Here is a 72,089-nt window from a genome sequence, read left to right on the forward strand (position 1 = left end):
GTCCCGGGGGGGGAGTGCGTCCTGTGTGAGTGGTGTGTGGAAAGGAGCTAATAGCTGAAGTGTGGAGAACGGAAGAGATATGTGATGTGAGAACTGAGAGTGGTGTGGATGGGTGGAGGAGGCATAGGCCATGCTCGACCTCGGCCGAGTAAAGAGAGGCTAGCTCATGTGTGAAATGGATGGTGGTGTGTGGAGTGTGTGCTGTGGAGCTGTGTGGGATGGTATCTCCGGTGATGGAGAAAGAGAGGTATGTGTGGTCGGCTCCGATGGGTATGGGTGGAATGGTGAAGGATGTGATAAGGTGTGTAGCCTCCCTGGGTCCCAGAATATAGTCGACTGTACTCCCCCCTCCCTCTACAACTCCATGTGGCATACAAGTCAGGCCCCCTGAGGTGGGCCACTGGACCATCCCGTTATAAATAACGAGACGGTGCTGGGAGCCAAGTCGAAGTAGATGTCGTCCGTAGGCTGTGACTGGAGCTCTGTCTGCTGTATCTCTCATAGTAGCCTCCTCATCTAGAGTGTGTAGTGCCTCTGGGTCCTCGTGGTCATATGCCTCACACTGCTCACTGCGCGTACGAGCATTGAAGTCTCCCATAAGGAAGACTTCACCCAGTATGGAGTACTCCATAATCTCCTCCGTGAGGCATGCATACGGTGACTCCTGCTCAATAGGGGCGAATCTGGAGCCTGTGGGAGCAAAGTAGCAAAGGGCAATGTAGACGATCCTGTCTCGTGAGAGCTCGAGGCGAATCCACATGTAGCGGGCCTGTGGGTCCCGGGCAACAATCTGTAGTCTACTGTGAAGCCCCTGTCTAAAGAGTATGGCCACTCCTCCTGAGCCACGAGTGGTGTGCTGGCGCATACACCCCCGATGTAGAGACTCCCACTGGAATCCATGTATCCGTGGTAGCCCTCTCTCTGGGCTCTCGTGTGTCTCTGTAAGTAGAATGATGTCTCGACCTCTCATCACCTCCTCAAGTCTCTCTGGGTGTGTCCATAGGTCTCCATTGCAATTCCAAACCGTGACATGAATCTCCTCGTGTGTCCCACAGGCCGCGAGTCCCTATGCGATGGTCTTGCCATCAATGATAACCCTACCATCTCGATATACTGCCTTCTTCCCTTCTTTGCGGGCTTGGTGGACTCTAGGCATGCACGCGCGACGGTGATCTTGTTGCATCTTTGTGAGGTCATCATCAAGATAAATCGGGGGGCCTTCTAGCCCTCTCAAGATGACCCTCTTTCGGAGGAAAGAAGTTCGAGACTCCTCGGAGGCGAATTGGAGGATGAGAGCTCTCTTCTTTGGATCTTTGCCGGCTCTCCAAACTTTGGAGAAAGGGATCTCTTCTTCCTTGTATCCCACTTTCTTGCATAAAGCTTTCCCATCGCTCTCGGGTGTAGACCCTTCTTTTTCTTTGATGCCGGTCACTCGCACATTGAGACGGCGAGCTTGTCGCATCTTCTCCTCCTCGATGGTTGTGTGTACGATGAGTACCTCATCTTTTTGGGCTTCCTCTCTTGCAACCTTCTTGATGTTCTTTTTGACCACTTCGACCCATCCTTCTTTGGTGGCCTCTAATTTGTCCTCAATGCTTGCGGTGAGGGCTTTGGTGATCTCTTCCTTGAGGGCTTCCTTAGCCTCCTCTTTAATCTCTCCTTCTTCGGGGTGAGGGATGTGATGGAAGCATGAAGGAGATCGATTTGTGCCTTCATCTCTTCTTGCTCTTTCCTCCATCTCTCCCTCTCCTTCCCGTTCTCCCGTTCCCTTCTCTCCTTCTCCTCTTTGAGATTTTGGATTTCCGCTCTCATGTCCTCCTTCTCTTCGTTCCATAGCTTGATGAGGGTGGCTTTCTCCTCCTCCCATATCTCTCTCTCCATCCGCCATTCTTTCATGTCCTTCTCCAATTGTGCAAGCCTCTTGTTCGTGAGCATGAACGTTGTCTTCATTGTCGATGCCGGCGTCTTGATGATGGGGGAAGACATGGCTGTCTTCGTCTTCGTAACTACCCTCTCTTCATATTGTGAAGAAGAGGGGAGAAGGGGAAGAGAGGGAGTACTTGTGTGTATGCGTGTATGTGTGTAGTGTGTGTGTGGGTATGTATCCGTGTGTGAGAGATTGGGGGCAGCGGGCCTGGTGCACTTGGTAATGCTGCCACAGTGAGGCAGCGGCAAGTGCTACAGCCTTGGCAGCGTGCGGTCGCAACAGGTTAGCTACAACGGGTTCAGCAGCAGCAGCAGTGGCGCGCGCAGGGGGTGAAACAGCAGCAGCAGTGGCGCGCACAGGGGGCAGCAGCAGTGGCGCGCAGAGAGAGAGAGAGAGAGAGAGAGAGAGAGAGAGAGAGAGAGAGAGAGAGAGAGAGAGAGAGAGAGAGAGAGAGAGAGAGAAAAAAAACAGCCTGCTGCTGACTGCTGCGTGAACCCTAAAACAGGCCTGTCTGCTGCGCGAACCCTAAAAAACAGGCCTCTGTTTGCTGCGCGAACCCTAACAACAGCTTGTTACTGCTGTGCAAACCCCAAAACAGGCCTCTGTCTGCTGCGCGAACCCTAAAAACAGCTTGTTACTGATGCGAGAGAGAGAGAAAAAACAGCCTGCTGCTGACTGCTGCGAGAGAGAGAGAAAAAACAGCCTGCTGCTGACAGCTTGTTACTGATGCGAGAGAGAGAGAGAGAGAGAGAGAGAGAGAGAGAGAGAGAGAGAGAGAGAGAGAGAGAGAGAGAGAGAGAGAGAGAGAGGAGAGGGAGAAGAATAGACACAGGTGCTGGGTGCAATCTCCCCCTGTGCAAGAGTGAGCATTTTCCTCTTGCACATATTTATTTATAGATTTCTTGAATGCCCAAAAAAGAGTACAAACTGGCCGGCCGGACATAAATGGCCAAAGCTCATAAAGAGCACTTGAATAATCAAATATACATAAAATGTAATATCCTTCTGCATAATCCATTATCTGCTGATGCTTTTGCCACCTGTCAGCTGCATAGATAATAAAATATCAATTCTATAACATACACCATGAAGACTTATGGCTTAATGCAAGACACTTACATGTGGGAGAATTCACAACAAGATTGTTGGCTGTGCAAAAAGATGTGATTGGTGATACTGTGGCTGATAGCATAGACATAAAGAGCGTCAAAAGTGATGAGCTGTCAGAACCAATTCAACAGGACAAACAGAGCTTCACCAATTTTTGGGGAACACATTTTTGAAGTTCGTATGCCAAATTTGGTACCCGCATGAAAGCACGAGAAGTTCTTTTTCTGGAATGTCATCTCTTGGAATGTGTTGATTGCAGGATATCCTCAACATGGCTGTGGCAGACTCTTTATCTTTCTTGCTATTTTTAACAAAGGCAAAGACATGCAGACTTTTTGTGAGACAGATGGTGTGATCCATGGAAGCAACAAAGACAAGGAGACTCTTTGGAAAGGAAGCTTTAGCTGACATCATCGTGTTGGTTAGGACAATCGACAGAAATGAATGTAGAAACAAAAGGTACGTAAATACTTTGTATTCTTTACTCATTACCGAGAACACAGTGGAAATTGCACGCTGCCATAGGAATGGCACGTTTCCTCGTATTATAAAAGTTGGAGAGGACTATGCAAACTCCCCCATGCAAGGAGACTTGCATGTTTTCTTTTTCTTCCAAACATAACAAGGTGAGAAGGCACGTAGGTCTGCTAAGTAAGGAGAGATGAGGGAGAGTAAGTTTAGATACATGCCCATAATCATATGGAATTTTTGTTGTGTTTTATTATAAAATTGTATGATCTATTATACACATATAATCACAATTAGTTTATATATCACAAAGAGTCCCATTTAAATAATGTGAAAGGTGCACATTGCATATCAACATTTTGACATAAAATAAAATGAGAAATAAGTAAAAAAATAAACAAAAAAATTCAAGTTAAAAAATAAAAAGTATTTTATTGTTTTTTTCATTAGAACATATAAATTTAATAAACATAATAATACAAGATAGTGAAATGAATTTTTTTGAAGTTTTTAAACGAAAGGACATTTACCAATACCTCATATCATGGGGTCAAACTCCTATGAAAACACTTTTTAATTCAAAAAGGTAAATGCAACTTTGGAAAATAACATTTAAAAGACTATCATTTCTTTCTATTCACAAGACTTTCAAGGTCCAGTGGGACACTTATAAGGCAATGAAAATTGAATGACCTTCACCCATAGTGCACTAAGGCCTTTAGCAGGCCAAAAAGGGGACAACATATAAAAATGAAACATATTTTAAACGATCCGTATTACTTTATATAAATTCTAACCCTTCTTACGGTTCTTTTGCGAGGTACACGGCTCAAAATTGTTGCATCACGATCGTAACGCACTTGAGACAGCACCAATTAAAAAAAAAAAAACTTGTTTTGATGAAAGGTAACAAGCTCTCTCTCTCTCTCTCTCTCTCTCTCTCATTTTCTTCTCCAAGAAGATATACACTTGTTGAATCTTTGAATGACGCAACCACACTTGCACAAATAACAAGAATGCACAAAATAAAGTGAGATTGAATCAAAGAATTAATACAATTTAAAAGCTAAGGACATATTTAGACATATCAAAATTGGGACATCAAGATCCCCACGTTGTAAACACAAGAAAACAAGAACCAAGAAGAGAAAAGCTTGAGAGAGAGATAGATTGATTGATTGATTTATCATCCTCGAGAGGTCGCATATGACGTATGGGACCAAATATGCGTACAAGAAGGTGGCTTCTCTCTCAAGGGAGAGGTAAATGGTTGTTACATGTAGGGAAGCGACCCAAAGGTCGATATGGCTAGGTAATGTGTAGTGGCTAGGTGGGTGTAACCTTAGGAGACAAAATGGACAGTACAAGCAGAGAGAAAGAAAAAGAGAACTAAGGGCTAGGGGTAGTATTTAATAGTATGTTAGGAGGCTTGGGAGAGCGGAATTCTTGTATGATCGCTTTCCCTCCTCGGTATATCGCCCACTTGCCTTTTGCTCGAGCCGCATGCACGTTCTTGAGCTCTTCACCTTTGCGTTTGAGTTGTGTTGGAGTAAGTTCCTCCGCGATCCAAAACTTGGTATTCTTAAGAAGGCACGATTGTTGGAGAAGGCAAAGACGTCCCTTGCTATCCTTGAATTGAAGAATGGCGTGTCCACTTGGCATGTGGTTAGCAGTGCCCTTGCAGGTTACAACTTCTATCATGTCACGATAGACATGTATCGGTTTGAGAGTTTCCTCGAGGAAGTTGAAGCGCTCGAAGAAGTTATCCTCGTATGTGTCCCATGATGGGGGTAGCCCCCCAATGCGGACCTTGAGAGTGTTCTCTCCTTGAAGTTGTTGTTCTCAGAGTTCTTTTGCCACACATGTTTGCACTTTGGCAAGCGCTATTAGGTGAGCTTGAGTGACCGTTGCTTCGGTTGCTTTTACCTTGTTGGTTGCGAGTTTGGCGATTGAGTCAACTTGTGCTTCTAACTTGTTGAGGCGTGCTTTGAGGTCCCGATTTTCCTCCATAACCCGGTCAAGGACTTCTTGTAGCTGTCCTATTTGGTCGATCTTGCTCGGGGCTGCTAGAATGGTGGCAAAGCTAGGTTTTGGCCTTGCATTGAGCTTTGGAGTGCTTGGGGTGTGCTTATGAATGTTGGGCTTGCCTGGGGGATGAGCTGCAGGGGAACCCCTTGTGAGTGCACCCTCGTCGACTCGCGTTGTAGCCGCCATTGATGTGGTCACGTGAACCTCCTCCAAGTGAGGACCTTCAACTCCAACCCAAGTTGAGGGACAACAGGCCATTAGCCTTGACGAGGCAAGGGGGCAAGTGCAAGCGGCAGACGAGGAGCCCAAGTTGAAGGGCTGCAAGTAGAGTAGCAAGTCGAGGCTCTGTTTACGGGGTTGAACGCAGATAGGGCTTGTCGTGTTGTTGCGAGCTGAGAGAACACAGGCAAGGCTTGAGAGTTTAACCCCCCCTACCAAGAGCTGCACTGCGCTTGGAGGGGAGTCACCACAGAGAATGTTGGAGCTTACAACAAGAGAATACCCTAGCGCGCAGAGAGAGAGAGAGAGAGAGAGAGAGAGAGAGAGAGAGAGAGAAGAGAGAGAGAGAGAGGGGTTGTGCTTACAAATCCTATTACCTTAAGGTGACAACCCCTCACACTCACTTCGACTCAATACAAATGTGGCTAACTAAGCACTCTAGTTACACCTAGGATTATTTTAGAAGAATAGAGGCTATGCTTCTTTGGGGCCGTACTAGTTCATTTTAAACTAGTGTGAAACGTGGCGGTTTTTCCTGCGCTGTACTTTTTTCCTCATTTGAAACCTTTCCCTCGTCTACGTTCGCAATACAATTTGGTTACGAGGTAGGCATCCAGCCTCCTGGGTGAGCCCGTCGCCCTCTTTCATTTGCAGGCAGAAGCGAAAGAGCGCCCTGCATTAGGGCTATCTCCCCCCCCCCCCCCCCCCCCCCCCCCCCCCCCCCCCCCTCTTCGATACAGGTAGTTTTCAATATAACAAAAACTCACTGCGTAATGCGGCAGTGTTCTCGCTGCTATTCAAACAAGGATACCTCGGACCTATTATTCGATCTCTCTGCAACCGTTGAACAATGGGGCGAGCAGCCATGCAACCCAAGTTTGTACCTGTCAATCTCAACAACTCATATGGGGAGGGGATCTCACCATCGCCATCCTCACCATCCTTCTCAACCTCATCATCCTCAACATCATCATTTGGGTCTACTTTACACAGGGCCCGCCCACATGGAGGTATGGTTTTACTCACACGCCCTTCCAAATCGTCTCTTTTGGCAGTGCAAGCACCCATGTTTGCTTCACCTGGTCTGCTACATTTCCATAAAGAGAATGCAAAATCTGTTTGGAACAGACAACAGGCACCCGTTGTATTCAAATCTGATTTAGCACGGAATGTGGGAAATGAAGCTTTGGCTGCTCATTCGAATGTGAGTAGTAGACTGCCCTTAATGCCACACACAAAGGGATGCAATGAATCCATGTGTAGCTCGCGTTTGACAGCCAAGAGTGATCCAACTTCTAAACAAGTTCCATTGCTTAGGGAGGAGGATTTTCCTTCCTTGTGTATGCTTCCTTGTTCACAGCCTCAAATCCAACAGGGAGAGCATTTTGGGTTTGAGCAAGAAGGAAAGATGCTGCAATCATGTCTGATGAGTATGCATTCGGGAAACTCCTTGTCCACACAAAATCATTCTGGTCTTCAAAGTAAGCCTTCTCAGCCTCTACAGATAACAATGTTAACAATGAAAGAGCCTTTAACAGATCTGGATGATGACGGATGGGTCAAGAATCGGGATAGTTCGGGCAACTCCATTACTACATGCGGTGAAAATTGGACTGATGATGAAAGAGAAACTCTAAGTGCCTCAACAAGTCAACCAGAGGAGATGACAAGTTATCATGGAGTTTGGAGGGGGGCTTTGGGTTTGAAGGATCAGGCAAGCAGGTGGGACCTTGCCACAAACAGCAAGGGATCCATTTCAGCAGCTGATTGCCATATCTTGCCATGCAACACAAGGCAAGCTAGGGTTATTTCAGCCCATAGCAGTGACTGCAACCTCACAAACTTAAGTTACCAAAAAAGTGTTCCAGAAAGTAATGCTACTCAAGATGATAACTGGCTGTCAAACAAACTGAAAAGGCTCTATGGGAGTAACACGGATAGTATCTGCTCGACGGCAGAGGACGGGTGTTTACGAGGGTTGCAGAGTGACTGTTATCTAGAGTGCAATGCAAAGCCGTTTTTCAATCTGGAGTCTATATTCAAGTTAAAGCAAAACGTTGGGAGGAGGAGGAAGAACGAAGAAGCGGAAGGAGACAACTTTAGGGACTTAGAGAGGGAATCGTTTGAAGCTGAACTTGAGAAAGTGCAGGAGATGTTAGAGCAGGAGCGGCTTCTGGTGGTTGAGGGACAAGAAAGCATGGCCAAGTTAGCAACAATGCCAGATGAAGAACCAATAATTGAAAGGGAATTGGAATTGCAGTTTGAAGTGGACACAGATAATGTGACTGAAAAAGATTTGCAGTTACAAGTTGAAATAGACATGGACAATTGCAGAGAGGTGGAGGCAAAGGAAGGGGCTTCCAAGGAAGTAAGACCTCAAAGTGCCAGAGAGGAGGAGAGAAGGCTAATATTGCTAGAGGACGAAAGGAGGAAGGAACGAGCCACTAAAAAATTGTTGGAATTAGAGGAGCGCATTGCCAAACGTGAAGCTGAAAGGAGTCTGGCAAATGCTGCATCACACTCCTCAGATAAGAATGCGAAGATCCAGTCAGAATTCTCTGTCACCAGTAATGACATGTCTGAACACGAGCATCTAAAATTCCAAGATGGGTCTAGTGTGAAGCTCACTTCTTTGTCATCTTTGCAAAAGGGTCCCTTGGAATGTAGTGGAATGCTTAGCTGCAGAACGACCGGGCAAGAGGTAGCATCCTTACTGACTGCAGGTTCTCTTCATGATTTGGATGTTGCTGAAATGGCACCCAAAGTATTGCAAGTAATTCAAGCAACAGAGGCCTTAAAATCTGATGATATCCTGCAAGCTCATGACGAGGATATATTGGTTGAAGGTGAAAATTTTGAAACGACCAAACCTGAGAAGGGGACTTTAGAAAACATTAAACATGGAGCTTGCACCACCACCACCACCACCACCACCACCAAGGATGTATCCAGTGGTGCAGAACAAGGTCAGGAGCTGTGGATGGGTGCATCTGAGAGTTACCATGTAGATTCTCACCTTGAAGAGTGCGATAGGTGGATGAGAGGAGGTTTATTTGTTGAATCTGAAGGAGAAACCCAGCAAAACATGACCTGCAAAACAGACTTAAATTCCATGATCTCTACTGTCATAAAGAATGGCGGAAAGCTGAGCAACCAAGCAGGAGAGTGCAAACTAGATGGTTTATCAAAATCTTGTGTTTATGATCATTTGAAATCAAAAGTTCAAGGTACTGAATGTGGTGGAATTGGAATTGAGGATTTGGTCGCATGCTTGGAATCTCAGGAACTATTTGGACAAGTAATGCCAAACACAAATGAAAAAAAACATGATAAAACAGAGAATAGTTTGAAGTCCTCTTTGTATGAGACTAAAGTGGGGCTAGCAGAGCATAAGTCGCTTCCCGAATGCTCGTTCTTTCCATTGCATCCCAATAGCTCCCAACTGGGTAGTTTGCAACAGCCTTTCTCTGCAATGTCACTACCACCAACTGAATCTGCATCCTTTCTTGCTTCAACAGAAGACCAACAGAAGCAGCATGTGGCAAGCTCAATGGATATGTGTTCAACTGCACCCTTTATGCTCCATGCAATCCAAATTGGCTCAATACAAATGCCAATTGGTGATGACGACTTGTGGATGCCACGGTTTTCTCCTTTGCATTGTATACAAGCTTCTTCATTGCAATTTGGGCAACTGTGTTTACCTTCAACAGACCAGCCTTTGCTGATGGCTGGGTCTAACTTAGCTGTGGTAGGGCAGACCCCTGAACATCAAAAGGTGGAGGCTGAAGCTTGCACATGTGTTCAGCAAGCCACTGACCTCACAAAAAACTGCAACAAAGTGTTCTGGTCTCCTTCTTTGTCAAGTGACATTGAGCAAGTCATAAGGCCAGCTGATTCTATGGAGACTGCTGTGATACAGTTTGGGGATCTATCTTCTTTGGTGTTACAGAAGCAATTGTCTACAGGGAAGTTTCCATTATGTCTGTCTCATGCTAATAAAAATTCGCCTGAGCATCAGGTGAATGCTGAACTTTCTCCTTTGTCCAACACGGAGAGCAACAGCTTGAAAGGGTTGGATCTGCCCGTTGATTTTGCAGAAAATTCTGTTGTCAACTGTCAACAGCCTTGTCAAAATGCATTAGTGGCTGGACGTGTCGATAAATATGGTTTGGCCCCCGACTTTGGTTTCAAGGAACAAAATCAAGCCCTTTTGATGACTCATCAAATAGACAATGCTCAGCTTCGATTGTTTTCTGCATTTCCGGACAGGAAAAAGAGAGGCAACGCAGGAACTTGTGCTGGAGTAAGTGACAGGAAGTATTGGAGAGCATGTACAATGAAAATGAAGTATGTGAAAGTTTCACACTTCATGCCTGAGAGGGTTCTCCCAGGACTAGAAGCTCATAACAACTCCATACATCGTAGTGCTGGTAAGTTTGTGTACAAAAAGAAGGAACTTCCTGAGGGTGAGAAGGCATGCCAGGCAAATCAAGAGCTGGTAGGTAATCTACCCTCAGATGCTATCACCATTCTTCAAGATCATTGTTCGGAGGAACTTAGGGCCTGCCAGAGAAAGTCAGAAATTTCTATGTACAATATTGATGCTAAGGCTAGCATGCTGCACTTGTCCAAACAGCCACAGTTTGTCACTTCAGAGGATTCAGCAATGCCAAACGGAGTAGTTTGTGTGTTTACGCAGCAAGGAATAGATGCCCCTTACACTGTTGATGACTTCATTGAGGTAAAGTCTAGGCGTCAGATGCTTCGGAAGCAGAGGAAGGAGGAAGATGAGACCAAGTCAGGCCCAAAGCCTTGCAAGGTTGTTTGTTTTGTTTGGTATGTGCTTAGTAAGGTTTACTCAGTGTTAACAGGGAGTATTTTAACATATGTCCTGCTTACAAAAACAGACTGTGGCACATCAGCAGCGGTCTTCTAAATTTTTGCAGCTACAAAGGGATCAATGGAATCATCACAAAAATCGTCTTTGAAAGGTGTCCATGCCATTGCTGAAATCTCCGCAGGTATGCAGCAGTAAACATTCTGTTTGTATCAGAATATGGGGGTTCTGGTCCTCCATATTGTTGTGTCTGGCATAGTAAATTGTCTAGGTCATGCATCTCGTCCGTTAAAATGGCAAATTTTTTTTTCTTAATATTCAAGCGATTTATTTGTTGTCTTAGATCTGTAAACTGAGTGGTTTTACGTCCACGGTAAATCAGGATTTTGTTGCAGGTTTTATGGACGGCTGCAACAGGAAAACTGGAGTAAACGCTGATTCATACCTTGAGAAATAATTTATATTTAGCTGATTAGTTCCAACTTGGGATGAAATACTTGAAATCTTGGCAAGCACTGCTGCATCTGGTGGTAACGAAGATTGATCTCCCCTTCATTGTTGAGGCTTAGCAAGAATTAGGGACTGGAGATGGCTCTTCTTTTTTCCATGGTTTGTGGGACTTCAAAAAGTTGGAAAGAGAGCAGAAAAACTATGAAAGAAATTGTCCGGAATGAGGTTAAAGGGGGAAGTATAAGGCTTCAAGGCTCAAACTATTTTGCCATATAAAGCACTCAAATGTCCTATGGAGCCAGCAAGACCCTGGGCAGATGAAGGAGAATGGTACAGCCAGCCTTGCTGCATTTTCTGGTACCACCACATCAACAGAGGAGTTGCTACTAAACGTGAACATGCAATCCTTCAATCTTTGGCATCCATGTAATTCCTCCTATCTCTCTCTCTCTCTCTCTCTATCTGTCTCTGTATTATCTTGCTCGTGAATTCCTAGGCTAAGAAAATCGATAATTATAATTTCTAAATTTAAGTTATGCCGATGTTTAATGAAGATAAAGCCTTAATTTGAGAGAATAAAGAGGGGTCATTTTATTCCAAGTCCAAATTTGTGTAGAGGGGATTTTTGATTAAGCTTTGAGTGCATGTGATATCTAGAATTTCTTAAAAGTGCACCCTCATAGTATAATTTCATAACTTATTTTCATCCGAATGCTTTGGCTATTGAAATACAACATCATTCTTAGCAATATTTGATTGGAGATTATGCCAAGTATGGTTGGTTTGAATGCACAACAAGTTCTTGACGAGCTTCTCGTATTTGATTGGAAATTATGCTAAGTGTGGTGATTTTGAATGCACAACAAGTTCTTGACGAGCTTCCCATAAGGGACGTAGTCTCTTGGAATCCACTTATTGTAGTGTTTGTCAAACAAGGGCACTCATAGGTATGTCAAGGCAATTGCTGCCACTAGCCTTGACCTATATAAAGCATTTGCAATTGACACTAGCCCTTGTGTTAAAATCTGCCACATCCAGATGCAATGTCAGCACGTAAAACCCCTCACAACGTGCACCGCATTTTGAGGGTGGTCGTAGCCACATCAGCATTAAGGGTCTCTCTCCTCTTGGTCTCTACTCAGGTGAGTCCGTACGGTAGGTCTGTGCCACATCATTAATATACCTCCCCTCCCTATTGTCAAAGGAGAGTAATCACGCATGATTACACCTTGTGATTACATCTATCAAAACCAACAAAGCACCAAGTTCAGGGAACGTAGTAGCAATGGGGACATGACCAAAACGATAGAGCTTATGAATAGACCTTTAGACGTTGCTTTATAGATGGAGAAGACATTAGGAGAAAGCTGGACTCACTTTTGGGCCTTTCAGTTCTAGAGAGAGAGTGGCGCTCGACCAATGAGGAAGAGGCTAACGTTACGTTGAAAATCGACATTTTGGAGTCAAGCTCTTTTAAAAAAAAGGGAGGAAATTTTATTTTGGTTCATCAAATTGCACAATTTCACGCTTTCAAGGCATAAATGCCGTAAGTCGTACTAACTATGTACCGAGGAATTTCAGAACTTTCATTGAAGACTCTATCTAGTACTTTGTTCCCACCCAAATATGACTTTGAGTAGCTCTACTTCCCTCTCAAAACTTCTTCCCTTTTTTATATTTGCGCTAACCTTTCTGTGTATTCATTCTACTGCAAACCATGTCTACTTCTCGAAGGCCTAGCACTACCATTGACTCCGTTAGCATTTTTAACAGTTATACTACAGACGATCAAGCATGGATTCCATCTCGTATAACTATCGGAAGTTGGGTTCTACTGCAAACTAGGAGGAGGAAGAGGAGGCAACGCAATGATTTCGTGGAGGCTTTCAAGGGTCAAGTTAAAAAGTTTAAAGTGTGTGCACAAAGCAAGTAGGTGAAAGAGGTCCTCATACAACATGCTTTCCAGCATGCAGACTTAAGGTTGCAAACATCTCCTCCAAGTTTTCCAAGGCATCGACCCAACTGTAAGTTATTTCAACATCTCGCTTAGTGCATGATTATATTCGAATATTAAGTGGTGGATATCATCTTTGGTATGTTTCAGATATTTATCCATCGAATAGGACAGATTGGCAACCAGTTGAGAGTATAGTTGGGATTTTTGATGCTTTCCATGCATTTATTGGTGAGCAAATGTACCAAGGAAGACAACACAAGGAACTTGCAGATAATGGAATTTTCTTTTATGATATGTCATATGTGGAACCGAGAACTTCCATTTGTTGGGGTCGTGTAGCTCCTTTGTCACTTCCATCCTTTGACAGCAAGGATTGGTCCCTGCCTACTTCGCAAACTAATGAAAGCTTCAGGAATAAGTTGTTTCAGGATATACAAAAGTCCCTCAAGTATTCAATTGCCACAAAAATAGTTCGGCTCGCACTATTTATGCCTCTTGAAGTGTTTGTAGATATTTTCTTCGATGAGCAAATAAGAACTACCGCAACAATGTTTATTTGCAAGTCTGAGAGCTGTTTGGAATTTTTAGATGATAACTGGGATAGGAAACAATCACAGAACAAAATCTGTATTTTGCAAAGGAAGTCCATAATTTGCAAGTTCATTATAAGCTCTCAAAATTTCTTAGTATCGTTTTACTATATTAGATATCATCTTCTTAGTGGGTAGCTTATTTCACTCGACCAAAATACAGAGAACAACCTCGAGAACAAACCTTTATCAATGGAGCTCTACTTTCGAGACAGCCTACTTACTGTGATGGAGACAATGTCAAGCACAACTCTGGCACAGCTCAGGATAGATCTTACATGTGAAGAACTTCCACTTTTGCCGGAATTGTATGCATTCAGTTTCAACAATAGAAAGGTGCTTACTAAATCGATAAATTTTGATTGTCTTTAATACACTATGACTGAATCTAACTTTTTCTTCTTTTCAGATTCCAAGGCGCAAGGAGAAAACAACATTGTGCAAGGAGTCACTAACAAATACACTTCACTTAATTGCTTCCACCGGAAGCTAGGTCACATACCTTGTACACGCAAAGAGCTTTGATGCCATGCAAACCATGATGTACTCTTCAAAATGACTAATGTAGAGATATTTTTTGGCGATCAAACAATGTTTCAAAAATGTACATTTTCAATGTTTCAAAACTTTACATATTGTGTTGTTTCTGTCAAGAGTAATTTGCTCCCTTTCCCAGCTACTGTCCTCTCCCCCGGTTTGTGCCACTCGTCCCTTGCCCTCTGCTCCGGTTGCTCCCCTGTCCTCTGCTCCGGTTGCTGCTACCTCTGCCTCTGGGGACGCTGGTCTCGGGCATCCTTTCACGTCGCTCGAAATCATGGGCCTCTTCCATGGCTTCCCATGCTTCTTGCACCTGTGAAGCTTCCCGCTGTTCTTGCTCTTGCCGTCGACGTGCAGCCCATTCCTCTACTTCTGCGGCGTCTGCATAATATTGGTGTATTGCTTCTTGCATATTTCGAACTTCTTCTTGAGTCTGATTGTGGCGTTGCGTCATTTCGTTAATGCGAGTCTCTTCGAACTCGTCAACTCTCGCCGCTTCCTCTCTTGTGCGTCTGTTTACCGAGATTATAATATGCTGGATTGCCATTACAGAAAAAATGTCGCACATCGTTGTTGGTGTAGTTATGTAATCGAAGTTCCTGTAGAAGCGTGATACAGACATCTGTTGCTTCATACATACGTTGCAGCAAACAATAAAATAGCAGATTACTTACGTTCGGTATATTCATAATTTGATTGATGAGCAATACGGCATTCAAACAGGTTCGCCAGCCACAGCTATAGTCATCAGTCTGCGTGGGCACGGTTACCTGTTCATGCTTGACTACATTTCCTAGATCATATTCTAACAAAAGATGCTCTACACAACATACAAGTTTTTTCGCGGCACTACATACATAACCACTTGAGTCAGCAACACATTGCAAAGAGACACTACGCTGCTTTCCAAATGTACCCAAATGGACCTTACGTTTTTACACGACCGTGAAACGCCCTGCTTTGCCCGGAGTTTGCGTAGTAAACAATCTTAGCTTCCATGTCAAATAACATCAGACTCCAATGATCACTACAAAGACACCATCAAAGATGAGGAGAGATTCGCAATGCAAGATGTTTTTTACAAGGCAAGAAAATACTCACGATTGATTGTACGCAGTGACCAGAAAGCGTGCTAGATCAAAGTTGACTCTGCTAAACCAGTTCATCAGACTCAAAAAGGAAACTGAGTTGTTCTGCAGATAAGGCGATATTAGCAGATCTATTACGTATACTTTCTCTTGAACCTCAGGAGGTAGAAGCGAGACAGCGTGGCTAACATGAACAAATGGCAAAGATTAGATTTGAACACCAAGTGAGTCAATACCGAGCGAGTGGGGCAGCTATCGAATTCCATACGCCACTGATTCGCTTGGTATTGACCATTGTCTTGGCTGAAATGAAGAAGAACTTGACGACTACTGCAAAGACATGGGTCAATATCGAGCGAGTCAGCGGCGGATTCCAATTCCGTAAGATTCTCCTCGTTGATTTGCTCTAAAATAATTGACTCATCCGATGCGTTGGATGGCCCTTCTGATGCAGAGCCTTGCCCTTCCCTTTCTTGAGCTGGCTGCCTGAGGCTCCTCCCTAACAGCCTTCCTAACAGTCTCAGGCTCCTCAGGCTCCGGATCATTTTCCTTCAATATTGGTTGCTCCATAGATGCCTCAGGCTCCACCCTGACCTGCTCTTGTCCCTCATCATCCACTATGGGCTGCGGATCCTCTATGACTTGCTCATTTTGGTGTCTAGCTGGCTCCTCGATAACTGTCTCTGTTTCTTCCATGATTGCCTCGGGGTCCACTCTGGCTTGCTCTTGGTCCTCTGCGGCTATCTCAGCCTGCCCATCTGTGTCGTTTCTCTCGACCCGTGATCGGGTCCTTCTGCTGTTTGTTTCAGCCCTAGACGGCTCTGTCTATCGTGCACGAGGATGGAGAGGGGGGATGTTGAGAATATCCATGGTTCTACTATCCCGGATAGGCATTGGCTGAAGCAGCCCATCGTAGCGGAAACGAAGCCTACGAAGAGTATCAAAATCCCGCGGCATGTTAGTGACGCGGTGTGCATGGGCAGCCAGGATATATCCATCGCTGAAGAATTCCACGAGGTAGTCTTGAGCAATTTCTTGAAGGCAAAGGAGTGCACTGCTGGCCCATCGCATGCCGACTCTCCACTGCTCGCAAATCTCTCGCACTACTCGCTTGGAAAGGGAGACGTGGAATAGCAGGTTGAATGTGTCGTTCTATCCTGCGCAGCTCTTGCAGTACACCTCTGTGCGCCTCATATCGGCGTCTTCTTGCTTGAGCATTCAAAGATTCACCTGTTGCCCTCCTAGCGCAGGCCTTTACACGAAGCATCTCTACAAATACAATAACACCAAAAGGCAATTCATTTGTCAGCACAAGGGACTTCAGATTTAAGAAAAGTTAGTACCAAGCGAAAAGATGGATAGGAAAGAGTTGCCTTGCCTTATTCGCTCGGTAGTGACCTCAGAAAATAGTAATGGTAGACATGACTTATATTTTCTGAGGTCACTACCGAGCGAATAGGTGCATAGGAAAGAGTTTGCCTTGCCTTATTCGCTCGGTAGTGACTTCAAAAATAGTAATAGCAGATATCACTTACATTTTCTGAGATCACTACCAAGCGAACAGGTTTGCAACCCCTGCAACAAAATCGGGGGGATGGTACCATTGATTCTAACTGTGGTTCTAACTGTCATGTCGTTCCCTCCAATGCGGTTCTAACTGTCATGTCGTTCCCTCCGATCACCTCCCCTAATATCGGGGGGATGGTACCATTGATTCTCTCTCCCACGTCCACCTCTCATGAAACCTCATGGCAGTACCACCCCTCACAGACCACTCACTCATAAGCCAGAGCCCAGGCTCTGCTTTTTAGGCATGTCTGAAAGTAAGCAGTTGTTTCAGAACCTCCCTCAGGGTTTTGCAGAACAACTAAAAGATGCTTAGGATAGTGGCGATGCCTTTCCAAGGTATACTCCCGCAGCGCCAGCAACACCGCATCCGGGCCCTCCTCATGAGGTCCCCCCTTGGTCCTCCCCCGATGTTACCTTTAATGTTCTCGACCGACACAGCTCGGGAGTGGCAGCTGTCAACACGGGAGTCAATTCTCGAGGTAAGCCGCTGGTAATTCTTTGCTTTCTGCTCCCAATTTCCAAGCTCCTAGTTTGAAGAGCTTACTTGCTAAATGCTTTTTGCAGGATGCTAGCCTGAAGCTGCAGCAAATGCTGATCGTCAGGCAGAGGGTCTCAATCCTTAAAAACTCTCTGGAAGCAAGAAGGCCTGAAGACATGCAGCGATTGCTCGCTGAGAATGGCTCTATGGAGGCAATCATTAATTGGCTTCAGGAAATGAAGGATGAAGTGCTTGAGCTAGCCAGTAAATATGAGGAAGCCATTAACTTTGCAAACATGCTTTGCGAAGAGATAGCCTGGCTGTGAACCCTAAACTATAAACCCCTAAACCCTAAACCTCCCGGAAATTAATAGGTCACTCTTTGTAAAGTCTGAAGTGTTTTCTAACTCAAACCCGGTGTTGAGTTGTAATTTTGTTTCTTTCTTATAAAATCAAAAGACGTACTTGGCAAAAGAAAACCCTAAATCCGCAACAAGCAGGGGTTACCTTCCCCTTATTTGCTTAGTATTGACCTCTGTACTAGTAGACATCACTTAACTTTTCTTTTGGTCAGTACCAAACGAATAGGGCCCTTCGGACTAAGTGACCTTACCTTATTCGCTTGGTACTGACCAACTACACAAAATACAAGCGCACTGGACCGAAATCAAAACGCGTATTTGGCAAAAGAAAGCCCTAAATCTGCAACAAGTAGGGGTTACCTTCCTCTTATTTGCTTAGTATTGACCTTTGTACTAGCAGACATCACTTAACTTTTCTTTTTGGTCAGTACCAAGCGAATAGGGCCCTTCGGACTAAGTGACCTTACCTTATTCGCTTGGTACTGACCAACTACACAAAATTCAAGCGCACGGACCGAAATCAAAAGGCGTATTTGGCAAAAGAAAACCCTAAATCTGCAACAAGCAGGGGTTACCTTCCCCTTATTTGCTTAGTATTGACCTTTGTACTAGCAGACATAACTTAACTTTTCTTTTGGTCAGTACCAAGCGAATAGCGCCCTTCGGACTAAGTGACCTTACCTTATTCGCTTGGTACTGACCAACTACACAAAATACAAGTGCACAGAAGGGTAGTAAGTAGCATACCTCTTCACTGTGTGTAGAGTTCCGCGTTGCTGAAGCACTGCAGAACAAGAGTAAGAGAAGGAGGATGCGCGAGAGTAAGAGGTGATGGAGTTTGCTTACCGCGTAGCGTCGATGGGGGTAGAGTTAATTAGAATGATGCGCAGTAGAGGACGCGAAAAGAGGCAGAATAGTTGAAACTTGAGATGTTTGGCGGGGGTAATGCCTCAACTTAGAACGCTTACCTCGGGGAGGGTGACAACTTCACTTATGCGCGAGATTGCGGTTGGTAAATCGTACTGCATGGGAATCTGAGACCATTTAATACTGGTTGTCCTTGAGAGCGTAGTCCACGTGCCTTTTTGAGTGATTGTTAAGGGTCAGACAGATGCCAATCGCCCTTGCAGTCGCCATCTCCATCTCCATCTCGCACCTTTTGCTTGGCCAGCTCTCGTGCCTTTGCCTTTTCTGCGCCCCTCCCCTTGGCCAGCTCTCGTGATCCTGCATTTAGAGTCAAACGCCGATCGCCCTTGCATTTGCCATCGCCTTTGCATTCACCATCGCCTTTGCATTTTCTGCGCTCTTCTCCTTGGCCAGCTCTCGTGATCCTGCGTTGAGTGACCTCCACTGGGTCGAGTCCTTTGCTGCCGCGTCGCCATTGCCATCGCCCCCCTATTGGTTCTTGCTGTCGGTGGCCTGCGACATCACCATCCAACTCGGCGCCATTGGATATTGCAGAGACAGGTTCTTTCTCCCTGCCTCTCCCCTTCTTGTGTGTTGTTAACTGTGTGCGCACCGAAGCCACTGCGTTAGGGTAAAAACGCATGCATGGTTGGAATAATTACTCATTATGTGACCGTATCGCATTCATGGTTGGAATAATTACTCCTTATGTGACCGTGCCCGAGTTTGGGCATAGTGAGTGAGTAGGCCTATAAATCTATCACTGATAACATAATATGCTCTGTTCTTATCCACGTGTTCCGAATGCCACAAGACAGAACCAAGCGAATAGAGCCCTTCGGAGATTCTTGGGGGCCCTACTTGCTTGGTAATGACTCAACTAACGTCACCACTTATGACATTAGCGCACGGGACATAACCCGTCGATAGGGCCATTCGGTGATTCTTGGGCCATTCGGTGACTCTTATGACATTAGCACACGGGACAGAACCAAGCGAAGAGGGTCCTTCGGAAATTCTTGGGGACCTTACTCGCTTGGTTCTGACTCAACTAACGTCACCTCTTATGACATGAGCGCACGGGGCCGAACCAAGCAAAATAGGACATTGAGGGATACTCGAGGCCCAACATTCGCTTTGTTATGACACCAAATAGTTTTGGCTTGCTTTTTCTTTCAGTCATGGGGATCATAGTCCTGGAGATAGACGTGAGCGAGGATACATGTGAAGAAAAACTATTCACATTCTTATATAACGCCCGTGCTCATCACCGTGCACCAGAACTATCAGGAATGTTCAATGCAGATTTTTCTATACAGAGGATTATAGATTGCTCCTTTGAGTACCTACAAAACCATTTGCAACAGTATGAGGCAGTCACTTGTGACAATTCCATGACAGTTGATGGCATGAGATATGTGCACCCTGCCGACCTTGACCCTGACAAGAGTGCTTCAAGGAGACTGAATCGCTGTCTTGAAAAGTGTCCCTCCAATGCACTGCTTGTACAAGACAGGTGTATGAAGCACTTAAAAAAATGTCGCTTATTGGAATTCTACCATGGGTTTGTCTGTTACTTATACTTGCAGACGGATGGCGAGTCAGAGACTTCGCAGTCAATAACTTTCGGTAGTTGTCCATTGGCACTGGAGGAAGAGGTAGAGGATGTGGAGGTGCAATTCAACCCAGAAGAAGAGCGGGAAGAGGTACTAAAGGAAACATTTGATGCGGGCTTAAATCTTGTTTCTCTTGCGGATGCAGCAATAGGGTGCAGGCAAGAAAGCCCAAGTATGGAAGCGACTTTTCCTTTGAATTGTGCTCCCAGCTTTGCTATGGCGGGCGACACCCACTATGTTCTGCTCACAGATATCATGCATGAGCTCAATATACGGGAGGACTACTGCCTAGCGGCAATTGCAAATTTTTGTGAGGCAGACATGGGTTTGTGGACGATGATGGAGTGGACCAATATCTTATTGCTGACACAGCTGTCCGCGACTCACAGTTCACTTCAAGGTCGCAACTGATTAAAGATACGTTCAATGAGGCGAAGTCCGGAGAGGTCAATTTGCCAACAGATGAGCAGTTTGAATTTGGCAACAAAACAACTCGGCTTGGAAAACATGGGTAGACACGTGGCACCCGAAGATCATGTAATGAATAGTCAGTCTATTCACTTGTGGGGGAGGTCGATGCTAGAAATGGACGAGAATCAGATGGTAACTTTTGTCGTGCATTCAGATGGTATTAGAGATGACCGAGTAATAAAATATCATGAATATTTTTTTTTGCTGCCAGGTGCTAGTGTATGACGATAGTTTCCTTAGAAGAGCGGGAGGCTCACGTCAAGGGCTTGTCACTGGAGTCCAAGGCAGGGTACGGCGTTGTCTCACTACATCGGGCGTTTCAACCACAAAAAGGTTTGTAGAAACAATTCAAGTACTTGACAATTGTACTCATCTCACTTACGGCCCATAAATTCATTGCAATTATTATGTAGATCATAATATACCACAAGGAATATTCCGATGACAATGCAAAGTTCCCATTGTTTGCAATGAAAGCTATTACAAGATTGTGTGGTGGGCATCCCCTCCCACTAAACGCAGAAAGAGTAATTCTGATTGAAAAACAGTTTGCTCTACGTGTATTTGGCATTGGGTATGGGTGCCAGGCACTCAGAGCCCCCTATTTCATGTCCTACACAGCTCAGGCTCTGGGTGCAGGGGTTGAAGACTCGGAAAGCTTAGATCCATACAATAAGCGGCTCTTTCTGAGGGAAAGAAGACGCATGATGCCCGTGGGGATGCTGCCATCAACAGAGGAACGAGATCGTCTACAGAGCTTGCACATCGAAGAGGTACAAAGTGAGGAGGAAGGAGGTGTATCGAAGAGGATAAAAACGACGGGCTCAGGTCCATCTTCTCCCGCTCCTGACTCGTGACCGGCGCCACCTCGCATGGCGCTCCGTCGTATTTGAAGCTCCCAAGCCATCTGTTTCTTCTCTTTGCGGATGTGTTGTAAAGACCGTGTAATTTCTGAACTCTTAAGAAGTTCCTTCTGCCTTGCTCTATGAATTAGTCGTCTATAAGTCCATTGGTGTAACTCTAATAGGCTATTGGCCTTTTCTTTTCCTCCCCCATGTCGAGTGTGCTTAAAATAACCTGTTCTTGCCATGAACTGGGTTTTTTCCATGCCTTGTGTGGACCATATTGATAGTGAGCCGTATGTCTTGGCAAAATATTGAGTATGGTTGAACAGTATGTGCTGCATTGAAATAAAACAAAATGGTCAGTTGAGTACAATTTAAAATTTTGTTTTGTATACGTAGAATGCCAACCTACCATGTAATGTGTGATATGTTGCCCACCCCACCCTGTAAGGTAAGCCTTTTTCCAATCCAGCAAGGCTGCTTGAAATGATGTGAGCTTACTTTGGTTCCAAGAATGTTGCTCAAGGTAGTGGAAAATTTTATCTAGTGATTTCCACATGTTCGTCTTGTGATTTTGGATTGCCTCACCACCAGCATTGTTTTTAACCACTTTATGTAACTGTTTCCATTTGTTGAACAGGATTCTCCTTTCTTCTCTATCTGAATCTTTGAGGCTAAACCCAAGAAACCTTCTTGCCTTCACTCCGCCTATCGATGCTTTCTTCGGTATCTTGTACCGACTTTGAGACATCTTAGGATCCTCTTCGATTTTGACATTGCCTCCATGCAAACCAATGTTTGAGAGCACTCCCTCTAATGCTTTGATCACTCTTTTCGACTCACTCTTTGGCTTTTATGTCCATGCAAAACATATGTACAAATGAACCACCTTTTCAATTATTTGACAGAGTGCATGAAGTGTACATACGTGAACTCTACTCAGAGGAATATCAAGCACTGGTTTAAAAGTTTTATCTTGAAGATGTCTGTTGGGAGCTCTAATCTATTGCACACTCTCAAGTGATTGTGCATCAGCCATGCAATATAAGCATGGATTTGCCACAACTGCTCCGTGTGTTATGTTGTACATACACTTAAGAGTCTTTAAGTCACCTGCCATGTGCCATTCCACTGTGTAGTCGCCAAATCCTTCCACTGAAAGAACGGCTCCATTTCTTTGTTCACTGATGATAGAAGGAATTTGGGTTTGACTAAAAACCCAATCGAGGATTTCAAAATTTTCCTTATTAACCTGCAGTGAAAAATGAAAACACAAAATCAACAACCAAATAATCAATATTTTTGTTATCAGAGATTGAACGAAGTATACCTGAAATGATCCTAAAGATAGAATGTTGTTTTCTGATTGCACGCTGAAGTATCGTGGATCCTCTTTCGTTATTGATGGATCAAGAGCTCTGTTCATGAGGGTAATGGTGACTCTCTTCAACTTCTTGTTCTTCAGGACCTCGCACTCGTCGAGCTTCAAAACAAACTTGAGAACCCCACCGCACTCGTCTCGACTGATGTCAAAGAAGTGAACTGCATACCTTTGCAATGCTTCAAGATCAACGAAGAGGTTGTTGTGCTCGTTAAACTGTACCTCTTTTCCGTCCTTGCCTAAGAACGTTGCTTCAATATGGAATGATGACCCAAGTTTCTCAAACACCTCATCGTTTACGTGCCGGCGAGCAGCCTTTACATGTGATGGCTTTGGCAGCAATGATCCTCTCTGTAGTTTATTTTGAGATTTTTTAGCTAATGCTTTGAAGAGTACCTTGTATCCCATCTGCGAGATGCCACTCTCATCAAGTATTGCTTGCACTTCCATTGTTTCCAGCTGATTCTCGTTCATGAAGGAGGTAAGTAGCTTCCCTTTCAACTTACGAAATTTTTTCTGAGTTATCATCTCTTCAACTACTTCTTTTGGAACTAGACGGCTGTAATGTACTTCGGCATTGAAGCCTGCACCGTTCGAGTTTGGATGCAATAAAGACCTGCCAAAAAAGCACAATACGTTATGATCATGTATAGGAAAGTAAGTGTATCCACTTCTTAATGAAGCACATTGAAGAAACAAACTTCGAGTTACCTTAAAGCTCGTATTCATTTTTTCAGAAAGTGAGTGTATCCACTTCTTAATGAAGCACATTGAAGAAACAAACTTCGAGTTACCTTAAAGCTCGTATTCGTTTTTTCAGGCCACCACTACCAACCTTCATGTTCTCAAGGTTGCACAGATCTCGTTTTCTTTTCCGACTACCAAGTACGGTGTCTTTCTCGCGCAAACTTGTGATCTTCTTCTCAAGGCCTTGGATTGTCTCTTTGTTTGATGAAATCTTTTGAGAGCATGCTTCATTAAGTTTCTTAAGCTGCATGTTCTCCATTGCCAGGAAGTTTCTTTGCCTTTCCGCATTCAATCCTCTCATTTTCAAATGTTCGGTGTATCCCAATAGCCCATCCTTGCCATCCCAATAGCCCATCCCAATAGCCTATCCTTGCCATCGTCTGTGAAATGTAAGAGGTTAGTGATATTAGCAAAGGGAGGTGGCGCATTTGTCGTAGGATCCTTTGGATAAATAGACCCATCGGTCCACAAATCCAAATGATGTTCCTTGTTTGTCCTTCTAAGTTCTTTCTCCCGTTGAGATAAGAAAGACTCTCTCCTACGTTTCTGCAACGGTGCGTACTCTTGCAATACATCAACATGAAGATGATGTGTGTTCTTTCTTTGGGTAAGTGTTAAAGATGAAGGGGCCGAGGATTGTAAGTTCAAATTAGTGTTTTCATCAGGAAAAGATGTGTTCTCCATTCCTAGAGTTGATAGAGAAGAAGACGGAGAAATGTCTCAGGTTTTGGGAGGGAAAGCCATATTTTCAAGTTTAGAGTTGATAGAGTTCGTGTGGCTTATGTTTCTGGAGGAAACGCTTGTAAGTTGGCATTTCAAATCATTAGTCATACGGTTAGTTGGAATCCTGACAAGAGAACGAAGGATAAGAATGATAAAGATGGCGGCTACCTACCAAAGAATGTCATTTTGGCTTTTTGTTGCGCAGAAAAGTATCACATAAAATGCACAAGTTAACATTTTCATTTTCTCTCTTTAAGCCGACGTGACACTTCTTACAGGGCCCAAAAGTGAGTCCAACTTTCTCCTAATTGTTAGCGGAGAACTTAAGCACATGCAACACATCATTCAATACAACATTTCCAAGGGAGATGTTTCTAACACAAACCACATATAAGGCAGAATCATCACCAATGTGCACTGATGGAGATAATCCGTTTAACTTTCCATGATGTGAGAAGTGAGGCATGTAAGAGGATGCTCCACTATCACCAATCCACTCACTCTAGGCCATTGCCTCAAGCACTTAGGTGCAATCACCCATAGTCACAGGGGACGCCCATTTTTGGGCTTCCCGTCCCCACTTGTTGTCTTGCCCTCTCTTTTTTACACTAAAAATCCATTTGAGACCCGTCCGCCGTCCCCACTCCTCGGGACGTGTCCCTTGTGACTATGCAATCACCACAAGGGAGGTCTCATTGGAAGAGAGGTAGAAGAGAGGAACAAGCAATGTAAGCAACCTTTGTAATTCCTCCTTCTTTGTACTTTTCATTGCCTTTGTTGTTGTTAGATTCCTTTGATTTGGCGTCATTTTGAGCAATCAACTTCTTGGGGAGATAAATAGGCTGCTCGGCAAGACCTTGCAAGTTGATTAAACTTCTTCTGCTTCTTCACTTAGGGTTTAGACCTCTAAGCCGGGATCTGTAGGTTGGCTCCGTTTTGACACGTCAGCAATTTGTGACATCCCCCTTCTTGAAAGAAAGTAACCGTCCGCGATTACAGCATATCTGCAAAACAACTCAAGTTAGCTCAAAAATTTCTCCGAGGGACAATCTAAGGGACATTAAGTTTTCTCATTCCAAATCAGAGTTCTTGATATCCTGGGTCGTTGGTTTCCCAGAAGTATCTCATCCAATAAGGAGTCTTATTCCAGATTGGAGCTCTTGATATCTTGGGTCGTTGGTTTCCCAAAAGTATCTCATCCAATAAGGAGTCTCATTCCAGATCGAAACTCTTGATATCTTGGGTTGTTGGTTTCCCAGAAGTATCTCATCCAATAAGGAGTCTCATTCCAGATCGGAACTCTTGATATCCTGGGTTCTTGGTTTCCCAGAAGTATCTCATCCAACATCACAATGCAACACAAATTCTCACATACGCATGTTACAAGACATAGAAACATAAAGCCGCCGATGAACACTCCCCTTGTAAATAACCATCCAGGTCCAGGCCATGAGCTGTTCAACGACTCCCTCATCACTCCTCTTGCATAACCTAAAAAGGTATGGGCCGGGAGATATAGAGGCCTTTTACAACCAAACGCTCCCCAGACCACAGCCTGTGTCGTTTGGAGGTGTTGAGAGTAACCACTGTTCAAACTTCTTAATACTCCTGCCGTATATAACCATGTCCAGACCATGAGTAAAAACAACATTTTTCAAACATTCAATACTCCCCTTGCAAATAACCACAAGGGTGCGGGCCATGAGTATGAGCAAGCAATTTCAAACATTATTTCTCACTACTCCACCCGGGAGTAAAATCAACAATCATTGAAACCAATATTAAACGAGAGTCAAACAATTCAAATCGGCACCAAGACATATTCAAAACAGATTCCATCCATTTCAAACAAATTCCAAACAGGATCACCAAACAAGTTCTCAAATAGAACTCAAATTTCTAAAGCGATCTTGACGTCAGTGGAGCTTGAAAAGACAACTGACTTTCCATCATGACTTGCACCAAGATGAGAATTAGATTTTTTTCATAAGGTCGTAGCCGGCTACAACATGGTCCATAAGCGCTTGAATAGTCGAAACAAGTCTCGACAGACAGTGTTCTTGTGGCAGTGATGGTAACCCCAAGATATAGAATCACACTAGACCTTCAAGATTATCAACTCGAGAAGAGACACTTGTTCAGAGATGTCGAGAAATTTCAAGTTTTAATCTGCTAGGGTTCTGTGGCAAGCATTTCAGGATACCCCACTCTGCCAGAAGTTGCAGTTCGAAGGAAGATGTCTGAAATCATGTAACTTTGGGCAAAAGTTTTCTTGAAAGCTTGCCAAGTCCTTGGAGTATGCGGCTTGGTAGCTATAGACATCCACCACTGCATGACACTACCTCTGAGAAAAACAACGGCTTAAAAAATATTTTGATCCTTCTCGTGTAAGTGATCTTTATGGCTTATGCCCCGTAAGACAGAGCGATGAATATGGGAGCGCACTCGATGGGCGATGAAGTAAGGGTGGGAGTGGCTAATAAGTCCGGGGCACGAAGATTCTTTAAAAAATTTCCAGTGAACTTTGGAAGCACCATCTTGCTTTGTCTACTCTTTGGTAGGACCGGTATGCTTTCAGAAAAGCACACACCTCAAGCTCTGATATCACTATCACAAGACGGGCACCACGTGCCAACGGAAAAGAAAAGACTGAACAACTTTAAGCACTTTAAATAACAATTGAACCAAAAGAGATGCACGACACACGAGACGGGTAGTGGCGGTGTTCCACCCCAAGAGAGCACTGGCCCCAAACCTTTGTGTCCCTTTCGGTATTTCTTTATATTTCTTGAACTCGGTACAATGTGGTACTCACGCTGTGCACCTTCGACTGAGCCCTCTGCACATATTTAAAGGCCCTTCGCTTTGAAAAGCAGTTACATAAAAAGCAGTCAAACTCAAAATCATATGGCCTCAAAAGCTGGTGTCAAGCGTAAATCATGGAAATCCGTACAGGCTGCCACGTCAGCAGGTCGACGCGAAGTGTGGGCTGTCCGTACAGCTCCCACGTCATCAGGACTCCGCGCGTGTGTGTGTGGGCTTGGAATAGCCAAAGCTAGACCAAAAGCGTCAAGGTAAAGTTCCAAATCTGAGGAGTATCTGCTAGGTCCTCCTCCATCCACTTCGCATCGAATGCCGGATAGTTCTTGACTAAGAACCGCCGCTTTCTCTTTCCTTTCCTGGTGAGCCAATATAAGTTTCGAAACAAGTATCTCTTTGCTGACTTTCACTTCAGCTTGGACGTCAGGCTCCCTGTCGACTTGCACCTCATCCTTGAAATTTTTCAAGAGACTCACATGAAAAGCATTGTGAATCTTCCAAGTCTCTGGCAACTTCAGTTTGAAGGATACGTCATTTATCTCTTGAATTGGGAAAGGGCCATAGTATCGCATTCTTAGCTGTGGAAAAAGACGCTCCTTTCCTTTTCGTTTCTTTAGGCGTGCCTTCTCAAATAGTAAGAGCACCCAATCATCTCCCTTCTGCTGTAAGTCGCGTTGAATCTTATTGGTTGCCTTCTTATGCGGTGCTTGAGACCTCTCAAGAGCCTCGTGCACCTTGGCAAAAGCAGTATCCAGATCTACATTATAATGATCTGTTTCAAAACAATCTTGTCCTTGGTCTGGGGAATTTTTTGATCTACCAGCTGATTCTCTTTTTCCTTTCTTTCCTTGTGCCCTGGGACTTGTGGGTAGCTTCGCTAGCTTCCCCTGTCCGGTGGCACATCAATCGCAATCATCGAAACCCTAAGACGCACTTTCATCTAATTCCCTTTCTCTGGAATCCTTTGATGAGCTTGCATTTGGTTCTCTAAGTTCGTCGGAACCTTCGGATGTGCCACCATGTGATTCTCCAGAATCCTGTGATGAGTTGTCGTTCCGCTCCGCTCATTCATTCTTTTCAATCTGGCGGACTCTTGCCTTGCTGAGGTGGATACTATCTTGTCCGTAAGATAAGTCCATGAGTCGGCATGCGTTCCAAATCGTTTCTTAGCATGTTGCATAAGTCTGAATAGATTTAGACAATAGTCTCGAATCTTTTTTTTTTATAGCAAACCACAACAAAACCGCTCAATTTGGTCTTTCAAAGTAATCTTCCGAGACGAAGACACTAGCAAATAAGTATCCCAAAACCTCTGGCAGTAGTCATTCAATGTACGGTGTCAGTCATTTTCAAGTGATGCCAAGCCGTGATGACATCTCTTGCATATTCATTTGATATCCAAGTTGACATGAAAAAATAAAATTAACCACGTCGCATGTGCTTCTTTGCGTAACAACAGAGTAGATCACCATACTTGTACAGTTTCTTTCAAGTAAGATGCCGCCTTTTGCACCCTGGAATTGTTTTGAGAACCGTCCTCCAAAGAAGGCGATGTCAAACTGTTGTACAAACCCAAGGGCTCAATGGGTGTCCTGGTAGTGTGAAAACGTCTCAAACCTGACGGCTTGACTCCCTTCCTTGAACTCCTTGGTTTTCTTGTTGATCTGGTCATTGTCAAAAGAGGACGAGCTCTCCTCCTTTGAACGGCTAGATGGCCTTCATGCTTCCATGCCTTCTAGAATTTTTTCCAAAAAAAAAATCTACTTCAGAAGAATCTTGTCTTAGGTGCTTAGAAATTAAGGAGCCTTCTTAGCACCCTCGAATACTTCAAATGGCGCCTTCCCCGTGTGTTGTTGTAGGCAAACTCCACCAAGGGCAAATACTTTTTTCATTAAGTCTTCTGATCTGAAAAATAAGACTTCAACAAATTCAAAACCATTGAATTGGCTATCACAAATTGCCCATTTGTCTTCAGGCTGAACAAGGACGAGAATTGCAACTGCATGCCAATGTTCTCCTAGATTGCCCTCCAAAACAAATTAGTAAACCGGGGATCTCTGTCCAAAGCAATGGTCTAAGGCATGCCATATATATTCAGAAAATTCAATCTGTCAATGACTGTCCAAATGCCATCATGCCCACTTAGAGACTTTGGGGAGATCAAAGATGAAATCCATAGCAATGCTTTCCCAGGGGCGGGCGGGAAAGGGTAAAGGCTGTAAGAGTTCGTGTGCATTATGCCTGTCAAACTTGACCTTTTGGCATACTAAACAATTGCGAACAAAGTCATCCACATCCTTTTTAAGCCTCGGCCAATAGAAGTAATGCTCCACACCCTTCAAGGTGGTATCTATGTTAGGGTGGCCTGTAAAAGGTGGGCAATGTCTCTCTGTCAAAACGTTTTCCCTCAAAGGTTGTGTAACACACAACATCGTTTTCCGCATCAAATAGCCATCCCGTAAGGAATAGCTTGCAACTATCTCCCCACTCTGATCTAATGAAAGATGTTTGCAAAATCAGGATCTGTGGCGTACTGATCTACCATATCCTCGAAGATTTGATGATGAATCGCGGAAATAGCCAGAACCAAGGGCTTCCGAGACAATGCATCTGCCACTAAAATCTTTTGTCCCTGAACATGAACAATCTGGAAGTGAAACTGTGACAGGATGTTAGTCCATTGCATTTGCTTTTCCAAAAGCTGCGTTTGTGACAAGAAGTAGTGTAAACTCTGAGGATCTGTAAAGATTGTAAAATCAGCTCCGAGTAAATAGTGTCGCCACTGAGTAAGAGCATGGATCATTGCTAATAGCTCTTTTTCATAAATCTATGCAACCATTTTAGGACGTAAAAACATCCTACTCTCATAAAGCAATCACATGGCCTTCGTGCATCAAGACTGCTCCCAAACTGCGACCATAAACATCAAAGTAAACTTCGAATGGCTTTTGCAAGTCTGGTAAGGCCAACACGCATCAGTAAGCAACTTTTCTTTGAGAGTCTCAAAGGCTGCAATCTCTGTCGGTCCCAAGTAAAAGGAACTCCTTTCTGAGTCAGCATATGCAAAGGAGAAACTATCGCTGCAAATTTTCAAATGAACCACCGATGATATGAGCACAAGCCTAGGTAAGCATTGAACCTCATGAACATTATTCAAATCAGGCCAATAACGAATAGTCTCACTTTTGGTCGGTCCATCTTTACCCCTTCTGCTGAAATGATGTGTCCCAAGAAGTGTATCTCAGGGAAGAAAATTTCACTCTTTTTCGCATTTATAACCAATTTATGCTTCCACAATGTCTGGAAAATTCTATGGAAATCCCAAAAGTCGTCTTGAAAGTTGTCTGGTAGACGTCTTCAGGAGCAATTCAAATCTGATGATAACCACTCTTTAGAACAATTCGCCAAATAGAACCCTGAAGTCTGTCGAGTATACCATCGATCCTCGTAATGTGGAAATTCTGGTTCATCGTTTCTTTATTTTTGGCCTCGGCTAACTCTGTAAGGTGGCCGGTTCGGTGGTGTACTATCGGGAATCAATCATGTGATCTTCAGGACGTGAAGGAGGCAACTCGCCTGGTACGCCCTCAGAGAAACAATTAGCCTAACCTTGCAGAAAATTTTGTTGTTCCTATTTGAGGTCAAACATGTTCGACCTTCAATCGTCATTCAGTTCCTTGAAGAAAAATCGAGTAAAAAAAACTGGATTTCATCACGCGGACTCGCCTTTTAGTGTAGTTTTTTTTTCCCATCCAAGTACCATCTCTTTGCCCTTCTCATTCGTCAACGTTGCTTTCTTAGCTCAATAGTCAACCACGGCGTTGTTCTTGTGGTACCAAGGGATTCCTAGGAGGACATCACAGCCTTTCAAAGGCATGATATAAAAGTCCTCGTGCCCTAAATACCCCTGACAATGCAAACGAAGTTTGTCAATGATCGGTGTAACGACAACATCCCGTCTTTGTGCCGCTAGAACCGCCTGTGGTCTTAGCCTATTGGGCGTAATTCCAAGTCGAGCCACCAATTCAGGTGAAATGAAGTTGGCCTTAGCTCCTCCATCAAAGAAGATGAGGGCTTCTTGGTCTTGTAGTTTGTCCCATGCTGTGGGAAAGTTCGGTATTTTCATTCATCTGATCAAGTCGGCGGTCCCCACAAAATGTGGTACCAGTCTTGCTTTCGTCTTTCCTTTTCTTCCGTACTCGGCTGATGCTCTGTAACTTTGTGGCTTATCTTCTGGTGGTCCTTGGTTCATCTTCTTTTCAAGAGTTCTTGTCCATCTCTTTTTGCGAGTACAGGTTCCGCTTTTTTGCAATCGTCGGTCCTTTTAGCTTTTCTTCCGACTTAAGAGGAGAATCAATGGCCTCACGCCATCTTGAGTAAATCTCATCAGTCGAGTAATTCTCCAGTTGTTTCGCAAATCTTGGGTCTCTGGAGTACTTGATCAATCTTTCCATACATGTGCCAACCTATAGTTGACGTTTGTACTCCGCTCTGGCAAACTTCTCCGCCGAAAAATTTGCTCAAATCTTCATTCTTTTCTTCAATTCCCACGCTGGATTTCGACTTTTCTCTGCCTCCACACCGAGAAGTGTTATCTTTGTCAGATTCTCCGCGAGAACCCATGTATAATATGGATTTCTTTATGGCTTATGCCCTGTAAGACAGAGCGATGAAGAGGGGAGCGCGCCCAATGCGCAATGTACAAAGGATGGGAGTGGCTAATAAGCCCGGGGTCATGACACGAAGATTCTTTCACAAAAATCTGCATGTATTGCAAAAAAAGGATCCGATCCTCTGTAGAAGAAGAATCTTTCTTAGCTCTGATTGAACAGAAACTTCATAATCACTGAACTTATCTCTATATATATATATATATATATATATATATATATATATATATATATAGAGAGAGAGAGAGAGAGAGAGAGAGAGAGAGAGAGAGAGAGAGAGAGAGAGAGAGAGAGAGAGAGAGAGAGAGAGAGATGAAATGAAATGTTATATTAACGTCTTCAAAAGGCCAGAGTGACCTATGAGACCAACTGATAAAAAGTGATGAATCTGTTACAATGTTTGGGTACCTTAGTACTAAAGTACTAAGTGTGACGAGTGTGAAAGTGTGAAAATAAATACGAAAAACTAAATACAAAGTATTAGATAAAATTCTTAGGAGCATTCTGGGTGTTTGGCTAGAATGCTTCTAATCCTTTGTTGTAGTCTCCTCCGGTGAAGTGTGCTTCTGCATCTCGGTCGTGGTCGTCTCGATTTCCTAAGCTCAATTGCCCTGTCAATGAGGGTGCCTTTGGTATGAATGTGGGTACTCCTTTGTGCTCGCTGTTGGCCTCTTGCTTCTCCTTCCATTCCTGCTTCTCTCGATCCGAAGAAATCTGTGATCTGCCTTTGAGGCTGTAGTGCTCTTTGTCTTCTCATTAGATTATCCCTGTGCCGATGTAGTTCCAATAGGTACAGGCCTAAGCATCTTTGATCTTGGTATTTCATGACTCTATCTAGAGGTCCAAAGCCTTCTTTAAATAGGCAACGGAAACGCCCACGTATCTCATAGTATACGGTGCAATGGCATATGTAGTGTAATTCTATCTCCGGCTCCATTCCGCATAACTTGCAAATTCTGCTCTTAGGTGGGATTCCCCTAAATCTGCCAAATTCAATTTCCAGCTGGTGTGAGGATGTACGAATCTGACCAATAGCACATCTCAAACCATGAGATAGGTGGGTATCCATGTAGCTCGGGCGAATCACAAAACCATCTTCAGATAGTTGTAGGAAGTTTTCTTTGTAGTGCCATCTTCGTGCCCAATTCTTGTGTAGGGTCTACCCATGTCCTCTTAGTGTCCAACTGTATAAGATCCTGGCGGATGATTTTATTAATCTCCGTTCGTGTGATTGCTAGTGATGGAGCCTCAAGAGAGTATTGGAAGGGGGGTAATCTTTCCATACTGAACCCGTGTCTCTGAAACCACGAGGATAGTTGTGCATACCAGCATGATGTATCTCCTTTCATTGCTAATTGTTGAGAGGATTCGAGGGCCAATCTAGTATATCGGCAATTATTTGTATCCCACAAACCATGTATAAAGGACACTGATCTGGTAAGAGCTTCAATTTCTATCGGAGGGGCAGCTAGTTCCGCTCGGGTAATCGCGTGTGGTACGGAGGCCTTGGCTCTAATCATTTGGGAAATCATAGATACCAAAGGTCTCTCCATTGACTTCCAATTATCCTGATCCCCAGATGGTCCCCAAATCTGGACCCCATAAAGCATAGCCGAAGCCACCACAGTATCAAAGAGCCAAAGTTTTGTTCGTGGTTCCTGAAACTGCACTTGAGAACACATCCTCTCCAACCCTCCCAAGGCCGCAGAGGCTCTGGACAATCTAGCATCCGCTGCTTTCTTAAGAGTAAACTTCGGTCCTGTAAATACCACACCAAGGTATGTGTATGCATCTGTGTACTCTACTGTATCCTGGCCATATGCAAATGTAGGTGCCGATCTCCTAACCCACTGCAGTGTGGTGTTAAACACCATAACTGTGGTTTTACCCAAATTGACCGACAGTCCGCTGTCCTCTGCGAATTTATGTAATGCGTCTAACTGCCTCTGTATTCCATCTGGTGATTCTACTATCAATACAATATCATCTGCATACAACAACAAAGGGATCCATGACCCTGCAAGTTGAGCACCTCTGTCACCCTCTCTATCAATGTAATCTGATACCTCATCTATATACATACCAAATAAAGTAGGGGACAATGGGCATCCCTGCTTTACTCGAACGGTGGAATGAACAATGTCGGAATCCCCTTCTGGAGTACGTACATAACCAGTTACTGACCCGTATAAGGCCATGATCCCCTAGATAATCTCTTTTGGGACCCCTAACTCTTGCATTCTGCGCATCAATCTGGCCCTTGGTACTGTATCAAAAGCTTTCTGAAAATCCACAAAGCAACAATATATCCTTTTCCCGCTTGCTCTTCCTTCCTCAATAATGGCTCTGAGCGTAAGAATATGATCTAAAGTGAATAACCCCTCTTGAATCCAGCTTGTCCTGTTGCCCTTATGCCCTCATTCTCTGCCCATCTACTCAATTTTTGTTCCAGAATGGATGCGTACAGTTGGGTCAGTGTGTGACCCACCATAATGGTACGGTAGTTCCCGGGTATCATAGGATCCCTTGACTTGAAAATAGGTACGATAGTAGATAATTTCCAAGATTCAGGTAATCCTTCACACATGACCCGATTAAACAGACGAGCAAGGACTTCTGAAAGTAGATCCCTTGCATGGATCAGATGTTTTGCTACTAAACCCTCATGATCATATGATCTTCTTGTCTTCATCTTGTCAATGGCTTTTTTCACCATTTCCGTAGTAAAGAAAGTGCTAGTAGCAGGGCATGGCTCTAGCGGATCTGGTAATGGAGGCTGTCCAGATACCATATATAATGATGTTACATATTGACCCCAAATCTCAGGAGAAGTAATTGTTGGAGGCGATGAGTACCGTGAAATAAACACCAGGCCTCATGTGAGTCTTGACTCAAGAAGAGCTGATATAAATCCTTCTCCAGGTTGGCTAAAAATGCCCTTTTCTTGCGACGTACTATACGCCGAAGAGCAATCCGAGACTGCTTATATGTGATGATCCCAAGTGTAAGCTCTTTCTAGACCTAGGTTCTCGTCTCTCTGCCCAGACCCTCTAGAGCCATGTCCAGCCACTAGTACCTTCTTTACCACTGAGATGGTGAAAAACGCCATTGACAGGATGAGGACTAGGAGAGCATATGATCATGATGGTTTGGTGGCAGAGCACTTGATACATGCTAGAGATTTACTGTCAGAGGTTCTTGCACGGTTGTTTAACCGTGTCATGTGTGAGGGACTACCCGAGTCCTAGAGATTATCTACTATTGTACCTCTCTTCAAGGCAGGGGACCCCACAGTGCCAGGGAACTACCGTACTATTATGATAGGGCACACATTGGCACGGTTGTATGCATCCATTCTTGAACAACAACTGAGTAAATGGGCAGAAAATGAGGGCATAAGAGTAGTAGGACAGGCTGGATTCAGGAGGGGTTTCTCCACTTTGGACCATATTCTTACACTCAGAGCCATTATTGAGGAGGGTCGGGCTCATGGGAGACGGATGTATTGCTGCTTTGTGGACTTCGGCAAAGCATTTGACACAGTGCCGAGGGCCAGATTGATGCACAGGCTTCTGAAGTTGGGAGTACCCACAGAGATCATATGGGGGATCATGGCTTTATACGGCTCAGTGACTGGCCAGGTACGCACTCCTGAGGGGTTTTCTGACATTGTTCATTCCACTATTGGAGTGAAACAGGGGTGTCCTTTGTCCCCTACACTTTTTGGTATGTATGTAGATGAGGTCTCTGACTACATTTACAGAGAGGGTGACAGAGGCGCTCAGCTAGCAGGGACATGGATCCCTTTATTATTATATGCTGATGATATTGTGTTGATATCAGAGTCGCCAGAGGGCATGCAAAGACATTTGGATGCATTGCACAACTTTGCAGAGGATAGTGGATTGTCTGTGAACCTTGGTAAAACCAAGGTTATGGTGTTTAACACCACACCACAGTGGGTCAAGAGATCGGCACCTACATTCGTATATGGTCAAGACACTGTGGAGTACACAGATGAATATACATATCTGGGGGTGGTATTCACGGGACCGAGGTTTACTCTGAGGAGAGCAGCAGAGACTAGACTGTCCAGAGCCTATGCGGCATTGGGAGGGCTAGAGAGGATGTGTTCGCAGGTTCAGTTTCAAGAACCACGAACAAAGTTATGGCTCTTTGATACTTTGGTTGCTTCAGCTATGCTTTATGGGGTCCAAGTGTGGGGACCATCTATGAATCATGACAGTTGGAGGAACATGGAGAGACCCTTGGTATTTATGATATCCCGGATGATTAGAGCCAAGGCCTCCGTACCACATGCGATTATTCGAGCGGAGGTAGCCGCCCCTCCTATAGAGATTGAGGCTCTTACCAGATCAGTGTCCTTTATGCACAGTCTATGGGATACACATAGAGGCAGATATACCAGATTGGCTCTTGAGTCCTCTAGATAGTTAGCGATGCAAGGAGATGCATCATGTTGGTATGCGCAGATGACCTCATGGTTTCAGAGGCATGGTCTCAGCATGAATAGATTGCCCCCCTTTCAGTATTCCCTGGATGCACCCTCCCTACCAGTCACACGGACGGAGATCACTAGAATCATTCGGCAGGATCTTATACACTTGGACACCAGAAGGACATGGGTAGAGCCGATGCAAGAGTTGGGCACCAAGATGGCTTTCTACAAAGAGCACCTTCTCCAACTTTAGGGAGATGGGTTTGTGACTCGTCCAAGCTACATGGAAACTCATTTGTCTCATGATCTGCGATGTGCTATTGGTCAGATTCGCACATCCTCACACCAGCTGGAGAGTGAGACGGGCAGATTCAGAGGGATACCGCTGGAGTCTAGGATATGTCAACTATGCGGTAGAGAGCCAGAGACAGAGCTACACTACATATGCCACTGCACTGTGTATTATGAGATACGAGGGCGCTTCCATTGCTTATTCAGGGAGAGTTTTGGACCCCTAGATAGAGTCATGAGGTATCAGGATCAGAGATGCCTTGGCCTATATCTACTTGAGCTACACCGACATAGAGATAGTTTGTTGAGGAGACATGGAGTACGACAGTCGCAGAGACAGATCACAGACTTCTTTGGATCGAGGGAGCCAAGAGACCAACCACCAGCACAGGGCTGTACCCGCATTCATATGAGAGGCACCCTCATTGACAGGGCGACTGAGCTTGGGAGATCGAGACGACCACGACCGAGACAAAGGAGCACACTACATCGACGGAGACTCCAGCAGAGGATCAGAGGCATTCTAGCACGAGACCCAGATTGTCATTGAGGGCCTATTCTACATTTTCAGATTTCACATTTCACACTTCATTTTCAGTTTTCATTTTTACTCTCAGTACTTTTTGTACTTGTACTTCAAACATTGTATTAGATTCACCACTTTGTATCTGATGGTCTCATAGGTCATTTTGGCCTTTTGAAGACGTTAATATATCATTTCATTTCATTTTATTTCTGCATTCCTCGTCGTACCAACTGTTTTGAGGCATGTTCCCAGATCCTCTCTTTTGATCAGGCTGAGTATGTGGGTATGCCTCTTGTGCTGCTCTATGTAGTATCTCTGTTAGCTGAGAAGTAATCTCCTCTACAGTATATACTGGCTCGGCTGCCCACATCCTATTATAGATCTTTTCCACATAGACTGAATCAGTCTCTGGCGTGAAAGTATATCTTGTGTGTGTCTTCTTCCTTTGTACTTGAGAGGCATTGTATTGGAAGGAGATTGATAAGGTCAAGAGAGCATGATCCATTGCAATCCCAACCGGTCTGGGTCCCACCTTAAAGTCCTCGATACTAGAAATAAAGCTTGGTGAAGTCATGACATAATCCACTGTACTGGCCCCATGCCTGTGCGGGAAGCATGTGAATCCCCCAGATAAAGGGAAATTCTCTAGACCATTAAGTATGGCCAAACCATGTGTAGTTGCCATCTCCATGAGATGTCTCCCATATTCAGTGTGTTCTTTATCCTGTGAGTTTCTAGTAAGCCCCTCCTGTGATAAATCCACTTCTCTGAGCATTTCCTCAGAAGTATCATAGAATACTGCTTGAGAGTTGGCCGTTCTGGCATTAAAGTCTCCTAAGAGAACGATGTCTCCATCTCTAGAGAACTCCCATATGTCATTATTCAATATGGAGAAAGGGGATTGTCCTTTAGGTGAGGAGTAGATTGATGTACTTGGAGGGAAGTAGCATATAGCGATATATAGAAATCTACCTGTCTCGGCTCTCATTCTCACCCACATATACCTTGCTTGTTCATCTTTCTTGATAATCTGTAGTAGTGGTTTCAGCTCCTCTTTAAATAAGACTGCTACTCCTCCTGAACCCCGGCTACCTTGTAGAGATCTCTTGTCTGGTCGACCAGCTGTTTCCCATAAATACCCCTTCACATGTGGCATAAGCTGTCCCGGTATCTGGTGTGTCTCTGAGTAGAAAACTGTCTCTGTCCCTAAAGCTGTCTTCAAAGGCACCTACATCTAGCCTATATGATCCATTACAATTCCACGCCGCTATCCGGAGCGTCGCCCCATAGGTCTCGCATCTTCATGATGAGCGCTTTTCCAGAACCACTACTTTCCCTCTATAAAAGGTGATTTTTTCCTTTTCTCTTGCTGCCCTGATCTCTGGCATCAACTTTTGCATGTGTGCCACTTGTGCCAATGTAAGGTCACCTCCAAGCAAAATACCGGTTTTCTTAAGAGTTGGCCTCTTCTTTAGAAATTCTTTCCTTATTTCTATATTCGGGAAGCGGAGAATAAGTGCCCTATCCTTTATGTTTCCCTTCTCCTCGATTCCTTTCTTGCCCACTCTCCATGCACTTGTGTGAGTAGGCTCTGTGATGCCCATGCGTTGTAGCAGTTCCCTCACTTCTTCATCTACATTCTCTTTGTCTTTGACTCCTGTGACCCGCACATGCAAAGCCCGATTGTTCCTTTTCTGCTCTTCCTCAATGGTCATATTAATAATGGTGGAGGTAGGTGTGGTCTCAGGCATTTGGGCCTTCCCTTTCTTCGCATCCTCAATCCATTTCTCTGCTTCATCAACCTTTTCTTGTGTCTTACAAAGACGTTCCGCCCATGAAGATCCCGTTTTCGATTTCTGTTCATCTCCTTCCCGTAGAGCTTTCATCTGATCCTTCATGTCCTCGAGCTCCTTCAGCACCGAAGGTTGGTCATCTCCCTTCTCCTTCTCGATAGAGAGAGAGAGAGAGAGAGAGAGAGAGAGAGAGAGAGAGAGAGAGAGAGAGAGAGAGAGAGAGAGAGAGAGAGAGAGAGAGAGAGAGAGAGAGAGAGAGAGAGAGAGAGAGAGAGAGAAAAGAAAGAAAGAAACATTTTTTAACGTCTATAAAAAGGCCAAAATCGGCCTATGAGACAAATCAAAGTACATGAGGTGGGTGTCCTTTGTGTATCCATAAAGGATAAAAGGTACAAAAGTAAAGTAACTATTATGTGTAATGATTGGGGGAGGAGGGAAGTGATATAAGTGTGGGGGTGGAGCTCCAAAACTGGGGAAAGGATGCAATTCTATATGCTGGGGTAAGTACAATCATGAGAAAAAATGCTATCCTATCTCTAGCTCCATCCAGTCCCATAATGAGGGTGTCATACATAATGCATAGGCGGGTAGGGTGTGAACAGTCTGCGCAGGATGGCGGCTGGATTTGCAAAAGCTGTGGTGCGTCTCTCCTCCAGAGATCTATAGTAATGCTCTTGGATCTCCTGGATCTCTCTCTGGTGTAGACGAGGTGCCCTACGCCCATGAGTACGTGGGCGTATGCGAGCTCGGACCTCCTCAACTTGCTGTAGAGTCACTCCTCTCCAGATGGTCGGAGGTGGTGGTGCTGCTATGGTCCTCTGAAAAAAGCTTGTGAACTGTGTCTGGCGCTCGTCTCTCATAGCTGATGCTGCTTGGAGGAGGGAGTCCCGATGTTGCTGTGTCTCTAGGAGGAAGTGACCGAACTATCGTTGGTCTCTGGACTCAAAAATCTGATGTAGAGTGGGCTGATTTGCAAATAAGGTCGGATACTTGCCTCTGATCTCCTCATATGCTCTACATCTGCATACATAATGCTCCTCGCTCTTAGTATTTTGTGTAAAGTCTGCATATCCTCTCTACTCTGGGGACATGTGCAACTCTCTCTGCCTCAATCTCTAGTTGGTGTGATAATACTCTGAGCTGTCAAATGGCGACCCGTTCTCCATGTGGCATGTAGATATCCATGTATCTCGGTCTCTGGATGAACCCATCTGCTAGAATGGTCAGGAAGTGGTCTCTGTAGTACTACCTCTTTGTGGGAAGAGGCTCTCTGGGTGTGATCCATGTCTCCTTGATGTATAGCTGCTAGAGATCCTGTCTGAGAACTCGATTCCTCTTGGTGTGTGAGAGGCGTATATAAGGAGAATCAAGATCATATTGAAAAGGAGGCAGATCCGTGATGTCCAAGTGATGGGATGTAAACCACTCTTAACCTGTGACTACCATGCCCTCATATCCCCCTCCTAATGCAACTGTATCGATGCCTCAAAAGCTCTGCGGGTGAGTTTGTCTGGTGGGAGCTCTCGCATGCGTTGGATGAAGCAAACTGTCTGTGAAAGGGCCTCTACTAGCATCGGTAGTGCAGCTAGTTGTGCTCTGATGATGTCATGTGGTACTGAGGGTTTGCTGTGGAGCAAACGAGAGATCATGATGATCTGTGGGCGCTCTATCTGTGTCCATAGAGATGCTGATAGCCCTGGTGCCCATATTGCAGCAGCATACATCATGGCAGGTGTGACTAGAGTGTCAAATAGCCAACCCTTGGTGTGGGGCTCCTGGAAGTGGGCCTGATGGTGGCTGATGTATAGCTGCCAGAGATCTGTCTGAGAACTCGATTACTCTCGGTGTGTGAGAGGCGTATATGAGGGGAATCAAGATCATCCTGAAAAGGAGGCAGATCCGTGATGTCCAAGCGATGGGATGTAAACCACTCTTTGACCTGTGAGTACCATGCGCTCGTATTCCCCTCCTGATGCAGCTGTATCGATGCCCCAAAAGCTCTGCGGGTGAGTTTGTCTGGTGGGAGCTCTCCCATGCATTGGATGAAGCAAACTGTCTATAAAAGGGCCTCTACTAGCATCGGTAGTGCAGCTAGCTCTGCTCTGATGATGTCATGTAGTATTGAGGGTTTGCTGTGGAGCAAACGAGAGATCATGATGATCTGTGGGCGCTCTATCTGTGTCCATAGAGATGCTGATAGCCCTGATGCCCATATTGTAGCGGCATACATCATGGCAAGTGTTACTAGAGTGTCAAAAAGCCAACCCTTGGTGCGGGGCTCCTGGAAGTGGGCCTGATGGCACATGCGCTCTAGGGTGGCCAGTGCTGCACATCCTGGCCACCTGCTGCCTGCTATGAGTATTGCTCTGCTCCGAATTGTCCTCGAGGTTTGGAAGATCATGACCTTGGTCTTGCCAAGGTTCACTGTGAGCCCTCGATGTGTGCATAAATCATCCAAGGCTCGTAGGTGGCTCTGTAGTTCCTCCCGTGTCTCAGAAAGTAGAATGATATCATCAGCATAGAGCATAATATGGACTGGTATACCTGCCAAGTCTGATCCCGCTCCCCTTGCTCGTAGAATGTAATATGATATCTCATTGATGTAGAGACCAAATAGAGTCGGAGCATCCTTGCTTCACACCAATGGTGCTAGCAATGGGATTCGATAGTCCACCCGGGCATCACACTCTACCTGTGACCTGTGCATACAAAGAATGAATGGCCCATATCATCTCAGATGGTATCTGTAGCTCCTGAAGGCGTTGAAAGAGTCTCTCTCGAGGGATAGTGTCAAAGGCCTTGCGGAAATCCACAAAGCAATCGTAGAGTCTCCTCTTTCGTGCTTTCGCTCCATTGATCAGGCAGCGAAGCACAAAGGTGTGTCGATAGTTGAGAAAGTGCGTCGAAAGCCTGCCTGTCCTTGTGCACGTATCCCTAATGCCTCTGCATGTGTACTAAGCTTTGCCTCAAGAATTACCCGATACAATTTGGCCAATGTGTGACCAATCATGATAGTCCTTTAGCTCCCTGAATCCGGGGTGTCGCCAGATTTGTGGATAGGCACAATAGTGTGCATATTCCACTCCTCTGGTAGTCCCTCAACCAAAGCGCGGTTGAAGAGACATGCTATCAAGGGGGAGAGAGTGTCTGCTGCTTATATCAGATGCTCACTCTGTAGTCCCGTGTGATATGCTAAGCGGCCATGCTGAAGGGCGTCGAATGGCCCTCTTCACCATACTTGATGTGAAGAAAGTCGAGGTGATAATTCGAGGATCAGATGGCTTTGGGATCAATGGCTATCCAGGTCTCTAGTATAAGTGCTCGGCATAGTCATGCCAGATATAGGGGTCCTCGTGGGGGGTTGTGGGGCGTGGCTCTCTCAGAATCCTCCATGCGTTGTGGCGTAATTTTTACTCATGAGAAGGTGATATAGCTCAAGCTCCTGCGCCTCCTCGAAGGCCCACCGTTTACGGCGTGTGATGGCCTTTATCTGTTCAGTGCCCAGAGGTATTGGCCTCAAAAATTGGCGCCCCTTTTGGTATTTCTTTATCATTAATCATCTCTAAGTACAACTCTCGAGGGACCTTTGCTCTCAGACTTTGCGTCTAGATGCTCTGTAGAGTGAGGCCCCAAGGGATCTTATAAATTTACAAGGGATGCCCCAAAAGCAGAGCCCCAAAAGCTTTTAAACTCAAACAAGGTTGCATGTACGTACATACGGATTCTATCCGTACCGTAGATCCGTACCATATGGTTCAGTACTGCGGATAGGTTCCGTACACGTTTTCTTTTCTCCCCCTCTCTCTCTCTCCTGATGGGTCCCCCAATCCTATTTCAGCTGATTTCAGTCCTCATCATCATCTTCAGTTCTATTTCAGCCCTGTTTCAGCCGAGTGTGCGGTTTTTAGTGCTTACTAGTTATTAGAGTCGGGACTCCAGACTTCAGTCTTTATGTGACCATGATTGCAGACATCTGATACTATTTGTTTGTAGACATTGATCAATGGTTAGCTAATCTCAGCTTTGCCTTTTCATTGTTCAGTTAGAGTCGTGGACTCCATTGTTGGTATTTGAAACGGTGTAATGTTGATTTGCTAGTCTTTATTTGAAGTCTTGGTGAATACATAAGTAAATGTATGAAGTACTCTCACTCTTAGGCTTTGTGGGAAAAAGGACGAATTTTTACGTACCTAAAAACTCAATCCATTCTGTACTACGTACCTTATGTACCGAATTTGTACCGAACACAACGTACCTAACTACCTTGAACTCAAAAGCAAATAGTTCCAAAAGCAACTGGTCATCTGTCCAAAAAGCAAGCAGCGCAAATCACGGAAATCCGTACTGCTGTCACGTTAGTCTGTCAGCGCATTAAGCGGAAGTTCGTATGTTGCCATGTGACACCTGTCAACGCAAAATCCGAGTTTTACCGTACAGTCTACCAGGTCATCATCTGTCCGTACATCATGTTGCCACATCAACATCAGCACGGTCTGGGTGGTCATGCCACGTCATCAGTTTGTGACAGACGATGGGCTGCGAGACCCTGTGGAAGAGAGGGCGATAGGTAGAGAAAATGCCGAGGAGGAAGAGGGCACAATTTTGCCAACAAAGGACAAATGGATCTGGTGGCGATGAGGCTTGAAAACACTAGAGACGGATCCTTCTTCGAAATGACGCCAAAAAACTGATGGAGAGGAGCCTATGTGCTCTCTTTATACCCCAAGTGTATCTTACATAATTTATAAAGGTTGCGTCGGGCAATGACTGTGATGACGATGTATAAAATATAATAAATCAGTCGAACAAGGAGTTTTTGGGTAAAATTGCTGTACATCTCCCAACCTAGGAATTCAATTGGGAATCAACACGATGTATTCTTTTAACCTAAATCTACATGCTCGTAATTCCACACGAAGTGTAATAACATCCATCAAGACGTATACAAACCGTTTATGCTAGAGGGATCCAAACCTGGGAAAAACTATACGATGGGACTTGTTCGGACATGCAGGTCTTGCACAAGAATGCCAGAACTAATCCCTTGGACTTTGTAGATAATCCTTTGACTTCGAAGTAGTAGTAGTAGCATGTTCTCGTGGCACCCTTAGTCATGTGCACATGACAAGGTGAAAGATTTTGGATTTGTTGAAGTGGTTGTGTGCAGAGCTTGAGGTTGAGTTCGAGGCTTGTTGACTCCTTCAAGGCGTGAAGGGTTGACCCTTGTAGTCATCCTTGGCCAAAACTTGTTATGCCCTGTCGCAAAACGGTGAAGTGGCATGTCCACCCAGAAACTGACAAGATTAGGAGGGAAGCGACTCTCTCTCTCTCGCTCTCGGATCTAAGCAAAGAAAGAAGCAAGGAGAGAAAGGAACGCGAGGAGGGTGAACAAGAAGGTGAAGACACTCTCTCTCTCTCTCTCTCTCTCTCTCTCTCTCTCTCTCTCTCTCTCGTTCTTGACCTCAAGCGGGAAAAGACTCAATCTCTCACTCTTGACCTCAAGGAGGAAATAAGCAGGTCTCTCTTTCTCGGAAATCTTAAGCAAAAGGAATCCGGCTTTCTCTCATCCTATAAGGAGCAAGTAAGCTCACTCTCTCGAGCTCGAAAAGAGAAATCACCAAGGGTATACAGAGCTTGAAGGCAATCAAAGCAAGTCGATTAAAGGAGATGTCAAAGCTTGTGAGCGGCAATTAAGGCAGTGTAAAGAAATAGAGCAAGAAGCTGCAAAACGTTTGACAATAATTGAAGCATGAAGATTGAGGCAATGAGCAAAATCAATGTAATGGAATTGGCCTATTAACTTGAGAATAGCGGAAATTAGAGAGAGTACTTTTGTGAAATTACTTTGTGAGCATAGCGGGTGGACATAATTGATGGTAGCAACATAAACATAGCATTTAGTTAACTTGGCATGAACAATACTTTTGCAAGAGAGAGAGCTTAGAAAACATGACAACAGAGGACCGGATTTATGTGGAGCCGGTCCCCCCTTCAATAGGTATTCGTATTATAGTTTCTCCCATCAAGAGAGACTTGTTACGATACAATCTTTGTGTTCCTTGTGACCTAGGTGATGCAATGAAGATGGAAAGCTTCATGCATCACGAGCATAACATAAACTTTGTGGAAAGCATTAACTATCTCAAGCCTCAGTCCTAAGACCTCAAACACCTTTAAAGGTGGAGAGAGCTAGCAAGGAATGAGGGTAGGGAAGAGGAAGAAGAAACATTTCATAGGAGAAAGAGTTAGTTCCTCACTTATCATCACTCTTCTTGCTAGTATACATAATAGCATAGTAATGAAGATGGAGAAGATGGCAAGCTTTAAGCATTGAAGCATGGCTCTTGGTTGGATTTGCATTCTATAGCCAAGAGTGTTGGTGTAGGCTCTCAACCTCTCTACTTTCTTGGAGAAGGAGAGGGAGTTCTTGCACTTTGCACTTCACACCATGAGAGAGTGTGTGTGAGTGTGTGGGAGAGTATACCCCTCAAGCATGCCCCCTACTTGCTTTGGTTGACCCCCCCCCTTGTAGCTCATGCTTGAAGCTCATTGGACCCCTCAGGCCTAGCCAATCACAAGCAAGAGTCATACCAAGCAGGCATACTAGTCTTGGGACAAGTGTCCCCCTTTCCCCTTTGAGAGAGAGGACTTGATAAATGCTAAAACAATTAATTAAATTAACTAATTTATCATTGGACCCCTTGGGAGGCCAACCAATAGCCTTTAAGCACACCATGAGGAGGAACTTGACAAGTGTCCCTTTTGCTTTCTTTGTGCTAGGCATGCCTTATGTGAGTGTGTGTGCGCGCTCTCTCATCCCCCCTCTTGTAGGGCTCGCCCCCTCCTTGTAGGGATTGATGTTGACTCTTGCACACCTCCTTACCCTCAAGCACCTTAGTCAGCAAGCATGACAAAGCACCTCAAGCTCCCTAGTCGGCACGCACGACAAGCACCTCAAGCATCTTAGTCAGCAAGCAGGACAAGCACCTCAAGCACCTTAGTTATGAAGCACGACAAGCACCTCAAGCACCTTAGTCTTGGGCCGGGTTCCCACCTCAAGCACAACCCTAGCTTACCTAAGGTTAAAGGACTTTTACACTAACTATTGGAGGTCTTCAATGAAGCTAACCCTAAAGTCTTTAAGCTCCATTTGTCCGGGGCAATTGACTTATATGGCATATGATCTAGACAGTTTTCAAGAAGATTTGTGGGTTAATTCATGTTTATGCTCTACTGATTGGAAATTCTTGTGTTTTCCCTATGATCTTGGAGGATGGTGCAAATGTTTTTAAAGGAATGCACAGTGGGAAAAATGATTGGTTTTCTGTTTGATCTGGGGGAGGGAGGGAGGCTACTAAAGTGCAAGTTGCAGATTTGAAGAGTACCAATTATCTGTCGTAGCAGGTTGCATGGTACAAGGTTTTGGTTTCTAGAATTATGCTAAGTCAGAAGAGTTTTTGGTTATGCGTTCAATAAGATTATATGGCTTGGTTCCAGTTGACTTCTTTGGACAATTGATGAAGTATCTTCACATCTTTTGAGTTGGTTCTGCTACCAGAACTTGAAGTAAAGGACTTGACGGCCATTCTGTGTGTAGATAGAGTAAGGCATACTTGAGCTTGATAGGGTTCCCTAAAGCGAGCTTGATGGTCAAGCCGTGTGCATCATTAACTTGAGTACTTGAGTCTGGTGGGGTTCACTAAACTCGTTTTCCATAATTGAATGCTCTGGAGATACAGCAGATACGGTTCAAAGATTTCTGATGCGCAGCTATCTAATGATTAAGCTAGAACATTGATGATATGGTATAAGCCTTATATTATTTTCCATATGTTTACCAGTTACGTGAGTCTGATGATGGCAAAGAGCTTAAGGTACCTATAGCAGATGCATATTGAAGTGCAGTTGGCATAGATCGGAGGCTGTGCAGGTTCAGAGGGGCTGGATGTCGTATAGCTCCGCTCCCATGCTAAGAAAGATTCCAGGAAGATGCACATCGAGCTTACTTGAAGCTTACCTGATCCTTGATCAGTGTTCAGGGCTTGGTAACAAGCTATTTATATGATTAATGTATGCCAGATGCGGCTTTAAAGGGCCAACAAATGCCTTAATGATGCTAAAAAAGAGTATGCTTGAGGTGAACACAGATGGGAGATTATGATTTAGAATTGTAGTGCTTGAAGTGCTCTACCGGCCTATCTTTACGGCTCGTCGATTGGAGCTACGATGAAGAAGTTATTCCAATTTGAAGCTGTGACAGCAAGGTGGAACCAAACGTAAAATACTGTACGTATTCGGTACGTAAGGTACGCAGTCTTGTATGGATTGAGGTTTAAGGTACGTAAAAATACGCACTATTGGTAAAAAACCCTTAAAAATTAAGAAAAACATTTGAAATTTCACAAAAGAAGCCTACAAATATATAAACTATCAATCTATATGGCTAAATGAAAAGGCCTACCTGCATTAAAATTTAAACATCAATCAAGTGACCTACCATGGTCCATATACGAACATGGGACACAATACCCGATTTCAATAATAGTATGACAGACTCGATACCATAATCTCAAAAGCAACATAGCATTGTAAGGTAAGAGACAATGTACATCAATGATCATACAAGGGTGAAGATCCAAAGATTGACTAATGATGATTAAAATATTGCAAATACAAAACTCAACACTACAATCATCCCGGCATGAAAATGGCATATCAATCATGACCAATGAGAATGACATTATGACATAGCAATCATGACCAATGTCTGATGCCAACTACAAAAGCTCATAAACTAGCAAGGTGCAAATGCCAAAAGTTAAAACTAATACATAGCATGAATAATACTAGAAAAAACCCAATGGAGTCCTCAGTCAAGAGACTCAAGTCTCTCTCTCCCAAGACAACTAGCTTAGAACTCATCATCGGATGAAGATGAGCTCTCTGCAGAGGAGAGAATGTCTCCATGTGACAAGACATTGCCCTCGTCGTCGTACTCTGGCTCCACAACCATAGACACCTGTGGCTGCTCTGCAACATCCTCAAGATCCTCCTCCTCTGTGGCGTGAATGAGACGAACCGCCTCATTTGCACGTACTTGTGCTTTGCGGACAGGAAGCTTTCCTTTGCGAATGCTCTCACGTCGTGCAATATCTGGATCTGGAGCTCGCTCTTGGAGTGGAATGTTGCATGCCCGTGCTCGCGATCTGGTCACTCGTCGATCCACACTCTCCAACTCTCTATGAAGTAGTCGAAGAATCTCCTCCTGCTCATCTCTCGTCTGCTGCTCAATGTTCTCTATAGTGGAATCAGGCACCATCTTAACCTGCGTGGGATCTACCTGCTCATAGAAAAAACCGAACGTACGTTACAAAGAGTTCGATCATATCATCATAAGTAAAATCGACGAGTTAACAAAACCACATATTTACTATTACCTGCTTTGGTGTCCCCAAAGCATGGTAGGCTCGCACAAGCTTCATGTTGGCTCTACAGTAAACCAACCTCTCTAGTTGCGCAGTGCTTAGCCTATTGCGTATTTTGGTGTGGATCAATGAGTAGGCACTCCAGTTGCGCTCACAAGCACCCGCAGAGCAATCCTTCAATTGGGAAATTACAATGATTTAGGGTTTAGTATTTACCTGCAAAAGTGGCAATGGTTTAGGTTTCGTATTTACCTGCGAAAGTAGGCGTAATGCAAGATCCGTAAGCTTGGGAAGACCCTGTCTCCCATAGCTCTGCCACCAAGTCAAAGGAAACTTGGTGGCCTCCTGTCTCAGTGCCACAGGCCGCACAAAGGAAGGACCTAAGCTGTTGATGAAGCTCGTCATCTCAGCATCAATCTCCAGTTGTGTGTCCTCGTCATACCTCAACGAGATGTATGAATCGCGTAGTGCAAGCAAATCTCTATCATGGAATAGTTCTGGATTTTTGTAGAGAGGATGGAGACATGCAGCCATTCCATGTATAGGACGGCTCATGAACGTCCACCGACTCTCCACAATAGCCAGTATGTCATCTCGTCTGCACACATCCATCAAAAAAGAAGCATCTCAGTGTAGCAGGTCCGAGCTATCTAAAAAAAAACAATTGCCAACAATTGTCAATGATGCAATCAAGGAAACATACCGCTGCTGAGACAAAGAAGGACACTTTCTAATGTGGCTCTTCATCTGCAAGAATAGATGGTAAACCAGCCCTAGTGTGGACCCCTCCATATCCGTGACACGTAGCAACACGTGAACAGGCTGCAAAGCCACTGTGAGAGACTGCACCTCTGTCCAAAAGCTCTCATCAAGAACACGCCTCTGGATGTACTTAGTGTTCTCTTGCTGGGAATTGTGCATGTCTCTCCATTTGGGATCCACCACTGTTTGCATCAGGGAATCCCTTAGCTTGAAGAGCCTATGGAGCACCAAATACATATAGGAAAACCTGGTTTTTGAAGGCCGTACCATATCCAACTGACTGTGGCTCCTAAAGATGGCAAGTGCTTGGTGCTTCTTGTGGAAGAAAGTGGTGATCTTTGTTGCATCAGACACAATAGGCAGCACCCAAGGGAGTTTCCCTATCCCCTCCATGAGTAAATCAAGGCAATGTACAGCACAGGGGGTCCAAACTATGGATGGAAACTCTGCTGAAATCAAGTCACCCATTGCTTTGCAATTTGATGCATTATCAGTGACAACCTGTACCACATTCTCTGCGCCAACGTCTCTAATGGCCTGCCGAATGTGCGTGTAAATGAACTGACCTGTGATATGTTCCCCTGCCTTCCCTGCATCCACGGCTCGCAAAAAATATGTGCCAAGGCAAGATGACACAAGAATGTTGATGATGTGTCGTCGACGTATGTCACTCCAACCATCTGAAATGATTGTGCATCCAAATTGTTTCCATCCTGCCTTCACTGGAACCAAAGCCTGTCAATCAAAGCCTTTTGCTCATCAAGCATTGTCGTGCGCATTTTCTTGTACTCTAAGCCAGTCCATGTATCTGTGGGACCAGCCTGAGCAATAGCCTTCACCATCCTTTTCCATTGGTCAGTCCTCAATACATTGAAGGAGATGTTGCACTCAATAAGAGTGCGAGCAATCTCCATCTCCGCCACCTTTTGTCGCTCCTTGATCCAAGATTGAGTATGCACACGCGAGGGCAAGGTGGTCTGCCTAGGCCCTGTGACATCCTCCGTATCATTAACATCCTCAGAAAACAAATCCTCAACATCTTGCATGACACGAGCCCTCTTCTTGTTAGACTGAGCCTGTGCACTAGGTTCACTACTTCCCACCGTTTGATCTTGAGTGTCCGTCTCTCAAAGGTCTCCGAGAAGGGCATCATGAAGAGCATCTTGTGTAGATTGTTTTCCCCTACCTTTGTTTACTCCTGCCATTGCTAGAAATTTTTCTGCAATCAGTTGATCTTTTACAGCAGGCGGCACCTTCTTGCATGCTCCACAATTGGCTGTACATCCTATTGCCGTCAAGTGTCTGACGACACGAGTGACCGTACTGGTCTTCTGCATCCCACAATACTTGCATTGCCAACGTCGTGTACCTGATCCGGATTGCCCTGGAGTCTTCACAATCTCAATGACATTAGTGTGAATGTTCCAGAGGGGGTTGGCTTCGCGAGGCATGGTGTTTTCTTTGCAAGAAAGGCGCTCACAGACCTGCTCTGCACTTGCTCTGCAACTTTTACAGAAGCGCACACTCTCTGTAAAGAGCTTTACTGAAAAAATAAAACGCTACCCTATCGCTGCAACGGACGCCACACGCGCTGGCCAATTTTTTTAATAAAAAATACTGCACCGTACGGATGCAATCCGTACGGTACGGATCCGTACTGTATGGACGTACCGTACGGATTGCATCCGTACGTACGTACGGTACTACCTTGTGTGACAGTTTGCAGATTTGAGCCGGATTGGGCAACTGTTGATGAAGGGTCAAAGTTGATATGAATGCATGGGACTGAAGTAATCATTTTATGGAGCGCAGCGGTCTTTTCAGATTAGCAATTGGAGTTTTGGTTGCCAAGATATTGTAGGTTAAAGTTTCATTGGGGGCTTGTTTTGAACCAGTTTGACGCGCATAAAACCCATAGCACTGTTACATGGTCATCTAAGAAGCCCAACTAATGGGGCGTTACCATATGTGCAAAGGGGAGAGAGAGAGACACAAGAGCAAGTCATCGCGCTACATGAGACAAGGGAGAAGACAAACTTTTTCATTAAAGTTGCGATCACCTGCATCCACTACTCTCTCTCACACACACACACACACACACACACTCTGTAGAGCACAATGAGTAAAAATCAGCCTCCTCCTCAATTTTGGTAGCCCCCTCTTGGGGTGAGAGTTTCTGGAGTGTGTGTTGGCCTACAGGTGCTCTCCTACTGTCATGTGCCCACTTTGCTCCTTTTGGTTTAATTCCTAGAACCCACCAACTTATAAAGTCCTACCGATGGGCCTAAATGACTTCAATTGAGCCTAGCCACTTCTTTACTAGTCGGATTTCAGTACCAATCGGCCCAACCATCTTGTGTCTGCCTAGCCTTGATTCTTGTAGGTGAAACTCTTGACCAATGGCCAATGGTCGTTTCACATTGGCCGTGCAATGTCCGAGCATTTGTGATTTCAAAAAGAGGGTCCCAAAATTAAATAAAAATCAAGGGAAGGAGACCAACAAATAAAGTTAGAGAGAGAGAGAGAGAGAGAGAGAGAGAGAGAGAGAGAGAGAGAGAGAGAGAGAGAGAGAGAGAGAGAGAGAGAGAGAGAGAGCTATTTGCAGCGGTAGTGATTGATGGTGTGTGCTCAGGATGTGTGCTCAATGCGTACTCATGGTTCCTTTTACTGAATGAGAGAATTCCTTTTACTTCAAGAGAGTTGTGCAATAGACTAGAGAGAGAGGAGAATGACATTGTGAGTGAAGGTTGAGAGAGAGAGAGAGAGAGAGAGAGAGAGAGAGAGAGAGAGAGAGAGAGAGAGAGAGAGAGAAGACTGACACCAGATGGGGTCCCAAAACCCCCTCCAAGGGCCCCCCTCTCTATCTATCGCTAGAGAGGTATTTGCTTTAGATTGCACAAATGCTGATACAATGGTCCTAGATGTTGAGATGCTGATAGGATCTTGCTGTAGATGCTTGGATCTGCGAGGCTAAGGGTTGGAATGCAAAAACGCTAGGGATTTTGGCTAGGATCTGCAATGGTCACGAGGCTATGGGCTGGTTGATCTGCTATCGCCGATGGCGGCGATGGGCTGAAAATTGAAAAATGATGGCTGGTTTGAGGGCTGAATCTGAAAACGCTCGCTGATCTGCTATGATGGGCCGAATTCTGAAATGCTGGCTGATTTGGTACGATGGGCTGAATACTGACGGCGAGCAATTTGCTATTGAGGGCTGAAAACGCTGAAGGGCTGAATGTGCTGGTGGAAAAACGCGGAACTGCTAGCAAAAATGCTAGAGGTGCTGAGGTACTGTGGGTACTGGTGTTGGTATTGAAGTACTGACTTATGGTTGAGAAGTGACCCCTAGGGTCACTTATATATGGGTTAAAAGCTGGGTCGGGCAATCCAACTTAAAAATTCCACGATTATAAAAATGATGCAAAATGTCACTTATTAATAAGTTGATGACTCACTAATAAGAGGTGATTCACATCTAGATAAATACCTAGATTGGGTACTGATGCAATTGTATGGGAACACTCCCCTTTGCCTACACATAGCAGACATTGGCTATGTGGTCTCCTCAAGAGACTTTCCTTGTGTCTGTGCAGCTCTAGCAAAAACAACCTGAGGTATCTCTGATCCTAATATCTCATGACTCTAGCCAACAATCCAAAGTCCTTTCTGAATAGACATTGAAAGCGCCCTCGTATCTCATAGTATACCAGACAATGACAAATGTTGTGAGTGCGCGAATGCGGTGCGTGTGCTTGTGCGTGTGCGTGTGCGTCTGCGCACACAGAGAGAGAGAGAGAGAGAGAGAGAGAGAGAGAGAGAGAGAGAGAGAGAGAGAGAGAGGGGGGTGGAGCTTCCAAATCTCACTATATGAGCACAATGTGAGAATGAGTGAGAGCTTCCTATGCTTTGTATGTATAAAGAATAAGGAGATAAATGTGGGGGATTGGACACTGGCCGACGGACACGGGCAAAACACGGTGAGGCATACCGCCTTTACCTAAAGGTTGTGTGCGGATAAGTGGCGAGAAGACTAGACTACAACTAGTATATACAAGAGGTGAGAGAAGACGGCTCTCAATCTATGCCCAATGGCTCACTTTGTAACCGCTCTCAACATGCATGCCACTAGGGCTAGAGCTACGATGACACTCCTGATGCAAGTATCAAGTGATGACCTGCATGGCTCCACAATGCACAATGCAAGTGTCAGTCATTGCACGACTGACAACTCCCACTATAAATGCACCAACTGCATAAGCAAGATCAGGTCTCGAGACCAAAAGGTCAGACACGAGAGACCCGAAAGCTGACGAAACATGTGTATCCTCATCAGGAACCACCTGACTATGCATCACCATGTCAACATTGTCTGGCAAAGGTATATCTGCTGAGAATGATTGCAAAACCGAGAAATCAATCCCACTACAATCACACACAGTTGTTTGAAGGACATTGTCGCCCTCAAACATATCAGACGCATCATAGAACAATGCATCGATCTCTGGCTCAACTGATGTCACCTCAACTGATGACTGACAAAGCTGTGTATCCCTAGAGATACCACGGTCTGCGTGAACGTCACCACGAGCGAAATGCACAACCTGCTCTCCATGCAGCACATCGGCAAAAGAGACACGCCTCGTCTCTCGCTCCAAACATGGCTGCAAATACACAGAGATCACACCGCCTTGTGTGTCAAAAATATGCAAAGCGTATACCAGACCACTCCTAGCACCTCTGGCTATCACCAGTGATTCCCTATGCATCTGAAATGACCGCTCTCCAAGCACTACACAATGTCCACTACTATGCAACTGACGCACTGAAATGAGACTCTGACTAAGTCCTGGTACATAACGTACATCTCGTAGCGTAAGCAACGCACCGCTAGGTAAAGACATGCATACATCTCCAGCACCGTCTATGTTATATGTTGAACCATTAACAAACTGCGCACAACCAAGTCTCCCACTAGAGAAAGAGAAAAACAAATCACGACGTGGCGTCAAGTGAAAAATTGCATGATCGTCTAGTAAACGCGTAAACAATGTGCTATCCCAAGACACAAAGTAGTGTGAAGGCAAGCTAGACTCAAAAGTGACATGCTCGTCACATGCATACTCTCTAGTATCTGTCCTCATAGTAGCACCATGCATCTGCCTCTTTCGCTGCCTTATACGCTTGAAGCAACAGCGCCTAATATGCCCATCGTGGCCGCAGTGCCAACATGCCAGTCGCGATCGTGAACGAGGACCGTCTCTAACTTGAAGCGTCTCCATATCCATGCCAAAACTATGGCAAACAAAGTGGGAGGTAACTCGACCACTACACAATGCTCAAAAGCATGATCAATCGCATCAAAATTGATGCTCACATATGCATAAAACAACTCCACAATCTGCAAACTCTACAAGCATAAACTGGGACAAACTGCTCAACCAAGCGTAAAGCGCATAACCATATATGCAAGTAGAGAGAAAACTAGCTCAAAACGCGTCCCACAAGAGAAATTGCCTACAGAAATTTGCAAAAACTTGTGAAACCTATGACTAGCCTGTATTGTAGCCACACAAGCATACGCAAATCCTCACCCCTCATCCAGGGCAGTTGGATGAGGGGTTTGTTGGGTCATGGTTTGCATAATGACACCATTGGTAAAATCAGCAATTTTAAGCCAGAGTAGTTGCAAGGTTTGTTTCCCTAGTCCCCAAATGTTGGTTTAATATTTCTTTTGTTACTTCTCCACCTTTTGTAACAGGCAATCACAGATTCTACTTTCTATGAGGATAATGAAGGACTCATGAAAGCGAAGGAAACATCATGTGAAGCGTGCTCAACAAACGTGTGTTTGAAAAGCCAACTTTTTTGAGCAACAGGAAGAATGTGAGAGATCTTGATTCAAATCAACGACAGAAGCTCGTCTTATATAGTGTTGCTCAGCTCAGAGATAGCGACCCCTAAAAAATGAATAGCCTAACCAATTACTTGATAATCTCAATCATTCACCACATTTTTCATCAAATGTGACTTACTTATCCACTTTCTTCTACAATAGGAGAGGTTAGACGAGACTCGGTCTTGCATTTTGGCTGAGACCCTTGATATTGCACACCTGTATTGTCATAGATGCTTACATATGTATTGATAGAGTGAAGATGCATTTGGAATCAAAATTCAGTGTAGCAATGGTGAATGGTGCTTGTGGTTCTACAAGTTATTTCTCTTGCTTATTGCAAGCTCCATATCTTTGTATCTGTCTTGGATCAACTTCTTTATCAGGTCTTGTTACTACGAGGCCATATATAGGAAGTAGATCTTTATACTGTAAATCTTCTATCTTGTATGTGACTTAATAAACGAATTACATTACTCGTGTTTTGCACAGCTACTCTCCAGAGAACAGATCAAGCATGGAGAGATTGTCGCAGGATGTGCAAATCACAGGTTGTCGGATATAGTGTTCATGCGACTCTTGGGGGGTACACCTCAAAAAAATTTAGTGTATAAAATGCGTTCAAAAGGAGGGTATTTTAATTCAGCAAAATTAATTTATTTTACTTACATGAGGTTTTTTAATTGAAGGTTAGAAGAAATATATGAGTTTAACAGGAAAAAGGGGTCATTTTATTGCCTCACAATATGTAAGTATAGGGGTCTTCCCATCCCACTTTAGATGCGACTATGCCTCATGAACACTTGTTTTGACAAGTTGTTTTGATCTCTAATGTTGTTCCTGCAATCCTTTAATTGATTGTTAATACAAGTTTGGCCTCAATATAATCATGTACAAAATCGAGAATGTTTTAAACACTAGCTTTTAATATTTTGTACAATGGCAAAATTGTGAGGTATCTCTGCTATAAAATCCTCATTGTGTGGGAGAGGTGGCTATGAGGTAATGCTTCGCTCAAGGATGCTGCAAGCCTCCGCGCTGCCAGCCTTGTCTCAGAGGCAGTGGCACTTTGGGCCACTGCAATGGCCTTGATAAGGGCACCTTCTTTCAAGGCTGCGCTCTTCATCTCATCTGCCTCTGGTGCCCACTTCACTACAAGCAACACGATGTGAACAGCATGGTGAGCTGCCCTCTCGGACACCGCACTCATATGCTTCACTACTGTCGTTAGAATGCTTGGCTCTGCTGCAACTGTTGCCCGGCCTTCCGCGCATTGGCAGATAACCTCCAAAGCTCTTAATATCATCTCTGTTGTAGCTTTATCTTCGGAGTCGTGTTGCTGCAAACATAACAAGAATTGTCCCAATGTGCCAACTGCCCCCACCTCTGCTGCAGTTACCCGATTTAAATTACTTGCTGCACATACATCGGCCAAGAGCCCGAGTGCAGCCCTCGAGGATACATCAAATTCTTGGATCATCTCCACAAGAGCAGCTATGAAACCCTGGAGTTGACCCATTTTCCTTCTCAAACAATCAGAGGGCCCTAGTCTCAATAATATCGAGGCAGCCCTTGGCCTGGAATCCGGTGTACCCGACCGCAGGAGTGCATTTGCGAGTGACATGATGAGCTCTTCATGGGAGTGAAGCTGTTGTTGATCGAAGTCGGCAAACAACTCCGGATCAATCAAGAGGTCAAGGAGCTTGAGGGCCTCTTCGGCAATGGTAAAGGACATGGGAGTGGGGCTGGCAGCAGCAAGAGGGGCCAAGCCAGGGTAGGAACGGGACAAGAGCTTCGTGAGGCAGGGGAGAGTGCCAGAGAGGAGGATCGTGTGTCGAGAGTGGGGCCGTTCGATGGCGATGCGGATCAATGTCTGGAGTGCATCCAGAGACTCGTGGGCATTGGTCGAGGCAGAGGAGCGGGCGGGAGCGAGAAGGTCGAGGAGGTGGGGGATGTCTCTGAGGGAAGGGGGTTGGCGGGGGGTGAGGATGCGCTCGACACCGCAGCTCTTGTTCTGGACGCACCAGGCTTGGATCATGCGGCGGAGGGCATGGTTAGGGATGGGGTCTTCGAGGTCCGAGTCAGGGATGGGCTGGCGGGTGACGGGGCAGGTGTGGTGGCCGTCATCGAGCCATTGCTGAATGCTGGACCTGTCGAAGGTTTGGCCGGAGCTGAGGGTGACAGGGTCGCGCATGAGCTCCAGGGAGATGGGGCAGAGGAAGAATGAGGGAACTGTGACCTGAACCTGCAGAGAGCCCTTTCTGGACATTTTCCTGTAAGCACTGATAGGAATTGCAGAGAGAGCAAGCTGTGAGGAAGAAAGAAGGAGGGTGTTCTTCGGAATTGTGTGCACTCTGCAGTATCTGTGAGGCTGTGCTCTGCTGCTGTTTGAGAGCTTTAAACCCCTTCTCCCATGACACGGTCTGGTCAAAGGAAAAACACGTCGAACCGACGAAAAACTTGGCAAGAGCTGGCGGCAGTCCAAGTAGCCGCTGGCCCACGCAACATAGCCTTGAATTTTCAACAGCGGTTATTCAGTCCAGACTCCCACTTCACACGATTCCAATTTCCACCCACCTAGGGCCTTGCCCCTCTAGTCTCCTTAAGGGACGGATATCCAAGGGTCTGTTCACATGGCGGCTTGGTTGCCAACCCTATCAATTGGATGACCACGACACTCAGCGACACCTGGCTTGGTTAAGGGACCGTCTCTAGGCGAGTGATGGACTATATGCGACCTCGTCGGCTCAGTGCATATGCTCCTAACCTCCCTAGCTACCTATCGTCTGTGGCCTCACCATCTTCATTGAAGTCGATGTTTGCAGATTTTTACCCAAGCTTTACTCTTCCTTTCTATTCCATCACCCTTCGTTAGCATTGGGTCCGGCATTGTTGCTACCAACATTGTCGAATAGTTATAACAATCCTTGATTACTATGTTTTGGTGTGGACAACGGGAACTTACGTGCCACTTCCCCTCCTTTGCCTTGGTTTGGGTGCTTCCGCTTTCATATGCCATTCTACCCTTGCTTCTTTGACTTGAGACACAAGGCTTTTGGACTTTGGTTATGGCATAATGGATGGATCTCCCTTGGTATTGTAGATCATCTCTTAGAATATGGTGTTGCTATATGCACTCATCTTGTGGATGTGTCTCTGTGTGCCTACCATTGATAAGTTTCCCTTAACGCCTCTTGTTCCCTTCTCCTCAACTTCTACCTCTCCACTCTAAATTGCCTTGTTTGGCACCTTGATTGTTTTTCTTATGGTGGATCTGTGCCTCCTCTTTGCATGTTAGACACTTCTTTTTGAACATGCTCCTCTTGATGTAACCTTTAGTATGTGGATGCTTGGCTAGTATTATTATACATAATGATTCATGGTAGTTATTTAGCCTCGCCTCTCTTTGGTGGAGCTCCCTTAAGCTTGTGGTTGCTACCCTATAGTTTGGATGTACCTGTACAAGATTGATCCAATAAAGACCTCATGGATGATTCCTACTGGTAGTAGCCTCTCTTTGCACGTGCATCATGTTTGCTAGAGAGAGAGAGAGAGAGAGAGAGAGAGAGAGAGAGAGCACAAGAGAAATAGGGACAAAGAGATCGAGAGAGAGGGAAGGAGGGTGTCATAAGAATAATCTGAATAGATATAAAAGATCTACTCAACAAGTCTGATCTCAAGGTCTAGACACACACACACACACACACACACACACACACACACACACACACACACAGAGAGAGAGAGAGAGAGAGAGAGAGAGAGGATTTTCATCTTTGTGGAATGATTATAGAGACTAAAATCCACTCTCCTCTCTTGTGCATTCACACATACACACACACGCACACACGCACACACACAAAGTTGCATCTCCCTATGAGCCTACAATTGTCCATAGGGAGATAAAGATTGATAGAGGGAGATAGAAAGGGTGACTGACAACTTTAACTCTTGTGATTGTGTGTGTGTGTGTGTGTTTGAGAGAGAGAGAGAGAGAGAGAGAGAGAGAGAGAGAGAGAGAGAAGTTTTGTAGTTATAGAAACATATCAAGAGATCTCAAAGCTCTATTTGACAAGTCTTGAACTTAAGACCTGGTATTTAAGAGAGAACTGTGATAACCAATCTGCCACACTCAAAGGTTACTATAGTTTCCTTTTCTTATTCACTTAGAGAGATCCCAAAGATCTACTCGATAACTATTAAACTCAAAACTGTGTGTGTGTGTGTGTGTGTGTGTGTGTGTGTGTGTGTGTGTGTGTGTGAGAGAGAGAGAGAGAGAGAGAGAGAGTTTGGGGGGGGGGGGGAGGGGGAAGAGGGGGGGGGGGGGGGGGGGGGGGGGGGCGGGGGAAGATAACTTTTATTGTCATAAGAGCAATCCAAACAGATATCAAAGGTCTACACGACGAGTCTTGATCTCAAGATCTAATAAGAAAGAGAGAGGGAATCGCAATCTTCTTGAGGTGATTACAGGGACTAAAGTGCGTACGCACGCACACACACACCTACAAATATGTGTATGTGTGTGATCCAATGGCCATGCTTTCTTAGCCGCAGCAATTGCGCGGGTCACACACTAGCTCCTATACATGTTGCTCCCTCTCCTCGAGTACTCACCATGTTCTCCCCTCTCCTATGCCCTCAAAAGGTGGTGAGAGTACTACTTTGCCAAGCTCTTGGACAATCTCAACAGCTTGTACTAACTGCCTTATATCCTACTCTTGTTTGAACAATAACATAATTGTCAGAATCACAATCTCTATCGCCATGTGCGCAATTCATGAGAGAGTGCATCACCACCTTTGACATGTTGCTGGCATGTTTTGATTGCACATGCAAGGGTCTACTCCTTTGCAAGGTGTGTGTGTTGTATGTGTGCGCGGACCAAGAACTAGTTCATTGAAATGCCTTTGTGCGAATGTCCCATGCAATAGGAAAACACACACACACACACACAAAGAGAGAGAGAGAGAGAGAGAGAGAGAGAGAGAGAGCTCATGGAATAGACATCTAATCTTTTTGTTCTAGGAAAACCAGGGGAAGAGAGAGAGAGAGAGTGAGTGAGAGAGAGAGCCCATGGAGTAGACAACCAACCTTTTGTTCTAGGAAAACCGGGAGAGAGAGAGAGAGAGAGAGAGAAACAAGGTGTGCACACCATAGTTGATATTTTGCCAGTTATTTGAACCCTTTGATTTTATTTCAAAGGAAAAAGAGCATCTTAATTGCTAATAATAAGGATTTACATTGGCATTCTAAAACATTAAAATTATAGAAAAATCAAATCATGTATCCATCGAAGGTCTCCATCGTCAACCTGAAGAAGGTTTTAAGTGTTCACGTGAATTCTTTAGTTTAAACATTTATATTCCTCTTTAAAGAAAAGGTTCACATGGAAAGAAGGTGCAATCAAAGTAAGAAATAATAAAATTTTGAATGTGCGACCCCCTTGGCAATGCTTGTTAGGTGGCTTTCTTTGGAATTGTAGTAATTCTTTTTGTGGATGATTTGATGCTCCTACATTGTGATAGTGAGGGGCTCGTATGGTTGTGTATGTCTCGCTAATTTAATCTGTCCACTCACATTTGTGAGTAATGGCAAAATAAAACAAGGTAAGGTAAGGAGGCACTAAGGCTTGCTAAAGTTTTTTTTTTTGCCATGCTCACAATTGTGAGTTGAGAGAAATTATATTACTATAAAGAATACAATTGTCCTCAAGCATTACATGTGCCTTTGTGTGTTGGGGGGGGGGGCGCGTGCGCACGCGCTAGGGTTCCAATTGAAGCTTGTACACAAACATAGAGGAAACAAAACCAACGGTGAAGAGCCTAACCTCTCAAGTGTTCTAAGCAACTAAATGCATAATTCCATTCTTTATCCTCGTCTGCTGACCCTCTTCTTGCTCCAACACCATGGATGAGTTTAGTGCTCATGCGTACAATATCATTGAAACGGGCCACAGCCAGATTGGCCTTAAAAACCCGAAGGTTTCTAGACTTCCATACCTGGTTTAGGTAGCAAAACCTAGTATTTTGGGCACACCAAGATGGCATGGCTTTGGAATCTATGCCCTCCCAAGACGAGTTCATCACTAAAGAAGATGATCTTCCAGGTCCCCTGTACCCGTTTACAAACCTTGGCGGCTAGCCCCCATGAAGTAGGGCACTTGAAGAATAGATGAAGGGGGTCTTCAGATCGCTGATCTACAACCATAGAAGGTGTCAAAACCGAGCCCTCTAGCGCACACCTTGATCCTAGCAGGCAAGGCCTGCTAAGTTAAACAAGCGGTAACGGACGGATATCCAAGGGTCTATTCACATGGTGGCTTGGTTGCCAACCCTATCAATTTGATGACCACGACACTCAGCGACACCCGGCTTGGTTAAGGGACTGTCTCTAGGCAAGTGATGGACTACGTACGACCTCGTCGGCTTAGTGCATATGCTCCTAACCTCCTAACCCCAATGCCATCATGTACTTCATGTAGCCATGGCCTTTCTTCACGGTTTTATTAAGCAAATGTTTAGTCTGGGCCAACCTTACTTTCTAAATACAATCAAGGGTGGAGGGCCTCTTGGGATCCACGTGTTGTAAATCCCTTGGCTCCCACCTCGGTAAGTGCTTGTGTTGCTTAGTCTTGAGGCATGGATGACATCTCTTGTTGCCCTCAGGCTCGAAGGATGGACGATGGGGTTTGCTCGCCCCTCTCACATGGGATGGAGGCTAAGTTACACTTTTTGCTCTGCAAATAGATGGTTAGCCAATGTAAGCCGCCTCATTGAGAGCAACATGCACATAACATGCTCATGCATTGTTTACGCGAGGCTTTATTTCAATGATAAGTAAACCTCTTTCACATGAGGGTGGGCATAATACAACCATACAAGGCTTCTGTTACTATGTCAATTTGTGCACTATTACGTTGCAAAGTATCTGAATTCAATGGTGGATGCGAGATTACTTGTCCTTGTGTGAGCATGAGGTAGTTGTCGACATTAATTCAACATCCCTTAGTAGATTGGAGTTACCTATGATAAATATGTTAAATATGTTCACTTTCCGAATGCTTTTGTTCTTGGTTATAGGCTTTCTCATCTCACGTGCATCGGCCCTTGATTATGGGTTGGCCACTAGTACCTGTTTCCTGTCCAGTCACTTCCTGTAGGTTCCTTACCTCTGGCGCTTCCCAATGATACCTTGTATCACTCAAAATGACCACTTTTTGACATGTGTCCAAAGTCTTAAGTTCAACTCAGTCAATTACTGCAGAACTTGCTCTAACTCATCAATGAGCTATTCAATGCTCTCTTTTTGTCTCTTCATCTTCCTCTCCAACTCGTCAGAGACTTGTACCGTAGTTGGCCACTCCATCAGCTTCCTTGTGCGACTTGATTGGTGTTAGCTAAGCCTTGGTCATCATCACATTGGCATTGAATGGTCATGGTTAGAGTAGAATGACATAATGTATTGGGTGATGTATCTTTTGCAGCCATTTAGGCAAAAACCCAACATTTCCTTGCTTGGGAAAAGGGGCAATCGTTGATCTCAAGAAATAAAAATTAACCTCAGGATCCATAGATTAATTTTTATTTTGAGATTAGTTTCTTTTCAACTCACATCTCCATGTGCTCATATCTATATCTACTAACATAATACGACGGAGGACGTGACCTTTTACACATGTCACATTTTGCGAGATGAAGGCTTTAAGCCAAAAGTGGGGGAGCAAAAGAGAGAGAGAGAGAGATATCAAAGGGGGAGCGAAAAAGAGAGAGAGGCCACTGAAGGCAGTCGGCCGTACTCGTCAAGCAAATGTAGGTGGTGGTTCGAGTCACAAATGCAAGAGGAGGTGGACATCACGAGATTAGGCGCCTCCCGATATTATTTTTCTCCCACTAATCTTGACATGTCGAGATTTGTTTGATGGCCTCGAAACAAAAAGGAGGCCTATACTATGCTCCAAAGGCATTCCATTCTAAAATGGTGGTGGACCGCGCATGTCTTTTGGCAAATGGAGTGTGAACAGAGTGCATATCCCCATTTGCTCATCTTACAAGAGAAAGATAGGCTTGACAAAATGTCCTCGCAAAACTCATGGAATAACATAATTGCTTTTGAAAATATGATAATAAGCTTGAGACAAAAGAGAGGCCTTGTATTCAAAAATTGTGGCTATCAACACATAATTGATTCTCATTGTGAAATTTGCACTATGTGCATGAATGATGAAGGCGTTCACATGCAATCCGTCAATTGCGTATATTCTCTCTTGGATGAGGATGTTGCCTATGGGTATGTTCATGCAATAAGCTTATTGCCAATTGATATGCAATTGCTATTTGGCTACCCAAGACGAGGTGCTCCTCCTACTCCAACCCTCTCAGTTAATGGGTCACTTGTAGCACTTACGACCACCACTCAGCTAGAAGTGTACCTAACGTGGTTGAAGGCTTCCCGCTCCTTACATACCTTGCGCTTGAGCTTCTTAGGGAGTGGTCACGTGGTGCATAGTTATCACTTATTTTTTGAAATAACTGAGCCTCATGCATGGTCGCATGTGCACTATTTATTTGTCTTTTATGCAACTATGCAAGGTTTTTTGTAACTATGCCGATCTTGACATAGTTGCATCAGTAAGACCTTACTGAAAACTAACGTGACCACAACATTCCGCACTCTTGAAAACGACTATTGTATTTGGTGAGTTTATGGCCAAACCAGATATTGGGAATCTCTCGCAGAGTTGCAACAACAAAGAACTTGCTAGTCTTTTAGAAAAATTCCTTAACATGGTGCTTTGATACCACAAATGGCATGACGAAGAAGATAAATATACTTGCTATGGGGACCCTCACACAAAGAGGGGGTGACTAAAAAATAATTACCTTCCTCCCTTCCAATGACTATACCTCAAAGAGGTTGTTGCTGGAAAACCTCAGTGTTTGGAAAAAGATTGCATCAGCTAGTTTGGAGCCGATTGAAAATCGAAACTAGCTAGCTATAAACCATGGTAAACGAAAAAAAAAACGAATGAAATATGTGAGAAAATTATCCAAACATTGTGCAAATCTCAAAATTTCTACTAATATATTCGATATTTTTCTTTGTGAGAAAGAAACTCGATCAACATCCGCTTAATAAAAAAGATTTTCTTGAATGTTAACACTAATTGGAATGAAGCTATTAAATGCAAAAAATATAAAACCATGTACAGTTGTAAAAAAGAAAGGTAAAATGAAAAGAACTAATTAATGTACGTGTGTGCATGTAGAATTTATTAGAAAGCTTCACTTTTGCATTCTAAAACAATAGAATGCAAAAAATAAAATAAAATTTGTGTGTAATTTTTTTTAAAATTATGCAAGGTGAAACTTCACTTTAACATTCTAAAACATTAGAATTAAAAAAAAATAAAGACAAGATGTGAAGGTAAGTCTCCATCGTGCACTAAAAACTAGCAAAGTCCCCTAACCGAGTCCAACGTTAAGAACACTAAGGCAGTCCAACACTAATCCAACGTTAAGAACACTAAGGCAGTCCAACACTAAGGCTTTATTTTAGAAAGCCAAAAAACCTTCTACTTCTTCCAAATTGACTAGTCATGCTCTTCCCTAATGGCTTTAAAAGAAAAAAAAAAAAGATAAACACAAATGTACCAATGTGCATTGGACCACCTCTTTATATTTAAATGGATTCAAAAAATCTTTTCACTTTCCAGCTTCAAACGTTTTTTCTTTTCGTTTCCAAAGGATTTTTATTGTTTCCAGATTGGGCCCAACTTTAATTCTTTCTTAAGCAAATCTTATCCAACCTTACCACTCTACGCTACAATCTACGTTAGAGGGAGTTTCCATAGATACATATCCTCAACACAAGAGTAATAGTGAACCCTAGCAAGGTGTGCTAGTACTAACATGAAGTTTCTCATAGATGAATTTTTTAAAATATATTTGGTCGTCGTATGTATAATTCACCCCATTTGGTCATGGCTTTAATTAATGAAAAGCCAATTATGTGGCTTTTCACAAATTAAAGCTACACTAAGACATTACTTTTCCTATACATGTTGCTCTCTCTCCTCGAGTACTCACCATGGTCCCCCCTCTCCTATGCCCTCAAAAGGTGGTGAAAGTACTACTTTGCCAAGCTCCTGGACAATCTCAACAGCTTGTACTAACTACTTTATATCCTACTTTTGCTCAAACAATAACATAATTGTCAGAATTGCAATCTCTAGCGCTATGTGCACAATTCACGAGAGAGTGCATCATCACCTTTGACATGTTGTTGGCATGTTTTGATTGCACATGCAAGGGTCTACGCCTTTGCAAGGTGCTTGTGTTGTATGTGTGCGAGGACCAATAACTAGTTCATTTAAATATCTTTGTGCGAATTCCCATGCACTAGGAAATAAATAAATAAATAAATAAATAAATAAATATATATATAGAGAGAGAGAGAGAGAGAGAGAGAGAGAGAGAGCCCATGGAGTACAACCAACCTTTTGTTATAGGAAAACCGAGAGCGCGCGCATGAGAGAGAGAGAGAGAGAGAGAGAGAGAGAGAGAAACAAGAGGTGCACGATTTTTTGCCACTTATTGCACCCTTTGATTTTATTTCAAAGGAAAAAGAGCATCTTAATTGCTAATAATAAGGTTTACGTTCGCATTCTCAAACACTAAAATAATAGAAATATCAAATCAAACTACAACCTTAAGAAGGTTTCAATTGTTCACATAATTCTTTAATTTAAACATTTATATTCCTCTTATAAAAAAGAAGGTTCACATGGAAAGAAGGTGCAACCAAAGTAGGAAATAATAAATTTTTTGAATGTGCTATCCTCTTTGCAATGCTTCCTACATTATGATAGTGAGGGGCTTATATGGTTGTGTATGGTTGAGCTAAAATCTCGCACTTGGCACCTTCATGTATAATTTTCCTTCTAGCTCCGAGAATGTGCACATTGCATGTTGTAAGTTTGCACAAAGGGTCAGTGTCGAATGATCTCGGAGTCGATTGGCGTTACCTACACCTTATTGAAGGGGATCGGGAAGCACCACAGACGGAGAGTGAGAGAGAGAGAGAAGGAGACACACACACGATGTGGGTGGAAAGACTGTGAAGTGGCAGCTCCCCCTATACAGTATACTCACTATAAGTATAGGGTAACAGTGGGCGGGCGCCCATGACTTGGGCGACCGGTCAAGGCACATAGGCCTTAACCCCAAAAACCTCCCACCTAAAGGCCAATGTGCCTTTAAGTAAGATCTACTAGTGTGTACAACTAATAGAAGGTGAGATATTCTCTCAACCTATGCCCACTGACTCTCGATGAGCTAGTGCATCCGGCTCTACTGATAGACAAACATCCCGCCGCGGAAGCCACACAGAGCTAGCTCCAAGCTCTGCAAATAGTCTACAAGAGCTCATGCACTCCTGCAAGTATCGTTCCAATACCTGCAAACCTCCCCTATGCTCTATGCCGAGATCAATCATCGAACAACTAATCAACCCTGCTGCAAATGCTCCCACTGCAGCTGCTATGTCGGACCTCGAGATCAGCATCTTGTACATGAGGACACCGAACGTTGATGCAACCCTGGCAACCTCTGCCACCTCCAACTCAGAACTCAACTCATGGCAATCCTGTCCCCTATCATAGAGACCATGGCACTCTGACTCCGAGCTCTGGAGTGACTCCTCGTGCCCACCACATACCACATGTGTACCAAGAGTATCCATCTGTCCTGAATCTGCATCAAGCTCTGGCATAAGCATATCAAGAAATGACTCCACAATAGCCAACATCTCAGCATCCATGTGAGTCATCTCTGTCATCACCTCTGATGACTCATCCTGCTGTGACTCACTAGAGTTGTCCCACTCTACTTGTGCATCCGTAGACTCAACCTGCACAACAAGGTCACTGCTCTGCACTCCATGCAAAGCATCCTGCAACCCACAAGCAAAAGAGACTCGCCTGCTCTCTCGCTCTCTACCTGGCTACATGATCACAGAGACAACACCGTCCCTCTCGTGATCCACATGCAATGGGTAACCTGCACCACTCCTGGCACCTCTCGCAATCACTAGCGAATCCAAATGCATCATAAAATCTCGCTCTTGTAGCGAAATCTGACATCCACAATCTCTAAGCTGACCAATCGAGATCAAACTCACTGTCAAATCTAGTACATAGCGCACATGTCGTAACAAGTAAGATGCACCACTCGGTAATGACAGTCTCACATCTCCTGCACCTGCTATCGCATGCACCGATCCATCGGTCAAACGTACACTACCAAGCATCCCGCTAGAATAGCTACAAAACCATTCATGATGCGACGTGACATGAAACATAGCATCTGCGTCTAGCAACCATTGCGAAGGGAGTGCACTATCCACATGTATAGCATCTCCTGCATAGCTAGAGGTAAAAGTGACATCTCCGTCACTAGTATACTCCGAGACTACATCTGCCTCAACTGTCAAAGCAACTGAGTCCATGGCATCACTACATACATCTCTGAGACTTCCATGTCTCCTACGATGTCGCATACGACAAAAATAGCGCCGTCTAACGTGTCCAGAATGACCACAATACCAACATATCACCTGTCGGCGTACTCGTGAATATACATGTCTCACATGAGTCCTTGATGACTCAGATCTATCATACATATCATGTAATCTGCGCCAAAGTGCTCTCGAAGTAGTCTCATACATAACAAGAGCACATACACATTCCGCAAGGTGCAAAGAGAGCGTAGATAGTTCCATCTCCTCTAGCTCCTGCCACTGATCGTCAGACATGTTTGAAGGTCTACCTGCATCACCACTCAATGGTCGATGCAACCCTCGCTGTGTAAATGCATCAAGCATACACTCTCTCCATGCTGCAAAGTCTGACCCATCAAACATGCACATTTCGGAGAGATCATAATTTGAGCGATCACCTGTCTCTGCCATGAGCACAATGTAGCAAACTAGAAAGCAAAACCACCTCACCAACAACACCTGGAAACTGTCTACAAATATGGCCAGAAACACAATGTATAACCTTTGAGACACTCCAAAATAGAGCTCCTGCAATGTCAATACAAGCCTCACCTGCTCTAGTATCACACTGCAATTTGTGAGCTAATCACCAAGCCCACACTATGCGGTATCGATGCATACGCACGCCTAAGAGCTCCTGCAATTCAATACAAGCCTTGCATGCTCTAGTATCACACTGCAATCTGTGAGCTAATCACCAAGCCCACACTGTGCGGTATCGATGCATACACACGCACAAATCTCCCACCTGCAGAGAACAGCGCACGCAAATGCTGAGTGCAACCCACAATCTCTACCTAGATCGCATAAATGATACGCATAAAACTCCTGGGAAAATTTCGCCAGAGTTTCGACGTACAATGGCTATCAACACAAAATAACCATTGTCCTGCAAGCTCAATACAATGAGCAATCAATGCGCATCAAACTACACTCAATATACATGCATAAGCTCTGCAAAACTATGGCAAACAATGCTCGAGATCACAAGACTCTCCCACCCGAGAGCAAACCACTGTCTCAAGCAAAGAAAGATACACAACTCCTCACTCTTGCGAGAGTGGATACAAAAACACAAAACTGTGTACAAACTGACAAAACCTGTCAAAGTGAGAGTAAACACTCGATCACAAACTATGGCGAGAATCTGGGAAAAATCCGACAGAATTTCCCCTGAAAACTGAGCAAAAAACTCAAGTACAATCTCTACCATAAACCATAACACTACTCAATGCCAATGAGTAGAAATGCCAAAATGGCTCCACATTTTCACATACAATGGCAATCCGCACTCAACGCACATCAACGGAGTGACTTCACATAAGCAAATGCCAAAAGATTTGCAATCCGGAAACTTGATCAATGCGAAAACAATGCTCTCAAGAGAGCTTACCGGCACTTGAAAGTGCTCACCAAAATGCATATATAATGGGCATCAACCATGTGCCATAACCATATGCAAACCATCCGCAAAAACCATGAATCCAAGCACAAACTCACTGCCAAAGTATTTTGTGAAAACCAGTGAAAGAAGCTCCACCTGTGTGCTCCAAAAACCTGCGTCTCTCAAGAGACCGCTTCGGTGGTGTGTAAACGCCTCCGTACTTCGTTGCCCAAGTCTACCAAAAAACCCTCAAACCACAAGCTTAACACAAGCTGCAATTGCATCTTCAGCTCAGAATTTATGCACTCAACTTCAAGCATCTCTTGTGCTTCCAAAAGTGCATCAAACTCGCACACAATGCGACAACAGAAAATCTGGAATTTCTGTATACAGTCAGTCTGAGCTGAATATCAGAAGAATGGTGAGGAAGTTGCAAAAAGTTTCTTCTGCAAAGTTGTAGACCACGTCGAAACGGATGGGCACATCGAACAGAACTCTCAGATCTACATTCTACAAGGAGAAAAACGAATCTGAAAACAGTCCTGCTGCGCACATAGTTTTAGGGCAGCACCTTCGCTTACACACAATCTTCCACACTCCTTTCTGAGCTTCCACAAGAGCATACATCACTCTCAACTGAGCTCACAAGCTCCCATTGCATTCTCACAAAGATTCCAAGATTTCTTAATCTCTCTACCGTCGAGAGCGAGCGAGCTATCGCCTCGAAGCTCTCAAAGCCGTCGTGCTCTCCGCGGTCACCATAGCTCTGATACCAATTGAAGGGGATCGGGGAGCACCACAGACGGAGAGTGAGAGACAGAGAGAGAAGGAGACACACACACAATGTGGGTGGGGAGACTGTGAAGTGACAGCTCCCCCTATACAGTATACTCACTATAAGTATAGGGTAACAGTGGGCGGGCGCCCATGATCTGGGCGATCGGTCAAGGCACATAGGCCTTAACCCCAACACTTATGTGGGATAGCATGAGCGTGCACACACACACACACACACACACACACACACACACACACACACACACACACACACACACACACACACACACACACACACAGAGAGAGAGAGAGAGAGAGGAGGGTTTCTCGAATCGGGCCTGCCAAAAATGTTTTTTCTAATCGAAGAAATCTTAAAATAAAAAATTGCACAATAAAACAAGCTTTTGAATTTTAGGTTGAAATTTGAAGAATTGATAATATTGACACTAAAATTTTGTCAATTTTGTCAATTTTCTTCATTGGCAAGCTTGAAGCCTTCCACACATCAAAAAGTGCTCTCTCTCTCTCTCTCTCTCTCTCTCTCTCTCTCTCTTGCACGCATGCACGTGGGTGAAGTATCAATTTTTTAAGAATATAGAACCTCACAGGAACTGACAATCGAGACGGTTGTCTCCGCTATTCCCGTGCCACTACTGGCAGGGAGCATGAGGTTGGCAGATTGGCTTGTGACAAAAGTTAGAACTACAGCGCCACAAGTCTAGGGCTCTTGGTCCCAACTCGGTGGCCACAGCTCTTGCACGCGCGTGTGCATGCGTGTGTGTGTGTGTATGTGTGTGTGTGTGTGTGTGTGAGAGAGAGAGAGAGAGAGAGAGAGAGAGAGAGAGAGAGAGAGAGAGAGAGAGAGAGAGAGAGAGAGAGAGAGAGAGAGAGAGAGCACTCGCCTCCAGCCCCCATGGAAATTGTGCTAGTTTCCTTTCAGAACTTCTCCTCTGCATGCAATGAGATTGGCCTTGCGACTATGCTTTTCGGCCTTTCATTTCTCAGCTCCCTGCCACACAAGTGGTGTCATCGGTGGCTGCTCTTCTTGCACCTTGCTCAGCTACGCGATGGACGTTAGGAGTGGAGGAGGTTCTTCCCACACACTCACAACATATCTTCCATTGGAATGCGTAAGCTCAAGGTTTTGAAATATAGAAATATTGTGGGAACTATTTAGTTCGCCAAGGCAATGAAAAATAAAACCAATTATGCTACCTTTTCAAGCAAATAAACACTTGCTTAGAAGTGGAAGCAAGTGTCTTTGTGTTACCACGACAGAAAGATCAGGCCCTGTTGGTATAGAAAGCCCTAAAAGAAAAAACTCATGTAATGAAGAGCGAGTTTAGACTCTGTTGGGATCTGAGGTGTCTTTTGAAGAACTTGGAATTGTTTACAAACTAAGGACTATGAGCTCAATATTTAAGTGAAAAACCAAGTTTGGTGCTTACACGTAGGTACTATTTCAAGAAAGGGGAAGATAACTCAAAGATAGTAGCAAGCTCGTGTATATATAAAAGGGAACTGAGTAAAAGAAATAGGGGATTAGGTAAGGTAGGGAGCTAACCAAAAAGATACCTCATATGGCACTATGTCAAAATGTGAAAGAATAAGAAGGATGTCGCTATCGGTTATGATGACAATATGTAAGGGGTCCATGTGAGGCATGGTGACATATTCAAGCCAATAGTGAGGCCAATGCATTTGCAGGCATAAGAGGGAAAAAATATGGCAAAGTAGGTTTGCGGTAGTTTAATTTATAATCAAAATGGACTAGATTGTAGCAAAGCGTGGATGTGCATGTCCATATAGCCATAAAGATTGAGTACAATCCATCAAATGGATGGTGGCAAAGACATATTCACAAAGGAGAAATGGTGGCAAGCTGATAAAGTTTGTGTTTGTTGCTTATCAAAGCTACTATATTGAGATCAAGATGTACACAGTGTGAGGAAGGTTTAACACTAGGTTGGTAACCTAACAGGACATAAAAGTGTCCTTTCAGGGTTTTGAAAAAAACCTCCAAAACCATAGTAGATCCACTCATTTTGTAAAATCCTTTCATGAGGTTATAGTTCAAGGCCTACTAAACATGGAAAAAATAAGAAACTTGTAAAATTTCTCATCTTTTGGTCACACCAAGCCTCCAAAGTTGATGGACCAGTGAATTTTCATCAAAACAGTCATTTCTTATGTTTTGTTGCATAAAAATAAGACTAGGGATTTTTGTAGGACTTGAGATAAATTCCCTAGTTAACTTCAATGGGTTGGTGATCAGAACATATGATTGCTTCTCACTCACTATTTTTTGTTTTGCCAAAATAAATAGGCACAAAAAAGTTGAATTTTTACCATTATGCAAACCTATCATCAAAGTTTCTATAGCCACGCTCAATACAAATAATATGTGCATGTTTTCTTAGTT

General features: G+C 44.4%; 3 protein-coding genes and 1 pseudogene across 8 annotated transcripts; 1 reads left to right on the forward strand and 3 right to left on the reverse strand.

Annotated features, from left to right (window-relative positions):
- The first annotated feature begins 6,514 nt into the window (after window positions 1-6,514).
- LOC147459275 (uncharacterized) lies at window positions 6,515-55,616 on the forward strand. Of its 6 annotated transcripts, none has more exons than XM_086510575.1 (3): window positions 6,515-10,776; window positions 10,988-11,468; window positions 54,817-55,616. In XM_086510575.1, exon 1 carries the CDS (start codon window positions 6,603-6,605, stop codon window positions 10,689-10,691), a length of 4,089 nt encoding a protein of 1,362 aa, XP_086366701.1. In that variant the 5' UTR covers window positions 6,515-6,602; the 3' UTR covers window positions 10,692-10,776; window positions 10,988-11,468; window positions 54,817-55,616. The 6 variants fall into 6 exon arrangements, with proteins under 6 accessions (XP_086366701.1, XP_086366702.1, XP_086366705.1 ...); XM_086510576.1 differs by lacking the exon at window positions 54,817-55,616 and adding an exon at window positions 12,816-13,170; XM_086510579.1 differs by lacking the exon at window positions 54,817-55,616 and having other exon boundaries at window positions 6,515-10,574; window positions 10,663-10,776; window positions 10,975-11,627.
- LOC147459276 (uncharacterized) lies at window positions 47,633-48,277 on the reverse strand. The gene has a single exon (XM_086509805.1). It carries the CDS (start codon window positions 48,188-48,190, stop codon window positions 47,783-47,785), a length of 408 nt encoding a protein of 135 aa, XP_086365931.1. The 5' UTR covers window positions 48,191-48,277; the 3' UTR covers window positions 47,633-47,782.
- LOC147459277 (uncharacterized) lies at window positions 48,192-50,104 on the reverse strand (annotated as a pseudogene).
- A 227-nt stretch (window positions 55,617-55,843) lies between the features above and the next one.
- LOC147459278 (E3 ubiquitin-protein ligase PUB23-like) lies at window positions 55,844-57,321 on the reverse strand. The gene has a single exon (XM_086510580.1). It carries the CDS (start codon window positions 57,218-57,220, stop codon window positions 55,916-55,918), a length of 1,305 nt encoding a protein of 434 aa, XP_086366706.1. The 5' UTR covers window positions 57,221-57,321; the 3' UTR covers window positions 55,844-55,915.
- Window positions 57,322-72,089: the final 14,768 nt, after the last annotated feature.

Source organism: Adiantum capillus-veneris, chromosome 4 (genome assembly GCF_014529385.1).
Source record: "Adiantum capillus-veneris isolate H3 chromosome 4, ASM1452938v2, whole genome shotgun sequence".
In the NCBI taxonomy this organism is placed as follows: domain Eukaryota; kingdom Viridiplantae; phylum Streptophyta; class Polypodiopsida; order Polypodiales; family Pteridaceae; genus Adiantum; species Adiantum capillus-veneris.

Excerpts from the sequence above, each read along its gene's own strand:
- LOC147459276 (XM_086509805.1), bottom strand. The coding sequence starts at position 48,190 with ATGGTGCCTGATTCCACTATAGAGAACATTGAGCAGCAGACGAGAGAT.
- LOC147459275 (XM_086510575.1), top strand. The coding sequence starts at position 6,603 with ATGGGGCGAGCAGCCATGCAACCCAAGTTTGTACCTGTCAATCTCAAC.
- LOC147459278 (XM_086510580.1), bottom strand. The coding sequence starts at position 57,220 with ATGTCCAGAAAGGGCTCTCTGCAGGTTCAGGTCACAGTTCCCTCATTC.